Source organism: Rhinoraja longicauda, chromosome 16, assembly GCF_053455715.1.
Source record: "Rhinoraja longicauda isolate Sanriku21f chromosome 16, sRhiLon1.1, whole genome shotgun sequence".
Taxonomy (NCBI): Eukaryota; Metazoa; Chordata; class Chondrichthyes; order Rajiformes; family Arhynchobatidae; genus Rhinoraja; species Rhinoraja longicauda.
Window position 1 is genome coordinate 12,783,384 of NC_135968.1, and position 72,089 is coordinate 12,855,472.

General features: G+C 43.9%; 1 protein-coding gene across 3 annotated transcripts; it reads right to left on the minus strand.

The window, feature by feature from the left end:
- Nucleotides 1-7,310: 7,310 nt before the first annotated feature.
- Nucleotides 7,311-44,139, minus strand: LOC144600884 (rhotekin-2-like). 3 transcript variants are annotated; one of them, XM_078412767.1, is made up of 12 exons: nt 44,072-44,139; nt 36,284-36,483; nt 35,592-35,650; nt 33,514-33,567; nt 33,313-33,430; nt 28,625-28,825; nt 27,630-27,724; nt 24,973-25,079; nt 19,862-19,993; nt 18,544-18,709; nt 13,100-13,207; nt 7,311-8,235 (listed from the first exon to the last, which is right to left on the minus strand). In XM_078412767.1, the coding sequence occupies exons 1-12, from the start codon at nt 44,087-44,089 to the stop codon at nt 7,733-7,735; spliced, it is 1,761 nt and encodes a 586-aa protein (XP_078268893.1). In that variant the 5' UTR covers nt 44,090-44,139; the 3' UTR covers nt 7,311-7,732. The 3 variants fall into 3 exon arrangements, with proteins under 3 accessions (XP_078268893.1, XP_078268895.1, XP_078268894.1); XM_078412769.1 differs by lacking the exon at nt 44,072-44,139 and having other exon boundaries at nt 36,284-36,477; XM_078412768.1 differs by lacking the exons at nt 7,311-8,235; nt 13,100-13,207; nt 18,544-18,709; ... (2 more) ...; nt 27,630-27,724; nt 28,625-28,825 and having other exon boundaries at nt 33,309-33,430.
- Between the last annotated feature and the right edge of the window lie 27,950 nt (nt 44,140-72,089).

A 72,089-nucleotide genomic window follows, 5' to 3' on the forward strand; every position in this document is an offset into this window, starting at 1 on the left:
TACAAATCGAAGGTCTCTAAAAATGCTGGAGTAACTCAGCAGGTCAGGCAGCATCTAGGAGAGAAGGAATGGGTGATGTTTCGGGTCGAGACCCTTCTTCAGACTGATGTCAGGGGGGCTGGACAAAGAAAGGGTATAGGTGGAGACAGGAAGACAGTGGGAGAACTGGGAGAGGAGAGGGACAGAGGAACTATCTAAAGTTAGAGAAGTCAATGTTCATACCGCTGGGCTGTAAGCTGGCCAAGTGAAATATGAGGTGCTGTTTCTCCAACTTGCGGTGGGCCTCACTATGACACTGGAGGAGGCCCATGACAGAAAGGTCAGACTGGGAGTGGGAGGGGGAGTTGAAGTGCTCAGCCACAGGGAGATCAGGTTGGTTAAGGCGGACTGAGCGAAGGTGTTGAGCGAAACGATCGCTGAGCCTGCATTTGGTCTCACCGATGTAGAGAAGTTGACATCTGGAACAGCGGATACAATAGATGAGGTTGGAGGTGAGGTGAACCTCTGTCTCACCTGGAAAGACTGTTTGGGCCCTTGGATGGAGTCAAGGGGGGAGGTAAAGGGACAGGTGTTGCATCTCCTGCGGTTGCAGGGGAAAGTGCCTGGGGAGGGGGTGGTTTGGGTAGGAAGGGACGAGTGGACCAGGGAGTTATGGAGGGAACGGTCTCTGCGGAAAACAGAAAGGGGAGGAGATGGAAAGATCTGGCCAGTAGTGGGATCCCGTTGGAGGTAACGGAAATGTTGGAGGACAATTTGTTGGATACGCTGGCTGATGGGGTGGAAGGTGAGGACAAGGGGGATTCTGTCATTGTTACGAATGGGGGGAGGGGGAGCAAGAGTGGAGCTGCGGGATATAGAGGAGGCCCTAGTGAGAGCATCATCTATAAATTCATCGTTTAGTTAGTGTTTGTCGTGTTCAAGAGCCTGATGGTTGTTCTTGAACTTGGAGGCCACGGTTTTTAGACCTTCTCCCTGACGGCAGGAGTGAAATGAGAGTGTGGCCAGGGCTGTGAGGGTCCTTGATGCCTGCTGCCTTTTGGAGGCAGTGTCTCACGCCCAACAAAGTGGCACAATGTGCTCCTCGCTGTGCAGGCATCCAGGGTGGAATAATTAAGTTCAGCATGAACAAGAAACCAAAATTGGCAGAGCGCTGTTATGAGAGTGTCATGGCAGTGGATAGATTGCAGTGGGTGAAGGGACAAGACTTTGAAGGTATCATATCATCATATCATATATATACAGCTGGAAACAGGCCTTTTCGGCCCTCCAAGTCCGTGCCGCCCAGCGATCCCCGTACATTAACACTATCCTACACCCACTAGGGACAATTTTTACATTTTACCCAGCCAATTAACCTACATATCTGAGAACAAGGGTGAGAATGTTGACATTACCTAACAAGGAGCCAATCTATACCAGTCTGGATGGAGAAAGGTAAATGGCGAAGATAGGCACGAAATGCTGGAGTAACTCAGCGGGTCAGGCAGCATCTCGGGAGAAGATGGATAGATGATGTTTCAGGTCGGAACACTTCTTCAGACTCAAAGATTTGGAAATGGTGAACTTGGTAAAATCGGGACATGGGTAAGTAGCTATTTTGTACAACCTTGGATTTACGGATAATGAGGTCGAGCAGCCAGGTCTCTTGAATTGCCAAGTTAGAGATAAAGGCATGAACGATGGTGTTTGTTAATCTTACACGAATTATACAGAATTTACAGCACCGAAATCAACGATTCCACTGAACCAGTGTTAATAACCTACACAAGCCTCCTCCCAGCCCACTGAGTCTTCCCCTAAACCTTTTATTCTTTGTATACCCCACATTTATTCTGGTTCCTCTGAAATGCATCTGCAGCATTTGCAACATTTCCAATGATTTAAGCACGATGCTTGTTTAGAATGTGCCCTCAGTTTTAATAATAGCACATGGCAGACCGCTTAGAGAAGGAAACACTAAAGTTTTATGATCTAAATCAATCCTGCAAAAGTCTACAAAGTTCCATATGGTTCAGTCATTATGTTGCAGCAGAGAGTTTCACAAGTTAGGCTTTTAAAAAGTTATTACATTGGTGAGATTAATACTCACTTGTTCTTGGGAGTTTAGGCGGATGAATAATTGAACAAGAATATTATTTCGTAGGGAGCTCACAACCCTAACTATAGATTGGTGGAGCAAACACACAATGCCGCAACTTGAATTTGGGCAAAATGTATTAGATCGCAAGTGAAGACTGTTCTGGAGCCATTTATCATTAATACCCAGTGCCTGAAGGCAGAGGAAGTATCTTAATCACTCTCGTCTGTTTCTAAATATGATACATTGAGAAATCTTTTGCAGATTTCAACGAGACATCGTACAAAGTTCACGGGGTTGCTGACTCGGCCAAGAATTTGTATTTTCCTTGCAGTACAGCAGTTTATTTAAAATAGATAGTGGTAATGATATTGGTAAATGCTCACTTTCTAATGTAACATTCTGTACAATTTTAAAGGAAACAAAACAGAGCATTGGAGCTTGCTACTTTCAGTTTGTGTTACACGAGCAGACTAGACTATTGCAGGAAAGCTTTAAGGCTCTGCTTATATTATAACTTCCAATGTGGAACCAAGAGCCACTGCGTGGTACACCATCCCGAAGTAAATCCTTCCCCGACTTGCTGCTTGAAAAGGAGAAGTGCTTTACATATGTACCCTATCCTGTCTGTGCAGAGTTTGTTCGTTCTCCCCGTGACCTGCGTGGGTTTTCTTCGATTTCCTCCCGCACTCCAAAGACGTACAGGTTTGTAGGTTAATTGGCTTGGTAAATGTAAAAATTGGCCCTAGTGTGTGTGGGATGTCCGTAGTAATGTGCGGGGATCACTGGTCGGGTTGGACCCGGTGGGCCGAAGGGCCTGTTTCCGCGCTGTATCTCTAAACTAAACTACCTGTGACCAAAAACGTAATGCCTTTTAGCGCACAATCTGCCATTTGAACTGCACTCTGTATTTGCACTCTGAATATACATAATTCTGTGCTGGATCGACACATTGCCCTTCCCCCAAAGTGAGGCCTGTGTTGGAATTATCTCAGTGTAGTACAGGCTTAAAGTAAAATCAGTATTTTGCTTATTCGCTTCAATATTTCCATTAAGGTGTGGAAATTTAGTGTTGGGAATTAAACCTCTTCTGTTCAACCCACCTGTTGGCTGCCTCATGCACTCCCAGGCTGGGTGAAGCAGAATCATATGTGTTCAACAGTTCCCTTTATTCTGCCTCGAACATACTCTTTCAGTTGCAATAGGCAGCTCCTAATTGTGCCCAGTTCAAATTTTTTTTCCCATCTCCCTTACCACTGACCCCTGTATGTCTGGGTGACTTTTGTCAGTTGCCGGTGAATTAGCAACTGCTATTTTGCTACAAGCTAATACAGGGTACATTTAATCTTTGCCCAAAATGTGAAGAGCAATTAATTTAAAAAAAGTTCTTAATAATGAATAACCACATTCAAAATCAGGGATGACATTTAATTTTGAAAGCCACAGAGAGGAAACCAGTAGTATTAGTGTTAAATCATTGCATACAATGTTTCTAAGGATACAGTAGGAAACACTTAAACATCTAAAAACTATTGAATCATATTTAATTTAATCTCAATTTCCTGACAGCTACATTTTCAGCTAGTCATTTAACCATAACATGTACTCTCGCAGTTCATATACTTTTCAACACTATTGGCCACTTTGTCAAAATAACAATGGAGCTAATGATGTTCGTCATTAATCAAATGTGAATGCTACAGCACCTCCAGGCAATCAGTGATGTTTGGTTAAATGCCAACACCCCAATGTTTCTATCCAAATTGCACTGTTCTGACACTAAATCAGTGAAAACAGCATCTAGCTGTCTGTCTCATCAATGATAAACACCAAATGAGACTAGATGAACCACTGATCTTTTAGCAAGTCAATAATTATTAATTACTGCCATTAATTCATCTGATATTAAAAATTATCTATTATAAGCCTCATTCCATTCAGATTTGATTTTTTTTTGTTGACAATTTTAAAAATGTTCCACTCTTAAAAGTTTAAAACCAAATTTGTTTTTTTCCCCTTGTATTTCTCCCCCAGTCCAACCTTCCTTTCCCTCTCTCCATTTCTCTTCCTGCACCCGATGACATTTAATTTACCCCCTACAATCCAGACTGTGCAGTTTATTTTGCAACTCTTCTCTCAGGTTAAGGAGAGGTTGCCTTATTCTGCCAGTATCAATTCATATTTGCAACAAATCTGCTCTTTGAACAGAGGGATGCAAAGGAAAGTCAAATAGCATAGTTAGAGATTAATGTGGCTCATTATTTCTTTATAATATTAATCTACATTCCACAGTTATAAATAGGAGCCTATTTTCTATCACATCAAAAATACAACAATGCTTCAAACTATTTACTCCAAAAATAGCAAACGTCAGTTATTATGGGTAAAACTATTATTAGAATCTCTAAAGATGTACAAAAAAATCTGATTCTAAATTCTGATTTGTGGCAAACGCAGGGAGATTTAACATAGAGGAGAGATGGGCAATTAAGTAGCAAATGCAGAGATGCATTAATAAGTGTTAACTTAGCACATTTAAGGAAAATTGTCCCAGGATTAGGGAAGGATATTTGGTTTTACACTGGGTTGCCAAGAAAGGGAACACAGATATTCCTCCCCAGTCCAAAGACAGCCTAGCACGATCTCTGCTGTACAAGAGGACAGCATTTGACCGGCATATTAGGATCAGTCAAATAAAACAATTTTAAAAATAGCAAAAGCCATTAATTTGGCCCCTCACGCCTGCTATGCCACTGAATAAGATCTCGGCAATATTTACCATACCATCATTCTCCAGTACCAACTCCAAATCATTTAATTCCAAAGTTTCTAAAATCTTGCCATCAGCCAGCAAGGAACGACTGCACAAAGGAAATGGACAATTGACATTGGTTGGACTGTAGCCTAATGAGATGAGGACAATTTACAAGGAAGCCCTTGCAGCTGAGAATCTTGTATCACTCAGGGGAAATCCCCCAGATCTCGGCCATCACCTTAAATGATGTGCAGTAGTATTTCAACGTCATCACAAATCATTGAACTCCCAATAACAGCAAAACCTGCTTTTGAAACTGGGTTTTCAGCCAAGTATCAATTAGGTTTGGTAGGGACAGGTAGAGGGAGACACCCAGAGAACAAAGTGTGATGAATTAGATTCTGTCACTACATACTGCAGTTAAGATCCATTAATGGCCCTTGCTACATTAGAAGGACATGGGAGCAATTCTCAGAAGGTCCAAATTGAATTCAATTGTGAGATGCAGCATAGAAATAGGCCCTTTGACACACTGAGTCCATGCCAACCATTGCTCACCCGTTCAAACTAGCTCTATGTTATCCCACTTTCACATCCACTGCCTGCACAATTGGGGCAATCTACAGCGGCCAATTAACCTATAAACCCGCACATCGTTGAAATGTGGGAAACGGAACACCTGGAGGAAATCTACGTGGTTACAGGGAGAACGTGCAAACTCCACACAGTCAACACCCAAGGTAGAATCAAACCTAGGTCTCTGGCACTGTGAGGCAGCAGCTCTACCAGCTGCGCCACCGTGTTGCCCCTGTTCTTCATAACCGTGTCACGAGGAATTCTTTCCAGCATTCACTGACGCATTCAATATTCATCCCTAAAATACTTTATCTACTCATTGTCACATTGCTATAAGTGGGACCTTGTGCTGAAACTGGCTGCTGCATTGCAACGGGGACAACGTTTAAAAAAAAAAATGATCTGAGACAAGAACGGCACCGTACAAATAAATGCAAGACCTTTTTTTTTTACAAAATCATAGAGCTTCGACCAATTGGAAATCGAATTGGCGGTGATCTCGTTTTGCAAAGTTTTCAGTTAATTTTTCCATTAATGATCACATTAAAAACATTTGCCCAGCACCACGGTTACTTTAATTTTAACACAGCGTAACATATTCGAGAAATATGGGATTTCCAGGAGCTGCCTGCAGCTGGAAAGAGCTGGGGACAAGTGGAACAGTAGATGATGGATAACCAAACAAACACAGCACCTTCTATTTTTGTGAGCTTTTAAAAAAGGTTAACAAAACACAAAACTTCTGATATTCCTTTCACTGCAACACATTCTTCACTATCAGCACAGATACATTAATGAACACAACAAGGACAGACCGTCCCTGAGTTACGAACAGCTTCCACTTTCACTGACGGTCATGAGTCGGATTTGTCCATCAGTTGGAAAATACATCAAACGTCGCTCAATCTGGTAACCAGACTCCCCACAGTTTTGCAATGAATCGGATCAAAAGTACAGAGGATGCTAAGAAAGATCATTTATGAATGTGGACAGGGAAAGGAAATTAGTTCTTCTGTTTGTAGGAAGGAACGTAGATATGTACATCGGACTTCTGAATTTAACATTAAGAGAGCCTGCTGATATGCAGGGGTGTCTATAAGTCAGGGTTTCGTACAAGTCAGGCCTGTACTTTAATGTTCCTCTTTTTACTGTAAATTTCAATTTTCAATGCGACAAAGTTCTTGTGTACATGAAAATGAAGAAAAAGAAGGTGGAGAAAAAAATCCTAATTTGGGATTATTTTAGTTGTGGGTGTGGGGAGAGTGTTGGGTTTTCTACAAATTGCACAGAAATGTATAAGATTATTAAGGGGTTGGACACGTTAGAGGCAGGAAACATGTTCCCAATGTTGGAGGAGTCCAGAACCAAGGGCCACAGTTTAATAATAAGGGGTATTCCATTTAGAACGGAGATGAGGAAAAACCTTTTCAGTCAGAGAGTTGTGAATCTGTGGAATTCTCTGCCTCAGAAGGCAGTGGAGGCCAATTCTCTGAATGCATTCAAGAGAGAGCTAGATAGAGCTCTTAAGGATAGCGGAGTCAGGGGGTATGGGGAGAAGGCAGGAACGGGGTACTGATTGAGAATGACCATCCATGATCACATTGAATGGCGGTGCTGGCTCGAATGGCCTCATCCTGCACCTATTGTCTATATAAAATATAGGGACATAAGGAATTGCAGATGCTACATAGAAAATAGGTGCAGGAGGCCATTTGGCCCTTCGAGCCAGCACCGCCATTCACTCTGATTATCCGCAATCAGTAACCCGTGCCTGCCTTTTCCCCATATCCCTTGATTCCGCTAGCCCCTAGAGCTCTATCTAACTCTCTTTTAAATTCATCCAGTGAATTGGCCTCCACTGCCTTCTGTGGCAGAGAATTCCACAAGTTCACAACTCTCTGGTGCAAAAGTTTTTTCTCACCTCTGTTTTAAAAAATATATAAATCAGCATTTAAAACTATGTACTGGAGTAACTCAGCGGGTCAAGCAGCATCTCTGGAGAACATGGATTGGTGACGTTTCTGGACAGGACTTAAGAAGGTTCCTGACCCAAAATGTTACCTATCCATCATGTCCTCCAGAGATGCTGTCTGACCCGCTGAGTGACTCCAGCACCTTGTGTCTTTTTTTAAATATATAGGACGTGGGATTCTGAGAGAAATATTCAAGGAATTAATCAATAATTCAGGCTGGTCTGTTGAAGTGACAAATTAATGCAAAACATTTAGGTGGATACAGGAATTCAAAACAAACAATGTTCAAACTGAAGAACAATCAACATTCTTCTCAGTTTCTATGTGCCGTGTGTCCACCTCAATGATGCCCTATACCTCCGATGGAATCCAGGTTCTGGGATCACCCTTGGCACTGAGGGAGGACTTCTGACGGGGGATGGGCACCGGCCTGGCTGGTGGAGGTGAGGCGGCTGTTGCCGTGGCGACACCTGGGATCGCACCGTGCAGCTCCGACAACCGGGGAGGCAACGGAGGGGCACGGCGCAGTTTGGACTCGCTGCCGGAAGATGCCGGGGTTTTCCAGGTCTGATCCGGGTCGGAATTTCTCGGCCGGTACGCCTGCTTTCCCGCTGGCGGAGGAGGGGCGGGCCGCTTCTTGGCCCTCCCTGGAGACGTCGGGGTCAGAGGGCTTGGACCGTCCGGCGACTGTCTGCTCTTCTGGAAGACCACGTCGTGACTGCCCTCAAAGAGAGCTGCCCATCGTGGGGGTTGAGCCTCCTCTCCGTGACCGAGCAGGAACTCCCCGTCCGTCTCCTGGATTTTGCTGCGGATAATGTCCATCAGACCCTCATCCTTCACTGGAGACTCTATGTCTGTAAAAAAAAGGAAAAATCAGGAGATTATGACGATGTTTCCAAGCGGCGAGACGGCCGATTCACCTGCAGCTAACGTCCAACAGTGACTATTACCTGGATGCTGGCATAAGAGTGGGGAATAGGGAGCGGGAGTAGAGAAAAAAATCAAGGATGAAGCGTGAAGGCGGCACACTGGTGCAGCAGTAGAGTTGCTGCCACACAGCGCCAGCGACCCGGGTTCGATCGTGTCCACGGGTGACTTTTCTCCGGGTGCTCCGGTTTCCTCCCATATCTCAATGACATGCAGGTTTGTAGTTTAATTGGCTTCTATAAATTGTTCCTAGTTTGTAGGATAGAACTAGTGTCTGGGTGATTGTTGGTCGGCCCGAGCTTGGTTGGCCGAAGAACCTGTTTCCATCCTGTATCTCTAAACTAAACTAAGTACAAGTAAAGAGGGGCTTTGAAGGGGACTCAACAGGATATCTGTAGCGATGTCTCCACAAGTAATATAGAAACAAGAAACTGTCAATGCTGGCTTCCCAAAAGAGACACATGGTGCTGGAATAACTCAGTAAATCAGGCAGCATCTCTAGAGGAGATAGATAGGCAATTTTTTGGGGTTCGCACCTTTTTTCAGACAAAGCAGGGTCCCGACCCGAAATGTCGCTTATCCATGTCTTCCAGAGATGCTGCTTGACCTGCTGAGTTACTTCAGGCCTTTATATTTTTTTTCTGCACGTGTGCTGGGCTCCATACAGGGGATGTATTTATAAGACAAGGATCATTTAAAACTGAGCTATGTGGAAATTCTTTTTGCAGAGGATTATGAATCTCTGTAATCCACGATCTTGGAGGTATTCGAAAGGGTAGGTAGATACATTTTTGAGAAGGCAGTGGAGGCCAATTCTGTGAATGCACTCAAGAGAGAGCTAGATAGAGCTCTTAAGGATAGCGGAGTCAGGGGGTATGGGGAGAAGGCAGGAACGGGGTACTGATTGAGAATGATCAGCCATGATCACATTGAATGGTGGTGCTGGCTCGAAGGGCCAAATGGCCTACTCCTGCACCTATTGTTTATTGATGAATTGAGGGTTATGAACAACTGGCACAGAAGTGGGGCAGACCAGTCTTGATCACATTGAATAGTGAAACAGGCTTGGCCTTAATTCTACTCCTATTTCCTTGAGTTAAAAAAATTGTTTTTATTCACGGAGGTTGAAGCAAGGCAGGGGGTTTATTGCCTTTCCCCAATTTCCCTGAATTGAATTGCTTGTTCAGCTTTACATCGCCAGAGACCCAGGATTGATCCTGACCTCGTGTACTGTCTGTGCAGAGTTTGCACGTTCTCCCCGTGGCCGCGTGGGTTTCCTCTGTGTGCTCCGGATTCCTCCCACATCCCAAAAACGTGGGGGGTTTGTAGCTTAATTAGCCTCTGTGTACTGTCCGTGGTGTGTAGGGAGTGGACGAGAAAGTGGGACAACGTGGAACTAGTGCGAGTGGGTGATCAATGGCTGGCGTGGACTCGGTGGGCCTGTTTCCATGCCGTATCTCTGAACTAAACCAAACTATTTCGGAGGAGGGGTTAAGAGGCAAGCACATTGGTGGGCTTGAATACACACTGAGGATGGCATCTATCCTCTCCCAAGGGCATGAGTCCGCCAGGTGGGTTTTTACAACAATCTGTGATTTCATGGGCACCATTAAAAAAACAGGCTTTTCACTCCAGGTTTATTTAATTATTTGAAATTTAATTCCCCAGATGCCATGGCGAGATTCAAGTCGACTGAAATTAACCACTTTGTTACCAGACCCACTTCAGGTTTTGTTTTCAAGTTATACCAAGTTTGGCAAAATATTGTTAATTTTCTCATGTTTATTCACATTCCACATTTGTCACATAGAAGATAGAACAGTACAGCACAGGATGAAGCCCTTTTGCTGCCAATATCCAAACCAAAAATAACACCAAGTTAAACTAATCTTCTTTGCCTGCACATGCCCCATACCCCTCCATTCCCTGCATATCTACTGCATGTGCCCATCTAAAACCCTCCTAAAGGTCATTATCGTACTTGCACTGTTACCCATGGCAGCTCGCTTCAAGCACCCACCACTCTGTGTAAAAATAAAATTTCCCCGCACATCTTTAAACTTTGTCCCTCTCCTCTTAAAGCTATGCCCTCTAATACTGGGTAGTCACACCCGGTAATGACTATTCTGATTGTCTCCCCTCGTCTATGCCACCTTTTAAGCACCCAGTAGATTTCTAACACTTAAATATCTGATTTTGAGATCATATTCAGGAATCGCCAAGAATGGGAGAGCTTGGTTTAATTGTGGTACATAACTTTCATTTAAGTATGTGGTCAGAACAAGCTGCAAGAATATATTTTTTTGATGTTTCATTTCCTCTCTGTGTAGCAGTTTACCTGATTTAGAACGTAGACACAATGTGACTCACTAGCAATGCTGGGAATTATGATCAGCTAATGCGCAACATAAAACATCCCATGGTGGGAATCAGACCATGTATGGTAATAGCTGCAGGAAGATGTGGATTATTCATTATGCTCTGTGATTTATGTGTATTGCCTTTCCTCACAGTCTTCCAAGTTACTGGCTCAGCTATCAAAGCGCTCAATAGTCTTTTCTACAGGCACTATATGTGGGAAATAGCAGTACAAAAAGTTCTATTAATAACATAAATTGTGGTTGGGAACATGTTTGCAAACAGCAATGCATCACTAGTCATCTGGACTTCTTAAAATGTGGTAATAAACAATGGAATAAAGCACCATCTAGTGTTGAAATGATAAATAACAACACTCGATACCTTCATCCTAGAAAAGCTACTTCAATATGAAATGACCAATTATTAATTGAGATAGTTTTGCTTGAAAACTAAATGGAAAAACCTGCTGGCCTGCAGGAATTGCATATGAGTATAGGATTTACCATACTGTAAAATTATATATATATATATATATATAAGTTTTTTTCCTATATATATATAAACCAGCATCTGCTGGTTTAAACCAAAGGTAGACACAAAATGCTGGAGTAACTCAGCGGGTCAGGCAGCATCTCAGGAGAGAAAGAATGGGTGACGTTTCGAGTCGAGACCCTTCTTCAGACTAATATATATATATGACCAATATCTAGATTTTTAAAAACCCTTCATTCCTTCTCCCTGCTCTTGTCCGGCAGAAGTTACAGAAGCTTGAAAGCCCACACCACCAGATTCAGGAACAGCTTCCACCCCTCTGCTATCAGGCTTCTGAATAGTTTTTCCATAAGATGGAGTATTGTCCGATTCACCTCTACCCCATTGTAGACATTGGACTTTGTCTCTGGAACTGATGAGCTACAATGCTGAGAATTATATTCTGCACTCTGTATCTTCCCCTTTACTCCAACTATTGTACTTGAGTTTGACTTAATTATATTTATGTACGGTATATCTGATCTGTTTGGATAGCATAGAAAAAAAAAGCTTTTCACTAACCCACGGCACACGTGACAATGATCAACCTAAACCTGTAGTCAATGTTTGCATTACTGCATCATACAGCGAGTTGAAGGCACACAAGTTCAAGATTAAAGTTAATTTAATCAAAGGCTAAAAAGGCAAACAGAATGCAGGTTCCTCCCGAGGCCTCTGTATAAAAGCATTGTGTATGGAGATTATAGGTGATAATCAAATATATGTCTTTATTCTGGCTTAACATTTATATCTCAGTTTTTGGCAACTGTGCTTGCGGGCCGAAGCTCTAGAAATGTTTCTCCCCAATCAGTCTGCTACGCTTTCTCTGCTCCTTTCAATAACTTCTTAAAATCTGCCTTTCAACTAACCCAATGGTCATCTGCTCTATTACCATACTGCACAGCAGTATAATCCACTGTGCATTGGCTTATGACTATCTCTATTCACATGGAGAAAATTGTTTAAATAGACCAACATTTTACCCGGCCACTGTATAACTGTTAGATTGAAAGCTTCATAAAAAAAAAGCAAACAGGGCTGCTGAGATATGGACTGTGATGGGGGTAGGGACAAAAAACGGGAGCCTTCTTTTGAGTGCAGTGCGGCACAAAGTCAGAAAACCACACGTATAAAATGGGTTTGCAAAATTCCAAGTGAAATCCACGCACACCTCCCCCCTCCCAAATTACTTTGTAAGTTAACGCACAATTTGTAGTTGTGCCCTTAAATTAAAACCCTCTGTTTACTAATCAGAAACAGACAAAAATCAGCAGAGACAGAATTGGTGATCAGTTTCTTAAACAGCACCAAAACTAAAATCGATATGAAGCCGCCACACTATTTATCTCTTATTTTGTTGAAATTTCATGAGAAGTGATACAGAACTTTTTTTTTAATACAGAAAGTGTATTAGATTTAAGCGAAACGGGATATTAAAAAAAAAGGACAACTGTGCCAAATATCAAATTCATGCTTTGTTTGGGCTGGAACAAAAAAGAACTTAACTTAAAACAAGGAGTTAAAGAACAAAGTTGCAAAGAATTACGATTTTCACCCTGGCACGTTTGAAAGAATGTGCCTTGTTTTGTTTTTGATAGACAGGCAATAAAGCGAAATGCAAAACAGTCAAACACAGAAAATAATAAAATTGAGAACCATGTTCAAACCCAGGAACTGTACTGAAAATACTGACATTTCCCAGCAGTTTGTAGTCATAGATTTTAGTAATCTGACCCATATTAAAATTCACTTCACTGGACTCTATCATTGCTAGTTAAGTCATGCTGTTCCAAATTATGCATGGAGTAGCATTTTTGCTTTATACATGGGAACTATTTGAATTTCAAACAATGATCCTTTTATAACAAGGCCACATTTAGAAAGGCAAGGGCCACTTACTCATATCATGGTAGACTGAAGTTGCTTGTTTTGTGAGAAATAAAGGTGGTTTCCGTGGTGACATAATCTCAATTTTCATAAGCTCTTTGCAACAATGCTTCCACTGGCCTGGAAGTTAGAAAACAACCATTACATATATCACACTTAAAAAGAAAAGAGAATTAAACAGAACCTCTCTTTTTTTTTGAAATCTGGGAAATTTCCAGCACTAAAAGCATTTATCAAGCAAGGAATTACTTTCAGCAAGCAGAAACCATAAATTGTTCTCGAGCATTAAAAAAAAAACGGTTGTTAAGAACAAGCTTCCTGTAGAAATCTGCAAATTGAATAACATCGATTGGGCCATTACCAGACCTTTGTTGTAATGAAAACAAAGAATTGCTCAGGAAGTTAGCCTTGCTCCCTCATCTTGCTGTTTTAATGAATAGAATTAGAATTATATAAATGACAGCACACAATCAGCCATTTTGCTTGCTGCTGATTGCTCAAAACACGTGCTGGAAGAGGAGGCCATTCAGACTTTTAGTCCTTGTTAGCTCCTGACTTCCTCAATCATATTGGTGAGAACCTCAATCATATTTTACCGCCATTCCTCATGATACCTTTATCTGTACACAGATGCAATCTTACATCCACGTGCTTTTGCTTAATCATTTTTCTATATTCATATAAGTGGATCTTTCCTGTCCAATGCTAGGATGGTGCGGCAAATAACACGGGCTAAAATCAGAAAATAAAAACATACAGATGCAGCAAATTGGAAATAAAAACAGAAAATGCTGGAGTCATTTGACAGGTTGGAGAGAGAAACCATGTTTCAGGTCAATGGCAGACCATCGACCCATAGAAAATAGTAGCAGGAGTAGGCCATTCTGCCCTTCGAGCCAGCACTGCCATTCAATATGATCATGGCTGATCATCCAAAGTCAGTACCTTGTTCCTGCTTGCTCCCCATGTCCCTTCATCCCTTTAGCCCTAAGAGTTATATTTAACTCTCTCTTGAAAACATCCAGTGAATTGGCCTCCACTGTCTTCTGTGGCAGAGAATTCCACAGATTCACAACTCTCTGGGTGAAAACCTTCTACCTCATCTCAGTCCTAAATGGCCTACCCCTTATTCTTAAACTGTAACCCCTGGTTCTGGACTCCCCCAACGTCGGGAACATTTTTACTGCAGTGGGATTGTGGTAGAAAAGGGTGTGCATCCAGGTAAGACACAGGGAAGAGAGAAAAAGAGATGGGGTGGGGGTTGGTTAGTTACCTAAAATTGGAGAATTCAATGCTGGTTGGTTGTGAGTCCCCCAAGCAGAAGAATGAAAGAATGGATGCATCTAGCCTGTCCAATCCCTTAAGAATTTTATATGTTTCTATACGATCCCCTCTCATCCTTCTAAATTCTAGTGAATATACGCCCAGTCGATCCATTCTTTCATTATATGTCCGTCCCGCCATCCCAGGAATTAACCTGGTGAACCTATGCTGCACTCCCTCAATAGAAAGAATGTCCTTCCTCAAATTAGGAGACCAAAACTGCACACAATACTCCAGGTGTGGTCTCAGATAACAGATATTTCCCCACAGTTGCTGCCTGACTGATGAGCAATTCCAGCACTTTCTGTTTTTACTGTAGTCTCAGTTTATGCCCGTGGCCTGAGACAACGCTGTAACCAGCATCTGGAAACATAACAAGTCATGTTACAACTCATCATACCAGCATTCTGAATGCAAACTATTCATGGAATAGAGCAAAGCCATTTTTGCAAGACGTTAAATACAATACCAGTCACTCCCTCAAGATGTGGGAGCAAAAGGTTAAGTACAGTTTTTACAAGAGGTGTGATATAACCAACCCTACAGTACAGAGTTGTCCTTTTTTAATGTTCATTATTGCCCCTCAGGATACCATTGCAATTTTAACTTTGGGTATGTGTAATTCATAAAACATATATGGAATGGAAAACTAGGTAGGTTTGTAAGGTTTGAGGGGGATGTAAGAGCTTTAGTGAAGCTGAATTTTAATGGCTGGTTGATCTGACATAGAACAGAACAGCACAGGGACAGGCCCTTTGGCCCATTGTTTGTGCCTTACGTGATGACAAATTAAACAGATCTCATCATGGTCCATATCCCTCTATTCCCTGCCCTTCCGTGTGCCTATCTTTAATGCTTCTTAAATGCCACTATCTATCGTATCTGCCTCCACCAGCACCCTTGGCAGTGCGTTCCAGGCCTATGACTACTCTCTGTATAAAAAACATGCCCCACATATCTCCATTACACTTTCCCCCTCTCACCTTATAGCTATGCCCTCTTGTGGTGGACTTTTCAACCCTGGGGAAAAAAGGTTCTGACAGTCTTCCCTACTTATGCCTCTCATAATTCTATATACTTCTATCAAGTCTCCCCTCAACCTCCAACTTTCCAGAGAAAAGTCCAAGTCTATCCAACCCCTGAGGCTGAAACCCCCTAATCCAAGGCAGCTTTCTGGTAAGCCTCCTCTGCACCCTCTCCAAAGCCTCCACACTTTTCTTGTACCAGTGCGACCAGAACTGCACGCAATACTCCAAATACACCACAGGCCTCCATAACAATCGAGTAAAAATTAAACCTTTCTGAACCATAAGTATGAGGAAGCCTGTTTTTTCTTGAGCATACTGCACTGATTACAACCAGTTACAAATGACTAATACGCCTAATGAAGTTATTTATGATTGAATGTATTCATACTGTTTGCTCTGTCTCCTTCTGAACCTTGTCCCATAAACTAGCCAGTTACGTACGTGTATCCTGAGGAGTAGTTTTAGAGTTTGCTCCCCTTCAGGTCTATTTTTGGGTAGTTTAGTTTAGAGATACAGCACAGAAACAGGCACTTCAGCCCACCAAGTCCACGCCAACCAGCGATCCCCGCACACTTACACTATCCTACACACACGAGGGACAATTTATATTTATATCAAGCCAATTAACCTGCAAACCTCTCCCCTGATTCAGTCTGAAGAAGGGTCTCGACCCAAAAAGTCAACCATTCCTTCTATCCAGAGATGCTGCCTGTCCCGCTGAGTTACTCCAGCATTTTGTGTCTATCTTCGGTTTAAACCAGCATCTGCAGTTCCTTCCTATAACCTGCAAACTTGTACGTCTTTGGAGTCTCGGAGGAATCATAAGATCTCAGAGAAAACCCACGTAGGTCACGGGGAGAACGTACAAACTCTGTATAGACAAGCACCCGTAATCAGGATCAAACCCAGGTCTCTGGCACTGTAAGGCAGTGGCTCTACCGCTACTCCACCGTGCTGTCCTATATAAGGGTAGATAAGGAAATAGATGCTTAAGAGCTCCATCTTGATACTCTGGGTCAGATTTCACACCCAACATGAAGCATAAAATGGCCATGAAGCATAAAATGTGAGTGGGTGGGCTAGAAGACGTGTAATCTGCAGGAACTATTGATCACAGCTAGCTAACAGAAAAGAAAGGCAAACATTTCACTGGTACGGGCTTTTGGGTAGGCATATGGATATGTAGTGGAATGGGGGGATATGGCTATGGGACAGGTGGATAAGTGAGGGTCTTGGCATCGTGTTCGGCTCAGACATTGTGGGTTCAAGGGCTTAATCTTGTGCTGCAATGTTCCGTGTTCATAACTCTAGCAAGGTGCGCGATGATGTGGAATTGGAGGGTTGTGACCCCAGCTGCATAATTGAACAGTGAAATGCCAGGATAGAGTGGATTTGGAGAGGATGTTTACACTGGTGGGAGAGTCTAAGACCAGAGGCAAAAGCCTCAGAAGAGAAAGGAGATGAAACATAGAAAATAGGTGCAGGAGGCCATTCGGCCCTACGAGCCACACGCCCATTCATTGTGATCATGGCTGATCGTCCACAATCAATAACCCATGCCTGCCTTCTCCCCTTAATCCTTAATTCCACTAGCCCCTAGAGCTCTATCTAACTTTCTTTTAAATCCATCCAATGATTTGGCCTCCACTGCCCTCTGTGGCAGAGAATTCCACAAATTCACAACTCTCTGGGTGAAAAAGTTCCTTCTCACCTCAGTTTTAAATGGCCTCCCCTTTATTCTAAGACTAAAGAGGACTTTCTTTAGTCAGAAGGTGGTAAATTTGTGGAATTCATTGCCAAATCAATGGAGATTGACATATAGTTGATTAGTAAGGGTGTCAGGGGTTATGGGGAGAATCGGGTTGAGAGGGAAAGATAGATCATCCATAATTGAATGGCGGAGTAGACATGATGGGCCAAATGGCTTAATTCTGCTCTTAGAACTTAAGAACTTATGAGCTGCAAACATTCCTCTGGATAAAATGATCACATCGTTGCAGTTTGGGACACTACAGTGACACTTATTCTCATCAAAATTGTGCCTGAAGAAAGGTCCCTATCTGAAACGTCCCATGTTCATTCCCTCCATGGATGCTACCTGACCCGCGGAGTTCCTCCAGCACTCTGTGTTTTGCTCAAGATTCCAACATCTGCAGTTTCTTGTGTTCTCCTTAAACTTTACAGCCCATAAGTACAAAAAAAAAGCCTATACCAGTCCTGTCACAGTGACGTTTCAGCCAGTCTTATGGGCTCAGGAGTCTAGAATAAGGTCGACAGCCTTCTGAGTTGAGACTGGACCAGGTACACTAGCCCATTAAACATAGAAAATTGGTGCAGGATTAGGCCATTCGGCCTTTCGAGCCAGTACCACCATTCAATGTGATCATGGCTGATCACCCATAATCTAACATCCACTGTCCATTGTGTAACATCGACCTATGATTTCAGTTTTAAAGCAGAAATAGCCCAGACAAATGCAGACAGAAAATGAATGCCACTCAAATTCGACAATCAGGATACCAACAAGTGCAGGAGGTGCATCCATGGTCAATTGGCAGAATCTAATGAAGATAGAATGTTTGTTTCAAGACGAGGAATCTCTTCCTGGTGTCTATGATCATTATCTCAGGCGATTATGCCAGGCGAGGGAATGGCGTTTGGATATATTTTGTGGGGTGCACGGCATGCAACCATGATCTTTAGGCACTGCACTCCACCAACTGTGGGGGAACCACTGAGGGGGGAGGTGGGGGAATAGTGGACTATCTGGCGTGGGGGGAACTGCTGTGAGAGAGGGGGAATGAAATGGACAATGGGGAGGGAAGAGGGTGAGAACAATGGACAACCCGGCATGGGGAACTGCTGTGAGAGAGGGGGAATGAAATGGACAATGGGGAGGGAAGAGGGTGAGAACAATGGAGGACCGGGCGTGGGGGAACTGCTGTGGGGGAGGGGGTGGGAGAACAAAAGGAGGAGCCGATGTACTTTTTAACTTTGTCAGCTCCGTAGGTGGTAGCTGTTTGTATACCTTGGGTATGCAAGCAAAGAATTTCACTGTGCCTTGTCACATGTGACAATAGAGTATTCCATTGCATTCCAACTCACTCAAATCACAGAAGTGCTGCCAGAAAGCCTCCATCCACAGTTGTAGATCGCCCTCAGAATCTGCAGCAAACACCCGGCTGGTCGTCTCCCCGCTGTAGGGGTTTATAAGGGAAAAGCTGTGTGTTCTTTTCATCGAATCCTTCTCCAAGGTCCGGATTCTGGTCTCCTGCACATTTCATTGACAATACGTCAGGTCAATAGACAATAGACAATAGGTGCAGGAGTAGGCCATTCAGCCCTTCGAGCCAGCACCGCCATTCAATGCGATCATGGCTGATCACTCTCAATCAGTACCCCGTTCCTGTCTTCTCCCCATACCCCCTCACTCCGCTATCCTTAAGAGCTCTATCCAGCTCTCTCTTGAAAGCATCCAACGAACTGGCCTCCACTGCCTTCTGAGGCAGAGAATTCCACACCTTCACCACTCTGACTGAAAAAGTTCTTCCTCATCTCCGTTCTAAATGGCCTACCCCTTATTCTTAAACTGTGGCCCCTTGTTCTGGACTCCCCCAACATTGGGAACATGTTTCCTGCCTCTAATGTGTCCAATCCCCTAATTATCTTATATGTTTCAATAAGATCCCCCCTCATCCTTCTAAATTCCAGAGGTCTCTCTTGTTCCATGTTTTGCTACTCATTACCAAAGAATGTGTGCGTCGCATGTGAGCAACATTAAAGAACTATTTCGCCCAATCACTCAATCTGTATCTGTCCTGCTGCAGAGTCACAGTGTCCTCAACACAACATGCCCTTCCACCCATTTTCACACCATTGGCAAGTTTGGCAAACCTTGCATTGCTTTCCCTGGGTCAGGTCATTAATATAGAAAGTGAATGTTAACTGTGAAACCTGCTGGGCTAGACTCAGTGGTTGTGACAGAAATCATTGCCTTTCAGATGGTGAACCATCACTAAATCCCAGGCCATGTGCACTGCCAAACAGCAGAGATATTATAGCCGCAATTTCAGCTTTGCCTCTGGTCCAAGTTTGTCAACACCTTTGTGTAAGGCAAGACTTCAGCACTTAAGTCTTAGTAACCACTAAAACCTCTTCAGAAGCTTTCAAGCAACTCAGGTTTGTTGGTCACACGGGTGACTATAAAAGTGTCAATTTAGTTTATTGCCACGTGTACTGAGGTACAGTGAAAAGCTTTTGTTACCAGCCAGCGGAAAGACAATACATGATTACAATCGAGCCATCCGCAGCGTACAGATACACGATAAGGGAATAACGTTTAAGTAAGGGAATAGCTCACTGCTTTACACAATCTTAATTTTTTTAAGAAGATTTCTCACAAATAATTGAGTCAATACCGCACCTTATCGATGGCGATGTTCAGTGCAGGATCCATTTGTGCCTCGATTTCCTCTGGAGAGTAATACGCTGTGAAGTATCCTCGCTTCAGAACACAGTACAACTTTGTCCAGTTGGAGAGGCCGCCTACATTTTGCTGAAAGAAAATGGAAAAAAGTGCAGGCCTTAAACAGGTGCATTCAGTGCCAGGCCTCCACAGCAAGTAATTCACAGGAATTAATGAGAAATTGTATTTGTTTCTGTTCTTGTGCACTGTAACCCACGACCGTAGTCCAGGTTAGTAAGTTATTCTGTACTCAGACCGGGCAATGGGGCGAGCGGTATTATAAGTGTGAAGAAGGGTCTCGACCAGAAACGACATCCATTCCTTCTCTCCAGAGAAGCCGCTGAGTTACTCCAGCATTTCGTGTCTATTGTTTGGATGTTATTACATACATAACGACATCCATTCCTTCTCTCCAGAGATGCCGCTGAGTTACTCCAGCATTTCGTGTCTATCGTTTGGGTGTTATTACATACATACAAAGACAATAAGCGCAGGAGTAGGCCATTTGGCCCTTTGAGCCAGCATCGCCATTCAATGTGATCACGGCTGATCATCCACAATCAGTACCCCGTTCCGGCCTTCTCCCCGTACCCCTTGATTCCGCTAGCCTTTGAGCTCTATCTAACTCTCTTTTGAATGCTTTTTGGACCATATCTCAACCAGCCTTGGATTGGATGCCTTGCTCCTTGGACTGGATGCAATGGCAGATGAGTGCTGACAGCAGGCTATTCATGGTGAAACAAGGTGAAAACAGCTGCAGTGAAAATGTTCAAGCCCTTGGCGTCTTTATTCTTAAGCTTTTATTCTTTGTGCGTTGGCGTTTTAGAAAAATTCAAGATTTTTAATGGGTCTAACGAAATGTGCAACTGTTATCTTGAAAGAGATCGTGCAAAATTTAACAAAGACTAACAACGCACTGCTCGTGATGTGCACAAACTTTTCCTTGTGCCCGCAAGTACTTTGACAAGCTATTTACCATTAGCATTTCATGCCAGTGCAAGTGAATATTGGAGACTGACACACAAAAGAGTAACTCGATACTCTTAGGTCATTCAAATTTGCTATTTACACTGACTAAACCATGAATGGGTGTAGGTGCAGGCCTGGCAAAAGCCATTAAAATCCATGTCAACATGGTTAGTAAAACAAATGATCAAAAGGATGGAGACCTACACTTTAAAAAAAAAATTAGCTACTCGATAAAACCAAATCAGAAAATGAATTAGTTCTGTGACGAGGTATTGGAGGAGCTCCAGTCTTTTAAAGCTCAGCACTGCAAAAGTAGTTTTCAAATAAACACTGGGATGGAAGCAGTTTTTACCTGCAGAGCAGTTGATCTGCTCTTGTTTTGTTCCCTTAAACACAGCGAAATGCGAAACTGAAACAAGTTCACTGGCTCACAGATGCCTCAGTGGTTTTTCACTGCAGATTAAATGCTATTATGACAATAACTGTAGCAATGCACCGGGGGAAGTTATTACTGAAGACCGCATAAAACTAAGATTAGCACTTCCATCAATAACAAGAATTGTTTGAGGGGCACATTGGGAGCAGCAGGTAGCACTGTTTTCTCACAGTACACAGACAGCCCTCGGGTTAAATCTTGAACTCCGATGCTGTCTGTGCAGAGCTTGCATGTTCTCCCTACAACTTCATGGGTTTCCTCCGAGTGCTTCAGTTTCCTTCCAAAGATGTGCTGCATCACATGTCGACTGCAAATTGTTATGTTTGCAGGTGGGTGACAGGAGAATTAGGGGAAAGTTACCGGGCATGCAAGAGCGAATAGGTCACAATGAAATAATTGGGGAAAATAAGATGGACGAAAATGCTCAGGTGGCAGACTCGTTGGGCCGAAAGGCCTCCTCCTTTGTTGGAAGGAAACAGGAGAGTGCTTCATCTGAAAAGAACTTGGAAGATTTGCAGTTCAAACACTCAGATTTAGTTCAGTTTAGTATAGTTTTAGTTTAGAGATGCAGCACGTAAACAGGCCCTTCGGCCCACTGAGTCCGAACAGACCGGCGATCCCTGTACGCTGGCACTACCGTACACACTAGGGACTATTTGCAATTTTTACCGAAGCCAAATTAGCCTACAAACCTGCACGTCCTTGGAGTGCGGGAGGTAACCGGAACACCCGGAGAAAACCCACGCGGTCACAGGGAGAAAGCACAAATTCCGTACGGGCGCCATCCGTAGTCAGGATTGAACACGGGTCTCTGGCAGCAACTCTACCGCTGCGCCACCAAATGGTCACATCCAGGATTAGCTGACCACTTAAAATACATTGAAAGATTTCAAGTCCTGCCCAGCTGTTGGTAGTTAGGATGAAAGCTGTTTTGTTATGTTGACTGGAAATGTGCTTAAGTGCAATAGGATGGAAACAGTAATGCAATGCCCCTCAGTAATCACATCTAACCATCTACACACTGAGCAGGTCGTTTTGTTGCCTTAACAGTCTGCATTTTCTGATGCTGGTTTGCTGAATGTGTAGATTCAAATCACTGATATGTGAAACTGAAATGATAGCCTTTTATGTTTAATCGCTCTTTGGTCTATTTAAAGAGTAGAGGTTGCATCATCATTTTTTCATTATCTGCACGATGAGAGCAACAAGACAAAACAGACATGTCCCCATGCTGCCTCGTCACGAGTGACTTCCTCCTGAACCGACTTGATGCAAAAACAAAACAATCTTTTAAAAAAAAATTGACACCCCCCCTCTTTTATCATCTGCCGCTGCTGCTTCAAGACAAACAATTTCAAAGCGCAGAGCCATAATGGAAGCCTGCGAAGACCTTCCTTTCTCAGCCCCTGGCCATGGCTGGTGGGTATATGGAACGAGCTGCATGAGGAGGTTCATAAGTTCAACGAGCAGAATTAGGCCATTCAGCCCGTCAAGTCTACTCTGCCATTCAATCTTAGCTGATTTATCTTTCCCATTCAACCCCATTCTTCTGCCTTCTACCCATAACCCCTGACACCTTTACAAATCAAGAATCTGTCAATCTCCGCCTAAAAAATATCCATTGACTCGGCTTCCACAGCCGCCGGTGGCAACGCATTCCACAGATTCACCACCTTCTGGCTAAAGGAATTCCTCCTCATCTCCATTCTAAAGGTACATCCTTTTATTCTGAGGCTATGGCCTCTGGTCCAATACTCTCCCACTAGGTTGTTGAGACAGGTAATATAACAGCATTTAAAAGACACCTGAACAAGTACATGGATAGGAAAGGTTTTGATGGATTACTGGCCAAACGCAGGCAAATGGGACTAGCTTAGATGGGGCATCTTGGTCAGCATGGATGAGTTGGGCCAAAGGGTCTGTTTCCATGTTATACGATTATCTCTGGCCAGAACTTCAGTTGGGAAACTGGGATTCTACTGCTGAACAAGGTTCACTTGGGAATCAATGGCACAGGTATCCATCCTACACACAAAATCTGGTCATTACCACTGCTGATTATAATTGACTGCTTGCTTTAGAGATACAGTGTGGCAACAGGTCCTTTGGCCCACCTAGTCCGTGCCGACCAACGATGCTGTGATGGTAAGACAAAATAATTTCTTCTTTCCTTATGGATAGGAAAGCTTCAGAGGGATATGGGCCAAACATGGGCAGGTGGGACTGGTGTAGATGGGGCATCTTGGTCTGCATTGGGCAAGTTGGGGTGAAGTGCTTACTTCCATTCTTTCTGACTCTACGACTGTTGGGAGTGGATGAGAAAGACATCAAGGATACCAAGGATAGTAGGCTGCTGCTTATTTAAATTAAAGGTAAAGTGCTTAAAAATATCTAACTTGAGAAGGGTCCACGCTTAGCATCGATCACCTGTTCACACCTAGTTCAACATTATCCCACTTTTCCATCCACTCCCTACGCAGTAGGGGCAATTTACAGAGGCTAAATAACCCTCAAGCTCGCATGTCTTTGGGATGTGGGAGGAAAATGGAGCATCCGGAGGAAACCCACGTGGTCACAGGAAAAACATGTAAACTCCAAACAGACAGCACCCGAAGTCAGAAACAAATCCGGGTCTCTGGGGCAGTAGCTCTACCAGCTGTGCCACCCATTTTCTGTATGCTCTGCAAGAACCAAAAACATCAAGTAACTCCTCAAGTGTTTCACGTTCTCCAGAGATGCTGCCTGACTCACTGAGTTCTTCCAGCACTTTGCATCTTTTGTTAAAACATTAAGTAATAGATGGGAGCAGAGTAAAGGGACACATTTGAAAGCTTGATGGGTGCTATGCCATTTTAGACTTTGTTTGGATTCCGGTCAGCAATGGCATAACCAGCAGAGCTGGGTTCCACACTGACCTCCAGTGGAGTTGAGTTTGCAAGTTATTCCTGTATCCATCTGGATTTTCCCCATGTGCTCTGGTTTCCTCCCACATTCCAATGACATAGGTTGGTAGAGTAATTGGCTTTTGTATATTGTTCCCAGTGTGTAGACGGGGAGTGGAATGTGTATGTTTGGGCATGCCAACGAATCATTGAAAGATGCAGAAGACAGACACAAAATGTTGGAGTAACTCAGCGGGACAGGCAGCATCTCCGGAGATGCTGCCTGTCCTGCTGAGTTACTCCAGCATTTTGTGTCTGTCTCCGGATTAAACCAGCATCTGCAGTTTCTTCATACACATTGAAAGATACAGCATGGAAACAGGGCTTTCTTCCCATCAAGTCTATGCCAATCATCAATCACTCATTAACACTGGTTCTATGTTGTCTCACTTTCTCATCCACTCCCTGCACACAAGGAGCAATTTTACAGAGGCCAATTAACCGACAAACCTGCACATTTGTGAGGCGTGCGAGGAAAACGGAGCACCGGAAGGAAATCCACGCGGTCACAGGGAGAACGTGCAAATTCTTGTGCGTATGTGTGCTTACCTGTGTATATTTGCATGCGTGCATTGTGAAAATAGGTAATACGGAAAGTTGGTGTGGGAATGGAATTGCTCTGTGAGCCTGCATAGATTGGAGAGGCTGAAATAACTCCCTCTTAGGCTAAAAGTAAATGTGGAGCTATATGGAGATACTCGTGAGAGTGGAATTAGCTTTACCTGTTGATTCAGGTATCCAGCCATCATATCCTTTGTCATGCACTCGGGCTGAGCAACTAATCGACTGCATACGTGCCCATACAAGGGTAGCCAGAAGGAAGCTTCTTCTACACAGCAAAATATGGAAGGACAATTGTACAGTGACTACACACTGAATGAACAACTTGAATATAGTGAAGAAATAGTTATTGAATCGGTTACTCAAGTACAGACTGGAATTACTTCCTTAATGATTTAATAAACATAACCTCAAGGCTTATTTTGCGTAACTAGCACATCTCCTGCGGTTTTACTGACAGGTATATTGGATGGCAATAAGAACACACACACACTTTTTGGCAAATTTCAGCAGGCAGTATTTCTCCTGGAGGAAGGCAGTGGCCAAGCAATTGTTTTCCATTGGATATATTTATGACATCAAGAGCGATTTAGAATGAGTTGCATTGCCACTAATGCACCTTTTACCAGCCAGCCTTTCACGTTAACACATGGCCCGAAATGACAACTTAAAGGGTCAGTCTTTCCAGGTGAGACAAAGGTTCACCTGCACCTCCTCCAACCTCATCTATTGCATCCGCTGCTCTAGATGTCAACTTCTTTACATCGGCGAAACCAAGCGCAGGCTCGGCGATCGCTTCGCTCAACACCTGCGCTCGGTCCGCATTGACCAACCTGATCTCCCGGTGGCCGAGCACTTCAACTCCCCCTCCCATTCTGACCTTTTTGTCATGGGCCTCCTCCAGTGCCATAGTGAGGCCCGCTGGAAATTGGAGGAACAGCATCTCATATTTCGTCTGGGCAGCTTGCAGCCCAGTGGTATGAACATCGACTTCTCCAACTTTAGATAGTTTCTGTCCCTCTCTTCCCCTCCTCCTTCCCAGATCTCCCTCTATCTTCCTGTCTCCACCTATATCCTTCCTTTGTCCCGCCCCCCTGACATCAGTCTGAAGAAGGGTCTCGACCCGAAACGTCACCCATTCCTTCTCTCCTGAGATGCTGCCTGACCTGCTGAGTTACTCCAGCATTTTGTGAATAAATACCTTCGATTTGTACCAGCATCTGCAGTTATTTTCTTATACTTAAAGGGTCCCAGTAAAGGGAAACATGGAGGTTTGTGAAAGTCCCTTTTCCCTTTGGTACTTGCTCTTGACTTGAACTCTTTGCTTCTGGTTGCACTTTAAATCTCGAGCATTGAAATGGACTGCAGCATGTCACTGCCTATTCAGTGGTCCATCTCATTCGACCAGCTCCATTCAGTCAGACACTCAATATCCCAGTGCTTCAGTGATTCTCACATTACACGGAAGTTAGACACTAAAATGCTGGAGTAACTCAGCGGGACAGGCAGCATCTCTGGAGAGAGGGAATGGGTGATGTTTCGGGTCGAGACCCATCTTCAGACTCCTACTCACATTAATTACATGGTCCCCGTCACCAATGTTCCTCCCCATATATTCAATAATCTTTATGCACCACATGAAAACAATTCCAAATGGGGGTGGTGGTTGCACAGAACAAAAAGGCTCGCTATTTATTTTAACTCTGTCCACGACCCCAAAAAATGCATTAGTTAAACAGATTTAACTTCTTTTTTTTTAGCTTTAAATAATTTCAGGCAGATTAAGAGATCGAATAACAATGAAACAAAAAGACCCTTTTAGATTATTAATCTCCTGATCAATTCTTGAAATTTATGAAACTAAAACCTTCCATCTGTTCAAAATAAATAGTAAAATGTCTTTCATTGAAAGTCGAGCACAGGGAAAAATAATATGATTGTGCAATACATTTATTGCTTAATGATTTTGAACATGAAATGAGGACCATTTTATTAAATTAAATACAAAATTGCACTGTAATTTTGTGTGCAGGAACAGAAACTTGAATGTTGTAAATGCTGACAGACCTAATTGATTGCCTGTCATCCATTAATGGTTCACTTCTTTATTCAAGCCTATCCTTTGTGAATACTGAAAAAGATTCTAGTGAAAAAACAGTTTGCTAATCCTTTAGGATTCTCCTGGTGTTGTTCTAAGCAACTTGGGAAAAATAATCACAGTGGCAATGTAAATAATCTATGGGTGTTTTTCCCCCCATTTTCTTTGAATATTTTTATTCATTGCAAAAATCGGAGAAGGGACAATGAGCTGTTTGCCCGACACCAACATTAATCGCTCTGTCCTTTTGGAAAGGGAAACTTTGTATTGTGCTGAGTGTACTGTGGAATTTGCAACACATTTTCAAGCCCTTTGTGTAACCAGCCCATGGTGCTCCATAAGTCTCCTCCAGTCACTCTATCTATTCATATTCCTCTCATGTTTTCCTACCTTTACCTCGTGTGATTCGACTACTATTTGGTGAATTGTTTGACATTTTATCCACTGTTATAATTCAGATAATGAACATCTCACGTCATCAATGGAAGGAGCTTGCTGGGAAATCCACTGGAGATGGAACTCATATTTGGCATTTATAGTGGACATTTAGACATTCCAAACTGCCTTACTTTCAGACAGAGACTTGTTGAGGGCAGTCATTGAAGTGACACAGGGAATGTGATGAAACCTCCCAGAATGCGTCCAACATTAGGCTTAAATAATATCGCATGGAGACAATGAGTGCAAAGAGCTTAGAATTGTGGAGAGAGACCCACTCACCATTTCCTATGATAGCGAGCCTATGAGTTCGGAAGCCAGTTTCGACATCATCAAGCTTTAATGCGGTTTCTGCAAGCAAATGATATTTGGCACCTCTAGAGGGGAAGAGCACAATATTACTCAGGTGAAACATGGACAAAGCATGGTGGAGGCCAGCAATATAGGACAGGCATTTGATGGACTCTTGCCTGCTCCTGAACATTGCTCTTTACGCCTCACCTGTAACAATTCCCAATTCTACCCTCCCAATAGTCACCTAAAACTAATAATGATTAATCCATTTTTCAACCATTTAATCGGCAATGGACTTAAATCAAAAACAATGAGCTCACAATTCAGGCAAGAGCTTGGAAATCCTGCATTTTCTCTGCAGCTGGTACACTATATTCTGCACTATTATTTAATCGCGTTGCACTCCCTGTGTGTGCTTATTGTACGCGTGGATGGTATATGACTGGATAGCATGCAAGACAAAGTTTTTTTACTGCATCTCAGAACACATGGCAATAATGAACTAATAGCGATATTTAAAATAGGAAGTGAACTGTCCCTGTGATCAACATCTGGTGTCTGGTCCAACATGAGGTCAGGGAGGCAATAAATGGTCAGAAACATCAGCAAGCTGGTGCTCCGAGATTCCATAAAGATTCTGTACGCCTGAATTTGCAACAAGGTCTGGTCCAATACCTCTGTACAGACTAATTATTCATTAGCAGAGACATTTTAAAGCATTGGAACCGTTTCAAAATGTTATATTCCAAATATTAAACAAATTCTAATCACCATATGTGTGATTTTACATGAAAGTTTGCAACCTGAAAAATTCTTCAATTCTGTTTTTAATTCTGTTCACTTGTTCATTTGAACGTTCTTAGATTCACTTTCACTTGGATGCCACTTGTCATTGATTTTGTTACATTAAGTGCCATTAAAGCAGTGTAAATCACAAAACAAAAATGCATAGTTAACGCCTAATGAGTTTGAGAAGGACTCACGCTGCTACTGGGTTGGTCAGCAGAAGGGAGCCAAGGTCTCCACTCTCCAGCGCGGTCACGAGCTTCTTTCGAGTTGACCTGGTGAGAGAGCTGCTAAGTTTTCTGGCTAATCTCTTCGGAGTGTTGGTAATGGAAGACACTTCGTCCATGCAGCAGCTGTACAGCTCCAACTTCAACTCAAAATTTGGCTTCACATCATTGCTGCATAGAAACAAGAGTTTAAACAGACGACAGATTGAAGTTAGGAAAGGTACACCTGGAATGGCAAATTTCCAGAACTTGCAGTTCAAATTTGTTGTTCTCGTGTATGGCAACACCCCATTTGAGACATGAAGGTCAGAATGGATGAAATCTGACAGCATCCTTCTCCGGACCATGCACACATGCTCTTTTACAAAGGAGGTGAGGAGGATGGCTTAATTCTAGTCCTATAACTTGTGAACGCGTCTACAATTAAAACTAGAAACCAGAAGATGTTGCCATTCTCTCCCTGTACCTCCAAAGGATCTGTCTGTTAAACTGGTAAAGTTATGAAACCAATGGGTATTTTAAAAAAGCTGGCACTTTTGTTGCATGAAATGCATGAACTTGTATTTAATTGTGTACCACATGCTCTTTTTTAACAAGCTTCCAGGCTCTCAAAAATATTTTGGATTGTTGTTTCTTGGAAAGTTATTTGAAAATTCCACCTTTAACATAACCTTATTATTCTTTTTAAATAATTTATATTTCAACTTCTAATTTAATTTTATGCATACATTCAAACCTATCATTTGACCTGAAATGTGTCAAATATGATTTTTTTGTTATTACCTCTTGCTTTGCTGTCTGTGGGAATTGAGTTAAAACTTAATTGAGTTAAAACCTGCTTGATCATGTCACCCACAAGACAATCTGAAATTGGGGCATGATAACTCCAGGATCTAGCAATGGTGAAACCCACACACAGAGATCGCTAGATCTTTGTGCCCAGTTCTCCTTAAGTCACCAGCGAGCAGCATTGTTTCATGTCTAACTGCAGAATATCGACTTACACCTTAGAAATACTTGGTCATTCTTCCAAGGATAGAATCAAACTTAAATGAAATGGTGTACAAATAAACTGATCGTTCATCAATATTGAATTGAGGAAGAAAGCTCCCTGTCATCATATAACATAACAAAAAAATTACATCATCGAATTGCAAGTACGAGTAAATATCAAAAAGAAGCGGTAGTGTTATTGGCTGAAGGGGTAACATAGTTCAGAGACCTAGTGGCTTCAGCAGCAAACCAAGGATGAATCGATCATTTAATCCCCCTAATGTTGGTGGGGCTACTTACATGGTTAGTATAAGTAAATGCAATGCCAAGAGCTGCATCCAGTCACAGGAGCTATACGTTAGAACTTGGATGATAGTTTTCTTAACACCCCGTTTATCTTTCTGAGTGAACCTTACTTTGCAAAAAAAAAGACAAGAGGGGTTCTGCAGTTTTTAAATCGCCCCACGTTCTCACTACTTTTTGGGTGAGAAGGGTCCAGATTTCCATGATCATTTATGTGATTAATTGCTCTTTATCTTTGGCGATCCGACTCTAATTTTTAAGGTTATGCTCCCTTGTTCTGTACTCTCACCACACTGGTTTCCTTCTGGCTACCCTACAAAGTCAAATAACTCAAAGGGTTAATTTCTTACTCTCAATGGCAGAAGTGTGTATGAGGTAGAATATAGCATTCCCTTAGCTGCATTCCTGTCAGAGTGAGCTATTCAATGCTGAGCAGGATGGGCTGGGCTTACAGTAATGATCCTCTGAACTGCATGACTGCTCAAGTTGGAGGAAACACAAATGGTACAGTGGCGCCTTACAGCGCCAGAGACCCACGTTTGATCCTGACTGCGGGTGTTGTCTGTACGGAGTTTGTACGTTCTCCCTGTGACCTCGTTGGTTTTTTCAGGGTGCTCCGGTTTCCTCCCACGCTCTAAAGATGTGGAGGTTTATAAGGTAATTGGCTTTGGTAAAGATTGTAAATTGTCCCTAGTGTGTAGGATAGTGCTAGTAAACGGGGATTGCTGGTTGGCGCGGTGGGTTGAAGAGCCTGTTTCCACGCTGTGCAGATGCTCCACGGCTTACGATGCTTCGACTTACGATATTTCGACTTTACGATGGTGCGAAAGCGATACACATTCAGTAGAAACCGTACTTCGAATTTTGAATTTTTATCTTTTCCCGGGAAAATTCTGACGGGACAGCACTGCCCGCCCCGCCCCCAGCAGAGAGGTCCAGCTCCGCACTCAGTCCGGGCAGCGCCTCGACCACTTTAACAGACGTGACCAATCCCACTCTGCCAGTAGTATCGTCAGTGTCCACAAGCCTGGACACGCACGAGTCCTTCACAAACTGCTATGGTGGGTTAGGTGGCTATGATGTTTGGTAGGCTAGGTGTATTAAATGCATTTTCGACTTACGATATTTTCGATTTACGATGGGTTTATCAGAACTTAACCCCATCGTAAGTTGAGGAGCACCTGTAACTCTAAACTAAAACAAAACAAAACAGACGCGATCTATGTAACTTGTCACCAGTTTATCCCTCCTAATACTCTGATGTATCTCTGCTGCACCCATTACAAAACAAATAAACCCTCCCAATAACATTCCAGTTACCCACTCATATCTCTTTTTGAATTATTTTTTCAGGATGTGGTTGCTGCTGCAGACAGCAATTATTTCCCAGTCATAATTGTCCTTGAGAAGACTGTGTTGAGTCACTGCTTTCTGTTGCAATACTTATGATGAACATAGCTATTGGGTAGGGAATTCAGATTTAGTTCCAGTAATTGATGACCAGTTTCATATTTGTAGGTCAAGTTTGGTGTGCATTTAGGAGTGGACTCTGAAGGTGGTGCTTCCATGTGCTTGAAACATCACTTGGTCTCGACGGCACCCAAGTACTGCAGTCTATGGTTAAATGCTACACACTGAAGCTACCATGCATCAATGGAAAGAATGTATGTTTAGGGTGTCGATTGCTGTTGAGATACTTATCCAGACAAGTGGAGGGTATTTCACTGCACCTATGTCTTGTAGACAGTGAAAAGGCTTTGGCATTTCAGGAAGCGAGCTGCTTGCCACATGAAACCCAGCCTCTGACCAGTTCTTATAGCCACAACATTTATGTGGCTTGTGAAGTAGAATGTCTGGTCAACGGTGGTCCCAAGGATGTGTATGAAGGGACTGCAGATGCTGGTTTAAACCAAAGATAGATACAAAATGCTGGAGTAACTCAGCGGGACATGCAGCATCTCTGGAGAGAAGGAATGGGTGACGTCTCAGGTCGAGACCCTTCTTCCGAGGATGTAGGTGGTGGGGGATTCAGCAAAGGTAATGCCACTGAACATCAAGGGCAGGCGATGAGAGTCTTTTCGAAAAGGACGGTTGCCTGGTAGTTGGAATGGAACGGAAAACTTTATTGTCACATGTGACAAGGAACAGTGAACGTCTTTGCCTGCGTACCCAAGGTGTGCAAATGGTCGCCACTACGGCGCTGACACAGTTACAGTTGCACGTCGTGCACATGTTGCCTGCCACTTGTCAACCCAAGTTGTCCAAAGTTTCGCTCAGCTTTTGGAAACAGTGCAAATGGAATCCAACATTACACGATCATACCATATAAACCATATAACAATTACAGCACGGAAACAGGCCCATTCGGCCCCACCAGTCCACGCCGACCACTTTCTCTGACCTAGTCTCATCTACCTGCTCTCAGACCATAACCCTCCAATCCCCTCCCATCCATATACCTATCCAATTTACTCTTAAACAATAAAATCGAGCCTGCCTCCACCACTTCCACCGGAAGCTCATTCCATACAGCCACCACCCTCTGAGTAAAGAAGTTACCCCTCATGTTACCCCTAAACTTTTGTCCCTTAATTCTGAAGTTATGTCCCCTTGTTGGAATCTTCCCCACTCTCAAAGGGAAAAGCCTACCCACGTCAACTCTGTCCGTCCCTCTTAAAATTTTAAAAACCTCTATCAAGTCCCCCCTCAACCTTCTACGCTCCAAAGAATAAAGACCCAACCTGTTCAACCTCTCTACGTAGCTTAAGTGCTGAAACCCAGACAACATTCTAGTAAATCTCCTCTGTACCCTCTCCATTTTGTCGATGTGGAGATTTTGTTTGATTTGTCATCAACAAACATTCACACATCTGGCCTTATGATGGAATGGAAGGTATTGATGAAACAGCCTAAAATGGTTAGGCCTAGGACACGTACAATAAACACGTACCCTTGTACAAAAAGACTTGTTGAAACCGGAATTAAAATACTCAAATCCCTTGTGCAACATGTTAAACTCCTTCCTTCTGGGTATGCATAAGATTCCCCTGACAGTGTTTGTAGATGAGCAGTAGAGTTCCTCTCAGCGTCCTTTTAGTCACCCTTCAAACAGCACCGAAAACAAATGATTTGGTCAACCTCTTCATTCCTACTTTGGGACTTTAGTCCAAAAATGGACCCTGAAAATAGTGATTTCCCGATTAGGGAAATAGTCTTTTCAGTTATCCTGAAATCGTGAAAGGTGAGTTACTTCAAATCTTTCTTTCTTGAAAACATATAAAACAGATATTAAGCCCGCATTTTTCCCTGAATTCATTGATGGTTCTCGGAACAGCAAAGTAAAACCATTTCAAAGGACTCACAAAATTATCAAATCCTCAAAGCAGATGTCAGTGAGAGCCTTATCTACGATGACCATCTCTGTCTCAAAAATCTGGGCTTCAATCTTCAACAGGCAAAACACGGCAAAGCGCTGGCTCCCTATAACCCAAGAAAGTGAGATTAGTGTCAGAAAATAGGCCAGGGAAAGATAGATGTCAAAAATGATACTTTTATTTACTTACTGCCCCGGTAGTTAAAGTGATCGGTGTCTTTCCACATTAATGGAATTCGGATATCTACAACGACAAGAATATAACAACTCTTGATAATTAGAACGCAATGGAACAATTTAAGAACTCTGTGGGCCAACTTCAAACAAATTGTACACCATCGGGGAATAAACTTGCCATTGTTTTAGTTTTAGAGATATGGTGCAGAAACAGGCCTTTCGGCCTACCGTGTCCGTGCCGACCAGCAATCCCTGCACACTAACACTATCCTACACATACAAGGGACAATTTATAATATTACCAAGCCAATTAACCTACAAACTTGTGTAGGAAAGAACTGCAGATGCTGGTTTAAATTGAAGGTAGATACAAAATGCTGGAGTAACTCAGTGGGACAGGCAGCATCTCCGGAGAGAAGGAATGGGTGACGTTTTGGGTTGAGACCCACAAAACTGTACTTTTTTGGAGTGTGGGAGTAAACCGGGGATCCTGGAGAAAACCCACACAGCTCACAGGGTGAGCGTACAAACACCATACAGACAGCTGTCGTAGTCAGGATCGACCCTGGATCTCTGGCGCTGTAAGGCAGCAACTCTATTGCTGCACGTTCTCAGAAGTTGGGGTACTGGTGTACAACCAGTAGCAGAAGAGTGCTTCCGCAGAACTGGAGGCTTTCAGTAATAGTTTCCACTATAAATCTGAGCAATGGGCATCAATGGCACATCATGAGGCAGAGCAACTTGATGAGATGCCACGGCCACCTGGAACACATCCAACCAGTACTTGCAACACTGATCTGGGGTGGCTATATCTGGAAGCAGGGATCAAAGTAGAGCGCAAGGATTGTACTGAGGGTTGTATACCTGTGTGCCAATGTCAGCAGGTAGTCACTGTTTGACAACATTACCAGGATATTTGGAAACAGAGGATAAAACAACATTTGTGCTGGAGCTAGACACAAAATGCTGGAGTAACTCAGCGGGACAGGAAGCATATCTGGATAGAAGGAATGGGTGACATTTCGGGTCGAGGCCCTTCTTCAGACGGGTCAGAAGGGTCTCGACTCAAAACGTTACCCATTTCTTCTATCCAGAGTTGCTGCCTGTCCCGCTGAGTTACTCCAGCATTTTGTGACTATCTTCAATGTAAACTAACATCTACAGTTCCTTCCTACACATTTGTGTTGGAGCACCAGATATGGAAATATCTAGATAATCATCATCTAGATATATACCATCTTTGACAAGCAAAATATTCGAAGTTAATTCAGAGGAGAGAGATTGGACAATCCACAGCTTCAAATCAAAGAAGACAACATTGGGTCAGTTGACCAGAAACTTGATGGAAAACATACATTTAAAAAGCGCTTTAAAAGAGAGAAGCCAAAAGGTTTAGAGATGCAATTCTAGCGTTTGGGGCCCAGATGGCTGAATGTATTTCAGGGTTGGAAACGGCAGAATGAAAGGAATGAGAATGCATGGAGACCTGGGTGGGTCAAGAAGGATATTCCGAAGATTTTAGGATTGCAGACTGGAGATTGGGAGAAGTGAGCCCATGCAGAGATTGGAGCATAAAGACAAGCTCATAAAGTCATAAGTGATAGGAGTAGAATTAGGCCATTTGGCCCATCAAGCCTACTCCACCATTCAATCATGGCTGAACTGTCTCTCCCTCCTAACCCCATTCTCCTCTGCCTTCTCCCCATAACCTCTGACACCCGTACTAATCAAGAATCTATCTATCTCTGCCTTAAATATATCCACTGACTTTGCCCCCACAGCCAAGCATTTTAAAAATTTGAGGCACTGGGGGAGCCAAAAGAGGTCAGTGAACATGGAACCATTAGGTAAACAGGGCTCTGTGCAAGTTCGGGCACAGGGGTTTGAATCAACTTGTTTATCGTGGCAAGTCGGGGTAGTTAGCCAGAACAGCATGGAAACAATTGTCTCAGTGACATCAAAGGAGTGTGTGAGGACAGAGGCAGTGCATGGAAGGAAACGGGGCCAGACGTATAGAGAACAGGAATCAAGTGGCCTTTGCAACTGGAGAAGTGAAACAAGCCAAAAAGTAAACGGTATAAATAATAGCACCAGATATTGCAACTTTTCCAGAACACGGCCTTTGCTCCTTTGTCTCAGCCTCTGAAGACCTGCAGAAAACAGAAAGCAAATATGAATCACAAACTCAGGAAAGGTCGAGCTACTAACTGGAAAGAGCGAGCTCCTAACATAAAGCTCAAACAAGCAGCAGTGCACCCGACTACACTGTAGATGCAGTTCTCATTGATTTTATGAGATTCACCATTCCCAACAAGTCACAATAGTGCTTTTACACAAAGCCGTTTTCAATTCTTCAAGAATAAAGGGATATTTGTCACACTGGCATGAAACGATTCAGCCCTTGAGGCACATTTCTGTTTTAAAATGTCTTCTAAAAGCAATATTGCTTTCTAAAATATCAAAGAGATTACACTTACCAGATATATTTCTTGTTTTTTAATGGCATATATTTTCAAACAGATATATAGTTTCAAATAGCACCTATTGTCTACAATATTTAGGATGGATGCGAAGTTGGAATAGTTCACACAGACACTATTCCAGCAAACATAAAATGGTAAATATCCAGAGTACTGCAACTTGATCATGTTTTAAGGCAGCAATCTAGTCTTATTTTGAAATTATATGCAAGCTATTAACAAGTCAAATGCACAGGGTACATTGAGGATAAAATAAAAAGGAAATCGCCAACTAAACCAAGTTGACCTTCAGTTCCAACGTACCTCCTTGACACTTTGGCCAGGATCTGATCCTCTGAATGCTTCTGTAATTCGGCTCTGTAACGGATTAGGCGGGCATTGCATGTCAGCAGGCTTTTAGCAGCGTGCAGCACCTGATCCCGCTGAGTGGAAGCGGCAAGAAGTTTGCAGGCTCCTTCCCGCATCCGAGTTTCAAAGTCAATTTTTTCTTGGAGATCAGAAACCTGCAAGGTGGTAACGAGAAACCGGTAGAATGCTTGAGAAAAACCTGCATTTATTTTTGCACCTTTCATAAACTCAGGACTCTCAAAGCATGTTACACTGTGGAGCGGCAGTAAAGCTGTTAACTCGCAGCGCTAGAAACACGGGTTCAATCGTGACTTCGGCTGCTGCCTATGTGGAGTTTGCACGTTCTCCCTGTGACCATGTGGGTTTCCTCCGGGTGCTCTGGTATCCCCCTCATCCCAAACTCATGCGGGTTTGTAGGTCTGTAAATTTGTAGGGAGTGGATGAGAAGGTGGGATAACACAGAACTAGCGTGAATTTGTGGCCGATGTTGCCGTGGACTTGGTGGCCCAATGGGCCTGTTTCCGCACTGTACTTCCAAACGAAACTAATTATATACAGCATTATAGTAGCTAAATTATACGCAACAATGCCCCACAAACTGCAAGACAACATTACAATAAATATTGTCCACGCTATCAGAGGTAACTTCCCTACTCTTCTTCGAAATAGTGCCATGGAATATTATTTGTCGGCTGGGGCAGGCATTTTAACTTTTGGCCCAAAGTATCACAAAATCATTGAATCAGTTCAAACGTCAGAACAATTTGTGTGAATTTTCCATTGGGAACAATAGGTCTCCGGGTTAGCATTGAATTTGGAACTCAAACCAGTAATAACTTAGGTTAAACACTCCGTGGCATGCTTTGGGAGATTTATTAGTTTGTTTTTAAAGCCTCACCAACATTTTCACTGACTATAAGAACATCCTAGATTGTTCAAATGCCAAGTACAAAGTGAACAGTTTCCCCTCCAGCACAGTACGCTCCTCCTTCTAGGAATACGAAAGTTAGTGTCAGAGAGTAATACATCATGGAAACAAGCCCTTCGGGTCAAATTATCCCTGTTCAGCAACATGCCGATTTAAGTGAATCCCATTTGCTGCATCAGGCCCATTCGCTCTAACTCTTTCCTATCCATATCCCTGTCTTTTAACTGTTGTTACTACACCTGCCTCGGCCACTTTCTCTGGCAGCTTGTTCCAACCTCAACACAAACATAGAACCGCTTTCCCATCCAGCAAAATAACAGATTGGACAGGAGACAAGATCACAGGAACAGACTGGAGTGGAGAAGACCTTACACAACAGGTAGCCACCATATCCCCTCCCCCTTCCCAGTTCTCCCTCTATCTTCCTGTCTCCACCTATATCCTTCCTTTGTCCCACCCCCCTGACATCAGTCTGAAGAAGGGTCTCGACCCGAAACGTCACCCATTCCTTCTCTCCTGAGATGCTGCCTGACCTGCTGAGTTACTCCAACATTTTGTGAATAAATACCTTCGATTTGTACCAGCATCTGTAGTTATTTTCTTACACATATTGAATTATTAGGTTACTTCCAACTTTCTGTTATTAAAATGGTGATAGGGTAAGAGAAATAGCAATCATATCATATCATATCATATATATACAGCCGGAAACAGGCCTTTTCGGCCCTCCAAGTCCGTGCCGCCCAGCGATCCCCGTACATTAACACTATCCTACACCCACTAGGGACAATTTTTACATTTACCCAGCCAATTAACCTACATACCTGTACGTCTTTGGAGTGTGGGAGGAAACCGAAGATCTCGGAGAAAACCCACGCAGGTCACGGGGAGAACGTACAAACTCCTTACAGTGCAGCACCCGTAGTCAGGATCGAACCTGAGTCTCCGGCGCTGCATTCGCTGTAAAGCAGCAACTCTACCGCTGCGCTACCGTGCCGCCCGTCAGATAATGATCAGATTATCAATCCTAGTTTAAGAAGCTTTTAGATGGGCATATTGATATGCAAAGAATGGAGGGGCATGGATCATGTGCAGACATGGATCATGTGCAGATACATGAGATTATTTTACCTTGGCATCAAATTGCAAATAAATTGGAGAACAAAGGGCCGGTTCCTGTGTTGTACTTTTCAGTGATGTACCTTGACGAGCCAAGTGCTAGCCGAGATACTTCTCATAGGTGTGAGAGTCACTGCCTCCAGAATGAATTCAAGAGAGAGCTGGATAGAGCTCTTAAGGATAGCGGAGTCAGGGGGGTATGGGAAGGCAGGAACGGGGTACTGATTAAGAATGATCAGCCATGATCACATTGAATGGCGGTGCTGGCTCGAAGGGCCGAATGGCCTCCTCCTGCACCTATTGTCTAATTGGTATTTGGGGCTTTGATAGATCATTGACATAGAGTGGACAAAGCGTCCAAGATGAGTTTAATGCTGGCCTTGAATATCCTGAAATCAAAACCCCAGGTGTTGGATTGAAACTTAATTTCTCTTTTCACAGATGCCGCCTGACCTGCTGAGTGTTTCCAGCATTTTCTGTTGATTTTATTACAGATTTCTAGCACCTGCGGTATTTTCATCCTTAAGTGGGAACGGGACCACTCCTTGTCCGACAAGCACAAATATATTTCAGAAACATGACACTTTACTTTGAGATTTATAGTTCTGGAATCTACTGCTGTCGTTTTTAATGTCAACATTGTAACAAGTTTTCCTTACAAATGTGAGAACAACTTTACAACTCTTGGATAGTGTTCTGGTTACCCCATCACAGGAAGAATGTAGAAGCTTTGGAGAGGGTACAGAGGAGGGTACAGAGGAGGTTTACCAAAATACAGCCTAGCTTAGAGGGTATTGGCTATAAGGAGAGGTTGGACAAACTTGGATTGTTTTCTCTGAAGTGTCGGAGGTTGAGGGGTGACCTGATAGAAGTTTATAAAATTATGAGAGGCGCAGATAAGGTCGACAGTCAGAACACTTTTCTCAGGGTGGAAATATCAAAGTCTCGAGGGCATAGTTTTAAGATGAGAGGGGGCAAGTTTTTGTTCTATATAGAGTGGTGGATGCCTGGAACATGCTGCCAGGGGTGACGGTGGAAACATATACGACAGTGGTATTTAAAAGGCTTTTAGATAGACCCATGAACAAGCAGGGAAAGGGGGGATGTGGGATCACATGTAGGCAGAGAAGATTAGAGTAAGAAGGAACTGCAGATACTGGTTTAAACCAAAGATAGACACAAAAAGCTGGAGTAACTCTCTCGTTTCCCTTATCCCTAACCAGTCTGAAGAAGGGTCTCAGCCCGCAACGTCACCCATTCCTTCTCTCCAGAGATGCTGCCTATCCCGCTGAATTTACTCCAGCTTTTTGTGTCTATCTTCGGCAGAGATTAGTTTAACTTAGCATCATGTTCGACCTTGTGGGCTGAAGGTACTGTTCCTGCGCTGTAATTTTATATGATAACGATAGAACTAAAAAAACGATTAACTTGCTTGATCTGGTTTTGGGAAAAATTGAACATCTGTAGTTTCAATGGTCTGCCATGAGATGGTGCCAAAACATTGAATACTAAGTTGGCAAATACTATGCACACAGCAGTGTTTTATGTTAAAATTTAAACTTCATACATCACTCTGCCAACTGTCATAGGGACTCGCAGTGAGGCCACAGAAGGTCTACAAACTTCACAACTTCTAAAAAAATATTTTCAAAAACTATCTGTGTCAATGGTAAAATTAAACAGTAGTAAACAACATATATTTGACAATGGGAATAAATGCCTTAAACTAAAATGAAGGTATCACAAAATGCTGGAGTAACTCAGCGGGTCAAGCAGCATCTCAGGAGAGAAGGAATGGGTGACCTTTCGGGTCGAGACCCTTCTTCCTTAAATTAAAATATTCACTCCCTCAGTCTAAGAAGGGCACCGACCCGAAACGTTCCTTTCCCATTCCCTCCACAGATGCTGCCTGATCCGCTGAGTTCCTTCAGCGCTTTGAGTTTTGCTGAAGGTATAGAATTAATTAATGCAGTAAAATTGCATTACTGTAGTTCAGATAAGCATTGGGGTTAGCATGGACATGGTGGGCTAAAGGGCTGTTTCTATTGCATACAACCCTGTGATTCCAAATATTCCAAGACATTTTCTCTGTATGCTGTGAAACAAAATTCACGACTGAGCTACATTGCATTTGACTAAAAGCTTGGTTAATAAGATAGGTTTCAAAGAGAATGTTAAAAACAGAAAGTGCTAAAGTAGAGAGGTTTATAAAGGGAGTCAGATTTTAAGACGCAGACCAGTTTTAGTCAATGTGGATGCATAAGTGATGAAAGTTTTGTGGAAGTTTGTAGGATTAAGGAGCTTACTGAGAAGGGCAAGCTGTACAAACTGCAGTTTCCCCCAAATAATTACTGAACAGCCAAAGCTGTCTTTGATGCTTGCTACAAACATTGATCCCCTGGCAAATGTGAAAATCTAAGCCGGAGTATTCAGTTTGTCACTTTCCAAGCTGTCTCCATTTTCAGCCTCCACTCCCACCAATTGCCTCCACCTAGATATGCATCTGCTTCCCAACTCTACCCCCTCCCCCTTACCCGGCACCATCTGCTCATCGTCCCTCTCTGCTCTCAATCCACCAATATGGCCTCCCCGCTCACCCCTCCCTCTCATTTCTCTGTACTGGTGATCTGCCTTCTCCATTCCTAGTCCTGATGCAGGGTTTTAATCCGAAAACCTTGACTTTTCCTTTCCCACGACAGAAGCTGCTTGACCGACTGAATTCCTCCAGCAGATTATTTATTGTTCCAAATTCCAGCATTTTGAGGGTATATGGGCCAGACACATACATATAAATGGTACTAGCTCAAATAAACATCTTGTCAACATGGAAGAGTTGGGCTGAATGTTCTGTTTCTGTGCTGTATGCCTTGATATTTCATTGAAGTACCATCTTATTCCTCTAAACTCCAGTAAATATAAACCCAGCCCACTCCACTCTTCCTCACAAGACAACCCTCCCATCTATTAGTCCAGTGAACCTCCTCTGCATTTACATCCTTCCTTAAATAAGGAGATCAAAACCATGCACAATACTCCAGATGAGGTCTTATTAGTGGCCTATATAACTGCAGCATAACCTCCCTATCTTCACGATTTATTTTCCTACCCATTTATGCATTGTCAGCACATTTAGCAACATTCACGTTTGCTGTCTTAATCCAATCACTTGTGTAAATTGTTAAATACTGAGGCCCCAACTCTAATCCCTGTAATACACCTCACATTTGGTATTGCCACACATGGAAAAAACACCTGACTTCACACAAGAGCTTCTTCACAACAACCACCGTGAAGATAAGACACAAAAAACTGGAGTAACTCAGCGGGTCAGACAGCATCTCTGAAGAAAAGGAATAAGTTCCTTTTTTTTAGACAATAGGCGCAGGAGGAGGCCATACGGCCCTTCGAGCCACCACCGCCATTCAATGTGATCATGGCTGATCATTCTCAATCAGTACCCCGTTCCTGCCTTCACCCCATACCCCGACTCCGCTATCCTCAAGAGCTCTATCTAGCTCTCTCTTGAATGCATTCAGAGAATTGACCTCCACTGCCTTCTGAGGTAGAGAATTCCACAGATTCACAACTCTCTGACTGAAAAGGTTTTTCCTCATCTCAGTTCCAAATGGCCTACCCCTTATTCTTAAACTGTGGCCCCTTGTTCTGGACTCCCCCAACATTGGGAACATGTTTCCTGCCTCTAACATGTCCAACCCCTTAATAATCTTATACGTTTCGATAAGATCTCCTCTCATCCTTCTAAATTCCAGTGTATACAAGCCTAGTCGCTCCAGTCTTTCAACATATGACAGTCCCGCCATTCCGGGAATTAACCTAGTAAACCTACGCTGCACGCCCTCAATAGCAAGAATATCCTTCCTCAAATTTGGAGACCAAAACTGCACACAGTACTTCCTTCCTACACAACCACCATGAGGAGTTGTTGCAGACACAACTTGCAGACCTGGCCATTGGGATCATCATGGGCATTAGGTCAGCTTCTCACAAGGCAGAGGAGACGGCCTGGAAGACCCCAACCCACACACCTATCTAAGTTGAACAGGGTGATGAACAGGGCAAATCCAACAGCATTCTGGAGCACAAGGAACCACAGATGCTGGAATGATGAGTAAAACACAAAGTGCTACAGTAACTTAGCGGGTCGGGTAGCATCTGCGGAGGGAATGGATAAGTGATGTTTTGGGTCGGGGCACTTCTTCACCTGTCCATTTCCTCCAGAGATGCAGCCGGATCCGCTGAGTTACTCCAGCACTTTGTCTCTAACAACATTCTGCTTGGTTATAAAATTAATATCTGACCTGTACGTGCCAATCTCAAAACTATCCCAGCATGAGAATATAATTTATTTGATACTCAAGTCAAAGCCAACAGATAGTTAGGTCCTGGAGACAGGGAGATGTAAATGCTGAAATCATAAACAAAAAACTAAGTGCTGGAGGAACTCAGCAGGGCTTGCAGCATCTGTGGAAGGAATGAACAGATAGCATTGTAGGTCAGGACCTTTTTTCAAACCACTTCAGTCTGAAGTAGGATCTCGACCCAAAATGTCTCCTATTCCTTTTCTCCAGAGATGCTGCCTGACCCGCTGAGTTGCTCCAGCACTTTGTGTCTATCTCGCACATTGAGAAATAGGAAACACTGCTGGCAAGACCCATCATACTCACTAACCCATCACATCCCGCAGTGATAAGCCCCATATGAAGAACCCGCTAGCTTTGATCCAAGCTAGAATACTTTAAAAACAATTCAAACTTAAACTTGACCGTTTTTAGGTCCCATCTGCCTTGTGTCGGAGATGCAAGTTCCATGCACTACGATAATCGAAACTTGTATTGGAAGAAACTCCAGATGCTGGTTTAAACCGAAGAGAGGCACAAAATGCTGGAGTGACTCAGCGGGACAGGCAGCATCTCTGGAGCAAAGGAATGGGAACTTGTGTTGGCAGGTAATTCCTTTCAATCTGCCCTCTATTTACTATTTAGGATTTTGCCAAGCCTAACTTGCAAGTTTTGCATTGTACCCATAATTGACTCGAGTGTTTGGCCACAGAAGAACAATGTTGGAATCCCTAACACAGACGCTTCACAACGACCTGATCAGATACCGAGGCGTAGAGACAAAGAGAGATGGCACAAAGCTCAATCAGACAGACAGACAGGGGTTTAACGAGGAGCCGTTGTGAATGTTTTTTTTTAAGGTTCTTAAGATCTCAATGGGCGTAAGTGAAGAGGTGTGCAGCCCATTCTACAGCTGGAATGATATGATAATTTTTTTAAAAACTCATATCAGTCAGTTGTGAATCTGTGGAATTCTCTGCCTCAGAAGGCAGTGGAGGCCAATTCTCTGAATGCATTCAAGAGAGAGCTAGATAGAGCTCTTAAGGATAGCGGAGTCAGGGGGTATGGGGAGAAGGCAGGAACGGGGTACTGATTGAGAATGATCAGCCATGATCACATTGAATGGCGGTGCTGGCTCGAAGGGCCGAATGGCCTCCTCCTGCACCTATTGTCTATTAAAAAAAAGCCTTTGACTGGGACTTCCAGGCGAAACTGATTTTCAGTTACACCTACTCCACCCAGCCCCAGGCCGCGGGGTTTGGAGCCGCCCAGGTTTAACCGTGCTCTATAACCGAGCTGCACCGGCGGCTGCACCACCTGCCGCGCTGAAGCACTTACCCCGCGCTCCGACACCATGGCGCCACCGCCGCCCGCTCGCTCGCGCCGCAGAACGTCCCCGGGCCAACGTTCGAATCTCGCGGGCCAACGTTCGAATCTGGGCTTCCGGGGTAACCAAGGGCGGAGCAAACAACCTGCCCGCAGTACTCGCTGAACCAATGCAACCAAACTGTTAGCACCGTCCGTCTCTACTTCGTTTTTTTAAATTGTTGATGTTGGTTTGCAAATAATTTATTTCGTGTCCTGGGTTATATTGTGGGAGAGTGGCGTCACTAGTTTTACCCGAGGGTGGTGGTGGTAAATATTAAGCAATCCCGTAAACTCATCTCTCTGCTGATGCAAGAAAGGATTTGTGGTACAAGGGCAGCCTGTGGTGGGGTGGCTGCACACGGTGTCGTACAGTATTAGCACAATTTGAAGGGATGTTGTTGTGACATGCCATTTAAGCGTGACACATTATGTGGTCATGAGAGCAGATCAGCCAGAAGCCATTAAATGTGAACCAAGACACAAGGTGCTGTTTCCCCTCCTTTTATTTGCACTTTGCAACCGTAAAACATAACATGGCGGCAGCAGTTATGAGTCTTATGACGACCTAGGTAGATGTTCAATGAATGAATGAATGGACGAATAAGTTCATTGGCCAAGTATGTACACATACAAGGAATGTGCCTTGGTGCTCCGCTCGCAAGTAACAACACGAACACACAGTAAACAATTAAGAATAAAGCATAGAACATTAAAACATTAAAAATACAACATTACAGTTTAAATATGTGAGGGAAGTAGCAAAAAGAGACTACAGACTTTTGGTTATTGAGTTGAGCTACTACTCGTGGGAAAAAAAGCTGTTTTATGTCTGGGTGTGGCTGCTTTGACAGTCCAGAATCCAGAGTCAATATGCTTCAACCAGACTCAAATATTCAACAAAAGACTGACTTTGTTTTGTTGCTCTATGCCAGTGAAAACAAGTGAGTAACCACACTGTAGACATAAAACGTGTGTAACTGATTGTCTGCTTTTTCCAGTCATGTACATTTGGAATGACAACACCACATACATTGACTCAGACATGGCTGTGATGACTATGTCTGTTCCAGCGCCACTAATAGACAATAGACAATAGGTGCAGGAGTAAGCCATTCGGCCCTTCGAGCCAGCACCGCCATTCAATGTGATCATGGCTGATCATTCTCAATCAGTACCCCGTTCCTGCTTTCTTCCCATACCCCCTGACTCCGCTATCCTTAAGAGCTCTATCTAGCTCTCTCTTGAATGTATTCAGAGAATTGGCCTCCACTGCCCCCTGAGGCAGAGAATTCCACAGATTCACAACTCTCTGACTGAAAAAGTTTTTCCTCATCTCTGTTCTAAATGGCCTACCCCTTATTCTTAATGGACTGGGGAGCTGCTGATATAGTGAAAACCTTCTCCATATTGAGACAGAAATGTGGCCTGATGTTCAACAGTGTGTTAAAGGATGCTAATGAGAGTGAGAAAGCCTGCTACCTACTTCTCTGGACTTGAGAGAAGGAACTAGAGTTGTACAACAGTTGGACGTTTGAGCAAGAGGAGGATGAAGAGAAGACAAAAGTTCTCTTGGATAAGTTTGAACAACACCTCGAACTGAAGACCCACGATTTCTACGCTTTTCAAAGACTAACTGAAGCTTGCGATGAATCTGTGGATGACTACCTCAACAAAGCTGAAAAATATTATTTTGAAATGCAAGTTCAGAGATACGCAAGAGGTGAATGGCCAAGTGCTTGACCAGTTCATATGGGGCACAGTCCATAAAGACGTTCAGAAGTCTTTATGGATGGCTTTGTAGACTGTGCCCCATATGAACTGGTCAAGGGATGAGAAGTTGACCCTCCAAGATGCCATAGACATCATACAAGGGCATGAAGCTGCAAACGGGCTATTGTCTCACAGGCAAGAAAATGGACACAATCTGGACCCAAACATCCAAGATCTGAGATGTATCCAGCAGCATCCAAAGCTGAACAGCAAACATGCAGCAATTCTGGCAATTTACATGTTTTCAGTGATAAAAAGCCACTGCCCAGCCTTTGGAGCCACTTTTAGGAAGTGCGGAAAAGCACTGGCGGTCAATCTGCAGAGCTAGACACAAATCGCAGGAAAACAAGAGAAAAAGGAAAAGCGTATCTCACAAGTACAACATGGTGAGGAGATCCTCAAACTCGCTGTTGGGGGGATTCAAATTCATAATTTGGATGATAAGTATCATGGTGAAGAGATTTAGTTTAGTTTAGAGATGCAGCATGGAAACAGGCCCTTCGGTCCACTGAATCCACGCCGAACAGCGATCCCTGCACACTAGCACTATCCTACACACACTAGGGACAATTTAACATTATACCATGCCAATTAACCTACAAACCTGTATGTCTTTAGAGTATGGAAGGAAACTGGAGATCCTGGAGAAAACCCACGCAGGCCATGGGGAGAACGTGCAAACTCCGTGCAGACAAGAGATCTTCACAAAGGTCCATATTCATAGGAACAGCACACAGATCAACCTTACATGCAAGGTGGACACAGATGGACATAGCAACATCTTGCCTCTCCACATCTTCAGACAGATGTATTCCTGACAAAGTGGATAAGAAAGGGATGCCAAGTCCAGTTGTTCTGCAGCAGGACATAACAATCCTAACTGCTTATGGAGGTATCAAAATAAGGCAGCTGGGAACAATTATGATCACTTGCACATGACAAGAAGCAAGCTAACTGTCCTTTCTTCGTGACTGATGCTGATGGCCCAGCAATCCTGGGCCTGCCTGCCAGGACTTAAACCTCATATCCCTACACAGCGAGATCATTGACACATCATCATGTACTCACCGAGTTGATGAAAATGCACTGCTTATGAAACAACCTCTGATCAGAAGCAAAGATAATCTTATGGCAACGTGTCCTAATTCTTCTGATGATACCATCGGCCGCTTAGAGGACTCCGAGTAACACAGTACTCTAGATCGTACAGGTGAAACCAAGCCTCCATCCTGCACGCTGCCTGTTCAAGTGTCCGTCCTTGTGCACCAGAGTAATAAAACTAATTTGAGTTTGCACAATAGAAAATGGAACGGGGATTGAATCGAGGGAAATTATTTCTGGTGGGGACATGTCAATGATTAAGGGGAATAGCAAACAATTTAAAGATAAACTATTCAGGAGAAATATTTCCACGGGAAAATAATTGAAGACATTTGAAACTTTTCTACAAATGCCAATGAATACATGATCAAAGAATAGATATAATTTAGTAACTTGAGTAATGGGATACTTGATATTCATAAAGTTAAATTTTCTTTGCATTGAAAAAGCCTCAACATTTGCCGTTAGCCCGAAGAACCTCCATTTGGTTGAGCAGTGGTTTCTGGGCAGTGTCTGTGTTAAGTTGGAAAGGATCTCAGAAACTTAAACACAAATTGTAGTGATGTAACTTTTACACAATCACTGCAGTGCCAACCATGCCCAAAAACTGTCCACACATCCTCAGTGAATTATTAGCCAGCAGACATTTCTGCTATTGCACTGGTTGTCAGGCAGTTGAGGATACTCTTTGGATAGCTATATTGGTGACCTGGCCAATTGAGAGAATATGTACAGGAAGGAACTGCAGATGCTGGTTTAAACCAAAGATAGACACAAAGTGCTGGAGTAAGTCATCGGGACAGCCAGCATCTCTAGAGAGAAGGAATAGGTGAGTTTCGGGTTGAGACCCTTCTTCAGACCAGTCTGAAGAAGGGTCTCGACCCGAAACGTCACCCATTCCTTCTCTCCAGGGATGCTGCCCGTTACCGGGTTACTCCAGCATTTTGTGTCTATCTTCAATTGAGAGAATAGCTGTCTTTCATTTGTCAATTGATCAAAAGACAAATCAAGGGCAACATGTTAGTGAGCAAGCAAATAATCACTGCTCAAGTTCTAAATTGTACTATAATGTGCGGATCAGAATCTGCACACTTTGATAAGTATGCACAATATTATTTTATGCTAATTTGGGGAGAAGAAATCAGTGATTCTGGAGAAAATTCATAGCTACTGTCATTTTTTAATATATACACTGAGTGTCGGGCCCCGTGTAATATAATTTCTGAGGCATGTTGGATGATTGATAGATCTGCCTGAAGCCAAACTGTTAGCGGATTTTGGAAAGGAATGTGGTTGTCTTAACGAGAAGACAAGATAAAGTTTACATCAGGAGAAGTTTTACATGAGCAAGCTTCCATTCTGCAGAAATGAATGGAACAAAATCAAATTAAAAATTAAGAATTTACTTTTAAACGTTCTCTCTGTTGAAATGTCTACAATTGTACTACTTGTACAGTGCTTTTCAATAAAGTGTGGTAACTTATATTTATACTGTTTTTAATGGTGAAAAGTATCTCAAAACATTTGTGGGAAGTTGGCTGGGGTAAGAAAAAGAGCACAGAAACCAAGTTTAGTTTTGTTTAGAAATACGGCGCAGAAACAGGCCCTTCGGCCCACCGAGTCCGCACTGACCAGCTCTCAATAAACCTATTTGTGTGAAGGTACCTACTACCACAAATATAGTTTTTTGATGATGCTTTGCTCCAATTTTGAAGAAGCTCAGGATTATTTGGTTTAGTTTAGAGTTAAAGCATGGAAATAGATCTTTCGGCTCTCCAAGTCCACAACACTATCAATAACCATTCACACTTGTTCTGTCATTATCCCACTTCCTTATCCACTCCCTATGCACTAGGTGCAAATTACAGAGACCAATGAACCTACAAACCCACACGTCTTTGGTATGTGGGAGGGAATCACAGCACCTGGAAGAAACCCATGTGATCACAGGGATAAAGTACAAACTCCACACCGACAGCACCTGAGGTCAGGTGAGGTACAGGTACAATGAAAACCTTTCTTGCAGCAGTATCACAGGTACATAGACTCAGACAGAAATTATACACAAAATATACATAAATTCTGTGAGACAGTATAAAAAAACAAGATTGTTTGTAAAAAAAAAAGACATTTGTGCAAAACACAATTAGAAAAAAATCAAGTCCATTTGTAGTGTTGTGTTGTCAAGCTAGTATTAGGGTTGTGCAGGTTGTTTCACGGACCTGATAGGTGAAGGAAAGTAGCTGTTCCTGAGCCTGGTGGTATGGGACTTTAGGCTTCTGCATGTCCTGTTCGATGTAGCAGTGAGGACGTGGCGATATGGTGGAGATCCTTGATAATTGTAATGTATATGTGATGTAAATGCCAGTGCCCCCTTGAGGCCAAGAGCAGAAGCTGGCCAATGGGCTTGTGCCTTGTGACTGAGGTCAGATGACCTTCTAGGGCCAATGGGCTTGTGCCTTGTGACTGAGGTCAGGTGACCTTCTAGAAGTTTCCTGGTGAGGATCAGTAATAAAATCTTCTTACAAGACGTCGGGTGTATATTCATTGTGCTAGCCACAACAGGGTCTTACAGAGGACATTACAATAATGAATGTGTAGGAAGGAACTGCAGATGCTGGTTTAAACCAAAGATGGACACAAAATGCTGGAGTAACTCAGCAGGACAGGCAGCATCTCTGGATAGATGGAATGGGTGAGGTTTCGGGTCGAGATCCTTCTTCGGTCTGAAGAAGGGTCTCGACCCGAAACGTCACCCATTCCTTCTCTTCAGAGTGTTGAAAATAGATGCTACCCTCTTGAGGCAGCAGTTCATTCAGAGGCTTTTGATGGAAGGAAGGGTTGAGGCTATAAGAAAATAACTGCAGATGCTGGTACAAATCGATTTATTCACAAAATGCTGGAGTAACTCAGCAGGTCGGGCAGCATCTCGGGAGAGAAGGAATGGGTGACGTTTCGGGTCGAGACCCTTCTTCAGACTGATGTCGGGGGCGGGACAAAGGAAGGATATAGGTGGAGACAGGAAGATAGAGGGAGATCTGGGAAGGAGGAGGGGAAGGGAGGGACAGAGGAGCTATCTGAAGTTGGAGAAGTCGACGTTCATACCACCGGGCTGCAAACTGCCCAGGCGAAATATGAGGTGCTGCTCCTCCAATTTCCGGCGGGCCTCACTATGGCACTGGAGGAGGCCCATGACAGAGAGGTCAGACTGGGAATGGGAGGGGGAGTTAAAGTGCTGGGCCACCGGGAGATCAGTTGCGTTAATGCGGACCGAGCGCAGGTGTTCAGCGAAGCGATCGCCGAGCCTGCGCTTGATTTCGCCGATATAAATAAGTTGACATCTAGAGCAGCGGATGCAATAGATGAGGTTGGAGGAGGTGCAGGTGAACCTCTGTCTCACCTGGAAAGACTGTTTGGGTCCTTTGATGGAGTTGAGGGGGGAGGTAAAGGGACAGGTGTTGCATCTCGTGCGGTTGCAAGGGAAAGTGCCCGGGGTTGGGGTGGTTTGGGTAGGAAGGGACGAGTGGACCAGGGAGTTACGGAGGGAACGGTCTCTGCGGAATGCAGAGAGGGGAGGGGATGGGAAGATATGGCCAGTGGTGGGGTCCCGTTGTAGGTGACGGAAATGTTGGTGGATGATATGTTGGATCCGCTGGCTGGTGGGGTGGAAGGTGAAAACGAGGGGGATCCTGTCCTTGTTGCGAGTGGGGGGAGGGGGAGCAAGAGCGGAGCTGCGGGATGTAGAAGAGACCCTAGTGAGAGCCTCATCTATAATGGAGGAGGGGAAGCCCCGTTTTCTGAAGAACGAGGACATCTCGAAAGCCCTAGTCTGAAACACCTCATCCCGGGCGCAGATGCGGCGTAGACGGAGGAATTGGGAGTAGGGGATAGACTTTTTGCAGGGGACCGGGTGGGAAGAAGTGTAGTCCAGATAGCTGTCCCTCCCTTCCCCTCCTCCTTCCCAGATCTCCCTCTATCTTCCTGTCTCCACCTATATCCTTCCTTTGTCCCACCCCCGACATCAGTCTGAAGAAGGGTCTCGACCCGAAACGTCACCCATTCCTTCTCTCCCGAGATGCTGCCTGACCTGCTGAGTTACTCCAGCATTTTGTGAATAAAATGGTTGACGCTATGATGGACCGGGCTGACCATTCTCTACAAGCTCTGCATTCCTGTGCATTGAAATGCAATACCAGGCCACGATGCAACCAATCATGCTACAGTGCTTTTGAAGTAGTTTGTGTTCAGTGACATGCTAGGTCTCTTTAAACTTCTCGAAAGTGGAGGTGCTGGTGCACTTTCTTCATGATTACATCTATGTGCTGGGTCCAGGACAGATCAGCCTTCAGAAATTTGAAGCTGCTCACTCTCTCTACCGTTGACCTACCAATGAGCAAGTGATTGTTGTTGTGGGTGTTCCATCTCTCTCCTGTACACTCTCTCATGACCATCTTGGATTCAGCCAACAACAGTTTATAGATGGCGTCGGTGCTGTGCTTAACCAAGCTGTTCATGGGTGTTTTTTTTAAAAATGGTGTCACCGCACAGCTGTTTGCCAGTTGCGAGCAAATGTTAGTGCCACGTCGTTGGCCTCTGCAAGATCCTTTACAGTGCATGTGTCATGCAGCATGTCACAGCTCAGGAGATGATCCATAGTCTGGAGGCCACGTCCTCACTCGCAGACTGCCGCATCTTCACTATATCCTCACTTCAGCATGTTCGATTTGCTCCTCCCCATGCCTGTCCGCAGTCTGTTGAGACTGCGCCAGGTTATCCAAGGTTAGTCGGACCTGGTGGGAGTTTCTCAGAGGGATCGATTGCCATGTGAGTGTCTTCCGGAGATTTCTCTAGTCTCTCTACCCAGAGTTGGAGCCTTCTGGACGATGCACTGCAGTCCAGGAGATGGACAGAAGAGAGGAAACTTCTGCGTGATTTCAAACGCTGAGGGTGGTCATGTAGGAGGTGTCTTTCATCCTCTGAGTGTCCGAGGCATTCTTTTTGACTGACTACAGCTCTTCTGATTCCAGGCAATGCCAGAGAGTAGGTAGATGTTGTTAGTCTTGGTAGGTTTCATGCATTCACTGATGCAGCGACAGCTTGGGTGTAAAGACAGTAGAACAGGGGGCTAAGCACACAGCCTAGTGGTGCACCAATGTTGATGGTCAGTGAGGGGGAAATGTTATTACGGAGATACACTGATTGAGGTTTGCTGATGTGGATGTCAAGGATCCAATTCCAAAGGGAGGTACAAGTCTTGGAGCTTGCTGATGGGTTTGGAGGCTATGATAGTGCTAAACACTATTGTAGTCACTGATGCAGTTATTCCTATTATCCAGTTGCTACAACATAGAGTGGAAAGCCAGTGAGATAGCATCTTTGTTAACCTACTGTGGAAAGAAACAAACTGAAATGGATTGAGGCAGTATTTGATTTGTACAATAACCAAGCCCTCTAAGTATTTTGTTGCGGTAGATATAAATGCTCCCGGATGGTATTCATTGAGGCAGGTCACTGTGTTCTTCTTGGGCACTGGTATGGTAGATGCCCTTTGGTATAAGAAAAGACTGTTCATCCTTTCTTGATGGGTATGCCCCCACATTTCTCGGATCGACCTTATAAATCTTTTATGCACCTTCTCCAGAGTCTCTATTTTTTTTATTATATGGAGACCAGAACAGGATGCAAATTTCTTAGTGTGGTTCGATAAAGATTTAGCATAAATTTAAGAAAAAGATGCAGGGAGAAGTGACCCGTTCTTTCAAACCTGCTTCCCCATTCAACATTCCTGAATTTTCAATCCCATTCTCCCTGGAAGTATATCCAAGTCTTTCATGTGCACTTTTTAATTGCCTCATTAACCTTTTGTGTAATTTTTAACTGGTTGTCTTTTGCACAGAAGCTGTCTGACCTGCTGAATGTTCCTAGGGCCACCTATATTTTTAATCAGACTTCTTGCTTCTGCAGTTTTTGATTTTCACTTTATGAACTTTAAGTAATTGGCACGTATATGTTCCTAGTTCCTTTATCTCTGCAAACTCACATCAAATCAATAAGTGACCGCACTATTCATTCAATCAAAATATATTACCTTGCATGTTCATCTTAAACTCCATGTGCCAATTGTTTGTTCGTTATTAATCTCCTTGTAGAGCTGGCAGGGAAATGGCAGGATAATTTAATTGCACTGGTATAGATTGAAGGCATCTTATCCTGAGCTTAAGAACAAAAATAATTTGTGCATTTTAATAGCAGTGAACTAAATATCTCTATCAATCCTTTGTTCTTCAGTGAAAAAGCATTTTCAAAGCATATGACTTGAAATTCCTCCCTTAGTAATAACAAATTGTTCGAGGAGATAGATTGTAGATGAAACATTTTCCAAAGCAAATGAATGACTAATCAACCAAAAATTCAAAACCAACATTTTCAGTTGTATTTTTCTCTAGATCAGCACGTTGGCGTAGCGGTAGAGCCACTGCCTTACAGCGCCAGAGACCCGGGTTCAAACCTGACCACGGATGCTGTCTGTACGGTGTTTGCATGTTCTCCCCGTGACCTGCGTGGGTTTTCTCCGAGATCTTCGGTTTCCTCCCACACTCCAGGTTTGAAGGTTAATTGGCTTGGTTATAAATGTAAAAATGTCCCTAGTGTGTGTAGGGTAGTATTAATGTGCGGGGATCGCTGGTCGGTACGGACTTGGTGGGCTGAAGTGTCGTTTTCTGCACTGTATCTCCAAACTAAACTAAACTAAATCTAATTAATTGGTCCACAAAACCGTGCGTTTCTTTTGTCCCCATCTCCCTGTTGAGAATTTAGTCCCTTTCACTTGTTATGGCAACTGCTGACATCCACTTCAGATTCGTCCTCTTTCACCACCTTTGTCTCAATAAGAGTTTGCCGTCATTCTGTTCTGCGTCAGCCATCCTTGATCCATCTGTGGAGACTGTCACAAGTGGATGGAGTGCATTATTTTGATTCTGGGTGTAGAAGGGTAAGGTTTCAATTGAAAAGAACTCGAGTATGGGCAGGAGTGGCCACTTTCACAATTTTGCACAACGTCTATTTTGATTATTCTTTTGATTTTAGCCTAACATGAAAGCAAAGTTTTGGTATTTATTGATGTAAAACAACTGCACTTGTAAAACTGAGCATTTTTGAACAGAGTTCAGTATTTTTAAATTGTTTCCTCCAGTTAAGATTTTTACATGCTGGTGTTGTTACCCATTCCTATCCCTTGACCAACCCTATATTTCTCTGAGATATTTTCTGTCCTCAGCTCTGGCTACTTGCACATCCCAATTATGCAATGCCCTTTTGCTGCTTACACACTGAGCTGGAATTTGTTCTCTAAACCTCTCATATTCTCAACCTCCTCATTTAACATGAATCTTAGCTTCTACTTCTTAGATAACTGTTCTAGTAAGGCCATTTTTTTGGCTTGTAAATGCTCAATGCAGCCTAGCAACTGTTACTAACCACGGCTGCTCCTGGTACTGAAAATCAGCCTCCAAACAAGATTTGAGTAACGTGCCAAATAAAATGGACTCTATGCTACTATCCACCGTCATCCAAGGTGTTGCAATGGTGCTTTGTTGCGGATTTTCCTTCCTTTGTAGCAGGGCTACATCTGTCTCATCCTGGGTCATGGAAACTAGCCCAGGAAATGGTAAATGGAGCTTGATCCAGTCCCTGTTTGGGGCAGTCGAACTTCTTACTGTCTGTTTCAAGTTCACTTTGCAGAATAGACAGTCAATTGATGGAAGTCTGAAGAAGGGTCTCGACCCGAAAAGTCACCTCTTCCTTTTTCTCCAGAGATGCTGTCTGACCCACTGAGTTACTCCAGCTTTTTGTGCCTATCTTCCAAATGTATGGCAATGATTTAAAATGTATTTATGATTTAAACCAGCATCTGCAGTTTTTTCCTACACAGTACGACATGGGCAATGCATTCGTCTGCCTCTATCTAACAGTCCTTCCATGCATAACTGTTGGTCATCATACAGTACTGTTGGTGAGTATATCAATTCTCATTATGTGTATAGTTGGCATGGTTGCAAGCAGTTCATTTTTGTGGTATGGCAGTGATAAAGTGGGTCTCAGTAGTGGAATGTTTTTCGCCCAGAGAGTTGTGAATCTTTGGAATTCTCTGCCACAGAAGGCAGTGGGGGCCAATTCACTGGATGTTTTCAAGAGAGGGTTAGATTTAGCTCTTAGGGCTAAAGGAATCAAGGGGGAAAAGCAGGAACGGGGTACTGATTTTAGATGATCAGCCACGATCATATTGAATGGCCGTGCTATCTCGAAGGGCCGAATGGCCCACTCCTGCACCTATTTTCCTATGTTTCTATGATTAATTGATTGTTTATCACGGTCACCTCTGGTGGCAATGGAATAGGTTGGTTTGTGCAAGGAAAGGTTCAGTTTTCTTTCCACTAAAACATGCCAAAGGGGGTTGCAGTGTGGGCAAAGGAATTCAGTCAATAATGATCATTATTCTCAGCAAGCCTGCCAAATACAGTCATCACCATACAATCAACTCTGTACTTAACATTGTTGAGATTTGTGTTTGGTCTTGAATCAGTGGAAGTTTTATCGTCTCCCATTGAATCGTGTTGTTAGCATGACACCTGCTGTGGTGGCATAGATGGCAAGCTCCAGTATTCCAGCCAAGAAGAATTAACAATGTAGAAATAGGCCCTCATTTATTGATTGAAAGATGCAGCATGGAAAGAGACGCTTTGGCTCACCGTAGATCACCCAGTCACACTAGTTCTATGTCCTCCCACTTCTGCATCCATTCCCCACACACCAGGGACACTTTACAGAGGCCAATTGACCTACAAACCTGCACGTCTTTTGGAGCACCCAGATAAAATCCACGTGGTCACAGGGAAGAAGGTGGAAACACCTCACAGAAAGCACCCAAGGTCAGGACTGAACCCGGGTCTCTGGTGGTATGTTGCAGTAGCTCTACCAGCTGTGCCAATGTTCCGGTGGGTAATTCTGTGGCATCAGAGACAATGTCACCCATAAATACATAGGACCATACAGACTGAGTCTGGGTAAATGGGATTTGTGTAGATAGGCAAAAAGGTCAATGTGGAAGTGGTGGGTCAAGGAGCCCATTTCTGTGCTGTTTGACTCTATGACTCGAGGTCTTGTCCTTTATTAAATTCTCTACTTGGTCATTTTCACTTGATTCAAGATTGAGCAGAGTTGCAAAATATTCTTTCCAACATCACATGATATTCAGCCAGGATTGTGGTGCTTTTCATGGACAGGGATTGTCTCTTTCAGATCCATATCTGCTGCCATTTGTATCTGTAGGATGGTGAGATTCTCATGTTTTATTTCTTCACCAAGTGTCCTCGACTGCTTTTATTACATGTCATATTTTGACTTCACGCAGGTGTGAGGAAGGAGGTTCGTTCAGTTTAACTCAATGCAGGCCACCAAGAGTCCTGGAATATGGTAGTCATTTGTGTCACACAACAGATCCACATTTTTTGAGGACTGCTTAACCTGTTGACTGTACAGCAGTTGAAGAGGGTTCCCCGCTTGTATCAGCAGCCCTCCTGCTCGTGCCTTCCCACAGTTGGACAGTGCAACTAGAAGTTGCTCCAGGCATTATTCCCTTTTCCATGTGCTATTTAAGACATTTTTAGTCAGAGGTGGTGAATCTGTGGAATTCTTTGCTACAGAAGGCTGTGGAGGCCAAGTCAATGGATAATTTTAAAGGAGAGATAAATAGATTCTTGATTAGTACGGGTGTCTGGGGTTATGGGGAGAAGGCAAGAGAATGGGAGGGAGAGATAGATCAGCCATGATTGAATGGCGGTGTGGACTTGATGGGCTGAATGGCCTAATTCTGCTCCTAGCACTTAGGACCTTATGGCAGTTTAGTTTTGGGGCAACTTCAGTTCTAAGAACACAAATCCTGATGTAAAGTTTAATACACATGAATCAGCGATCAGAAGAGCATTCTATGCCTTGCAGAAGCCAGGGGCAATAGAGGTATCCCTCAGGTAATAGGATGAATGATGGCATAATTGGAAGGTGCATTGTTTTGTTGACGAATACAATGAGGACAAGTTGCACCCTGGCCACTCCCTCTTCTCCCCTCTCCCATCGGGCAAAAGGAATAGAAGTGTGAAAATGCACACCTCCATATTAAGGGACAGTTTCTTCCCAGCTGTTATCAGGCAACTGAATCATCCTACCATAACTAGAGAGCAATCCTGAACTACTATCTACTATCTATTGGTGAACCTCGGACTACCTTTGATCGGACTTTACTTGCTTTACCTTGCACTAAACGTTATTCCCTTATCATGTATCTGTACACTGTAAATGGCTGTATTGTAATCATGTACTGTTTTTCCACTGACTGGATAACATGCAACAAAAATCTTTTCACTGTACACGTGACAATAAACTAAACTAACTAAACAATTTTTTTCTGATATGTTGAAAAAAGATGCTCAGGTGGCACAGCGGTAGAGATGCTGCCTTACAGCAAATGCAGCGCCGGAGACTCAGGTTCGATCCTGACTACGAGCGCCGTCTGTACGGAGTTTGTACGTTCTCCCCGTGACCTGCGTGGGTTTTCTCCGAGATCTTCGGTTTCCTCCCACACTCCAAAGACGTACAGGTTTGTAGGTTAATTGGCTGGACAAATGTTAAAAAAAAATTGTCCCTAGTGGGTGTAGGATAGTGTTAGTGTGCGGTGATCGCTGGGCGGCGCGGACCCGGTGGGCCGAAGGGCCTGTTTCTGCGCTGTATCTCTAAATCTAAAAGAAAAAGGTCAATCTTTGTGCAGAGTGTTTGGATTAGTTTCCCTTTTGTTTCCTGAGATACACATGTAATTTCCCCATGACTCTGTTTCCAGTGCTGTGATCATCTCCCCTGCATGCATTGAAGTCACACAACTGTAGGATTTAGTCATTATTGGGTGTGCTTCTTAGAATGTCATTGGACTGCCTTTTGAACTAGTTGGTGCTTATTAATGCTCCAAAGATACTGAGGGACAATGGTATCCTCGATGTTTGTGGATGCTTGTGGATGGATATGAGTTGCAGTATTTCCCTGCATAGTGAGTCATGGCGTGTACGGGCTAATACTGTAGTTTGTTGAGCAGACTTGCTCATAGAAAATTAATTCTGTTTTTCTCAGCTAGCCGCAGGCATGTAGTCTGATGTTGCGTAAGGCAGTGACAAACATCTGATAACTCGGAATCATTCTCACTACTTGTGAAATTCTTTTGTGATCTCAGTCTTCCTCTGAGTCACGGCGTGTTTAGTTTAGAGATACAGCGTGGGAACAGGCCCTTCGGCCCACCGCGTCTGCGCTGACCAACAATCACACTGTACACTACATCTGTCCTCCGCTCTAGGGAAAATTTACAGAAGCCAAATGACCTACAAACCCGCACATCTTTGGAATGTGGGAGGAATCCGGTGCACCCGGAGAAAACCCACGTGGTCACAGGGAGAACGTGCAAACTCCATACAGTCAGCTCCCGTGGTCAGGATCGAACCCATGTCTCCGGCACTGTCAGGCAGCAATTCCACCAATGTGCCACTGGGCCATCTGTAGTGTGAGGATTTTTCAGCATCCAATTGTCAGTTCCTTAGTTATATTTCTAATAACACAGAAGGAGACCTTTTGACCCAGCAAGTTGAGGTGAGCTCCCAGGGAAGCAATCCCATTTGTCCCATTCCCTCTCCTTATTTCCTTGTACCACTGCGGCCTTATTCTTTCCCACACATGCCGATCAACCCTCTAATTCGTATTGACTTGCACGAGAGGTAACTTAGATTTAGATTTAGAGATACAGATTTAGAGATACAGCGCAGAAACAGGCCCTTCGTCCCGCCGGGTCTGCGCCGCCCAGCAGTCGGTTGCCCTGCCAGCGAATCTTGAGGATCTGAGAGAAAGAGGCATTGAGAGATAATCCACAAGATCAAAGGGAGAACATACAAACTCTGCCAAGATGGCACCCAAAATCTGGCTCAAACCTGGGTCCCAGGAGCGGTCCCATGTTGCGGGCTCTTCCTGTTCTGTCGTTGCGGGTGATCCCGTTAACTTGGGGAGAAGCCTGCATGGATTGGTGAGAAGTGAGCCTCTTTTACTTCCTCCTTGATGAAGGGCTTCAAGACTGAGGTGGGTGGGGCCGCCCTAAATGGGGGCATCTGGTTACTGTGTGAGATCACCTGGTCCCATTGTCTTGCGAGTGCCCTACTGCTGTTCACACCCCCCCCCCCCCCCCCCGGGCAGTCGAGTGAAAACTGTGGCCACAGGCTTGCAATCCCTCACCCGCCAGCACCACCAAAGAAACTCGTAGGATGATCCTTTGACTATGTGGCAGGGGGGAGGGAGGGGGGGGGGGGGGGGCAATGATTAAATATTTGGATGATGGAAACTAATGGGACCAACAGATTGTCTATGAGTATAGGCTTAATGCTAAACCCATCCTGCACAGTATCTTGAGGTGCCACAACCTTTCCCCCATGGAGAGTAAAGCTTAAAGACTGGAGGGTATTGTAAGGATGAGGGGGGATCTTATTGAAACATATAAGATAATTAGGGGATTGGACACATTAGAGGCAGGAAACATGTTCCCAATGTTGGGGGAGTCCAGAACAAGGGGCCACAGTTTAAGAATAAGGGGTAGGCCATTTAGAACGGAGATGAGGAAGAACTTTTTCAGTCAGAGAGTGGTGAAGGTGTGGAATTCTCTGCCTCAGAAGGCAGTGGAGGCCAGTTCGTTGGATGCTTTCAAGAGAGAGCTGGATAGAGCTCTTAAGGATAGCGGAGTGAGGGGGTATGGGGAGAAGGCAGGAACGGGGTACTGATTGAGAGTGATCAGCCATGATCGCATTGAATGGCGGTGCTGGCTCGAAGGGCTGAATGGCCTACTCCTGCACCTATTGTCTATTGTCTATTGCCCCCTTAATACCTACACAGTTGTGACTCCTGCCATTGTCCAAGGTCCTCTGCCAAGCACCTGGAGCATGGTATCTGTGGCTTCATATTAGATTATTTTACCCATTTGAGCTCTGTTGCTGATGAGAGGTGTACACCGGGATTCAAGTCAACTCAACTGAAGTTGATTGTAGAACTGCAGATGCTGGAACCTTGAGCATAATACAAAGCGCTGGAGTAACTCAGCGGGCCAGGCTGAAGAAGAGTCCTGACCACAGAAAAGTAGACAAAAGGCTGTGAGATAATGTGTGAAATTTGAGAAAGCGGGGGGAAATAGGTGGGGGACAGTGGGGGATAGAACATAGAAAATAGATGCTGGTGTAGGCCATTCGGCTCTTCAAACCAGCACCGCCATTCAATGGCTGATCACCCTAAATCAGTACCCCGTTCTTGCTTTCTCCCCATATCCCTTGAGTCCGCTAGCCGCAAGAGCAACATCTAACTCTCCCTTGAAAACATGCAATGAATTAGCCTCCATTGCCTTATGTGGCAGAGAATTCCACAGATTCACAACTCTCTGGGTGAAAACGCTTTTCCTCATCTCAGACCTAAATGGCCTACCCCTTCTTCTTAAACTCTGACCCCTGGTTCTGGACTCCCCCAACGTCGGGAACATTTTTACTGCAGTGGGATTGTGGTAGAAAAGGGTGTGCATCCAGGTAAGACACAGGGAAGAGAGAAAAAGAGATGGGGTGGGGGTTGTTTAGTTACCTAAAATTGGAGAATTCAATGCTGGTTGGTTGTGAGTCCCCCAAGCAGAAGATGTGACTGGTGGGGTCAAGTTGAAGGTGATGAATCTTTTTAACATGACTTCTTTACAGGCTCAACGATTCTGATTGTTATGGTGAGAAACATCAGACAAAGAAAATATACGAAGACAAAGAAAGCGACTGAAGAATATTCAGCAACAATCCACAACTTTTCTTATTAAGTTGATTCTTTGGCTCTCCTCGTTGTTGCAGAAACAATTTGGCAATTTAAATGAAGACAGATAATGTTCTTGTGAAGGAGCAATCTTTTAACTATTATGTGAAAAGAAAATCATGCTTCTCCATTGAAAACCAAATCTTGCATATTCCCCCCCCGAGGCGATGCAGAATGTCACTAGAATCCATTAATCAAACCGTAGAGGGGCCATTTATCACCTGTACACGAGCAAAGCAATAATCGGCAAGAACATACAAAACCTCAACTTCTTATGTCATTGACTTAAAAAAAATAATACTGTGTCATGACACTATAGTTAATAAGAAAAGTGCAAATAACATTCTCTGCACACGATGTAAAATATTCAGGCTTTTGTATGTCGAATTTTAAAAAAGTTAACCTGCATGTTTTTTATATCTGATGTGCTATAATTAGATTTTTCCCCCCACCAGTTGATCATACTTTTTTTTGTTGTTACTTTTCACTGCAGTCAAATTACTATTTCATTAAGTTTATCAAGGAATGATCTAATTAGAACCTTCAATGGATTGTTAAATCTACTCTACGTTTATATTTGATTGCAATTCCCGTAATTTGGCGTATAAGCTAATAAAAGCACGACATCTTTCAGTTATGTAGAAAACCAGGAACTGCAGATGCAGGTTGACAAAAAAAAAAGACACAAAGTGCCGGAGTAACTCGGAGGATCGGGCAGCATCCCTGGAGAACATGGTTAGGTGTCATTTCGGGTCGGGACTATTCTTCAGATGGATTGTGGTGAGGTTAGTGGAGTGGGGGAGAATGCCAGGGTAGAGGACGGGCAGGACCATGCCTGGCAAGCAACATGTGGATACCGGTGTGAGAGGGTGGGGGTTGATAGGCAGATGGTTGGACAATGGCCAGAGATAAAAAAAAGGTGAAGATGTGAAGATTGAAGAATTGTGAATTATAAAGATAGAGGTAGGAATGTAGGTGGAAGGAGAGGGGAGGGGGGAAAATGAATTCAGGTGGGCGCACGGGAGGGGGTAATTAGAAAGGGGGTGGAGGATGGGGTGGGGAGGGGTTATTTTGGTAGTTACCTGAAAGTAGACAATTGGGTTAGTTTGCAAGCTACCCAAGTACAAAATTAGGTGCTGTTTATTAGTTTGCATGTTGCCTCACTCTGGCAATGGAGGAGGCCCAGGACAGGAAGGTCAGTATGGAGATGGGAAGAGGAGTTAAAATGGTTAGCAACCGGGAGATCCAGTACGCCTTGGTGGACCAAGTGCAAGTGTTCAGTGAAACTACTGCCGAGTCAATGCTTGGTCTCGCTGATGTAAAAGGGGCCACATTGGATACACTGGATGCAGCCGATAAGGTTAGTGGAGGTGCATGTGAACTTTTGTTTCACCTGGAAGAACTGCTGGTGTCTACGTCCTGGGCTTTATAGGCTACAGGGCCTACAATGTATGCAACTGTTTATGTTTCTCATTTATGAATATTTTCACTGAGTGGTTTTGGCATTTTCAGTTTTATTCATTTAAATTTTAGTTTGCTCAATGAATGCAAATTCCACAGGTATCACGGTGGGATTTGAACTGGACGTCTGATTATTAAAGCTCTATATTAGATTAATTCTCCATCCCAATCCCAATTTGACTGATCAATCTGTGGACTCCTGAATTATTACAACAAGGCCTAATTAGCTTGAGGAACAGCTCCTGTTTGTTTGTTATCACATGTACCGAGATACAGTGAAAAGCTTTTATATGCGTGGTATCCAGTCAGAACAAATACTACACATAAATACCACCAAAGAAGGTCACAAGTTACAGGTGTAGAATTAGGCCAGTCGGCCCCTCGAGTCTACTCCGCCATTCAATCAAGGCTGATCTCTGCCTCCTGCGTGGGTTTTCTCCGAGATCTTCGGTTTCCTCCCACACTCCAAAGACGTACAGGTATGTAGGTTAATTGGCTGGGTAAATGTAAAAATTGTCCCTAGTGGGTGTAGGATAGTGTTAATGTACGGGGATCGCTGGGCGGCACGGACTTGGAGGGCCGAAAAGGCCTGTTTCCAGCTGTATATATATGATATGATATGATAATCCCATTTTCCTGCCTTCTCCCCATAAACCCTGACACCCATTCTAAACAAGAATTTGTCTATCTCTGCCTTAAAAATATGTACTGACTTGGTCTCCACAGCCCTCTGTGGCAATGAGTTCCACAGATTAACTACCCTCTGACTAAAGAAGTTCCTCCTCCCCTCCTTTCTAAAAGAGCGCCCTTTAATTCTGAGGCCGTACAAAACTGTACACAGTGCAAAGGATAAAGAGTATACATTTAGTGCAAAGATATAACATTGAAGTCCGATAAAGTCCGAATAAAGATATCTCAATGGCCTCCAATGAGATAGATGGGAGGTCAGTAGCACATTAGGACCTATCAGTTGTCTGAAAACAGCTGGGAGGAAACTCCCCGTTTCAGACTGAATCACTGCTAACAAGCAACTCTAAATCAGACTAAATTGCTCAATCAGTTCCTGTGTGACACCAATTATCCCTTCCAGCCATTGAAGAATATTTCTCCCAGCCTTAGCAATGTTTAGTTTAGTTTAGAGATACAGCGTGGAAACAGGCTCTTCGGCCCACCGGCAATCCCCATAGACTAGCACTCTCCTACACACGAGGGACAATTTACAATTTTTACCAAAGCCAATTAACCTACAACCCTGTATGCCTTTGGAGTGTGGGAGGAAACCGGAGCACCCAAGGAAAACCCATGCAATCACGGGGAGAATGTACAAACTCCGACAGACAGCACCCGCAGTCAGGATCGAACCTGGGTCTCTAGTGCTGCAAGGTAGCAACTCTATCGTTGCGCCACCATGCTACCCAAATATTACTCCAAGTCACTGAATCATATTACGCCCTGTCAGTTAATATTAAGGAAAGACATAGAATGCTGGAGTAACTCAATGGGTCAGGCAGCATCCTTGGAGAACATGGATAGGTGATGTTTCGGGTCGAGACCCTTCTTCACATTCTATAATGAATATTACTTTGAGTCAGTGAATGCTGTTCAATCATCCCCCTTGCTTTTACTCCCTTTCAACCACAGATCAGTCCCTTCGCAACCACTCATCAGTCTCCTCCCAAACAGCGATCACTCTTTGACCAAAGATCATTCCTGTCCAGCCACCCGATCACTCCCTCCCTGCCCACCGCCCACTCGAGAATGATCAGTCCCAACTACCAATCACCCTTCACCTGATCGCCGATTACTCCCGCCCCGACCACACATCACTCTCCTCCCCATCACCAATAACTCTGCCCCATCCATGGAATGTATCCCAAGTCACTGACCTCCCCTCCCCTCCCACTGCCTATCGCCCAATCTCCACCTTCGTCAGTCCCCCGGTCCCCAGATGAGAGTTATTAGCTCATCGGCCAGCGGTGTGGCTGTCTCCAGTTACTGATCTTCCCTCTTGGGAGAGTTCTCTGGTGATGGGTCATTCACCCTGAGCGTTAACTCTGCTCCGCGCTTCCTGCTCCACCTTCCTCGATTCATTAAAACCCCATTAAATCCCCTGTGCAACGATTTGGAAATCCCAATGCTTTGGCATCTTGCTCACGAGGCAGCATTTGCTGTGCTCCCTTTCCACCATGGGGCCTCAGTATATGCACTCCTTATCGACTTTCCTTTATCATTATTGAGTGACCTCTGTTGGTCCGGCAAAATGGATAACGCGGTGTGACTCTGGAACCAAGGATGCCGCAAAATACAGGTGGCCAAACTGTATTAACATCTCAAAGACTGATATGTACCCAGCTGAAAAATGAGATGCTCGTTCTCAACCTGACACTGGTCAACATTGAAGCAATATAGGAGGCTGAGACAGAGAGGTTAGTGAGGGAGCACAGATGGAGAATTATGGTACAGGTATTTGGATGCTCAGCGTGGCCTGTGTGGGCTGAATGGTGGCATCCTGCAGAGCAGTTGCCGAATCTGCAATTGGTCTCTGCAATGAAGAGATGCACCATGAGCAACTAATCCAAAGCTTTAGCTTGGAAGAAATATAAGTGAATCACCGCATCATCAGGAAGGACAGTTTGCAACCAATTTCATTACAGCCACTAGATGGCGATAATTGTCAAGAAAAGAATGACATAATGAGAATGAGAATGGCACTGAGGCAAAGCCGAAGAGACTGACGTCAGGCAGAGCCGTGGCAGTAGGGGACTCCATCGTGAGGTACGGACAGGGGTTTCAGCGGCAACAAGCGGGATTCAAGGATAGTGTGTTGCCTCCCTGCTGCCAGGATCCAGGACGTCACGGACCGAGTGCAGAGCATCGTCAAGGGTGAAGGTGAGCAGCCGGAGGTGGTAGTGCATGTCGGCACAAACCACGTTGGGAAGAAGAGGAAAGATATTCTGCAGCGTGACTTTAGAGAGCTCAGAAGAAGGTTGAAAAGCAGGACCTCCAGGGTGGTTATTTCCGGTTTGCTTCCAGTTCCTCGCGCTGGTGAGGGCAGGAACAGGGAGATAAGGGACCTGAATGTGTGGCTGAGGAGCTGGTGGAGAGGGCAGGGATTTAGATTCTTAGACCATTGGGATCTGTTTTGGGGTAAGGGTGGATTGTTCAAAAGGGACAGGTTGCACCAGGGCCGTCTTTACAGCATTATGGGCCCCAGGCAAAGCAGTGTACTGGGGCCCCTACGACAACTACTCTCCCCCAGACCAACTGTTACTCTCCGCTACCCCCCTTTCCCCAGCACCCCCATTTCCCCCACTCTCTCTTCCCCCCCACCACCAACCCCCACCCTTGCTGTCCCCCTCCCCAGTCCCACTCTGCCTCCTCCCACCCCCACTCTCTCCTCCTCCCACCCTCCCCGTCGCCCCCACCGTTACTCTCCCCCACCCCCTTTCCCTACCAGCCCCCCCCCCCTGTCGTGCCAGCGAAAAGCACTTACCGAAAAGCACTTAGCGATGGACTTAGGGTGCTACATTGTTGCGAAAAGCACTTACAGATCGCTGTGAGAAGCACTATGGGATGGAAAAGCAAAGCACTTAGGGAGCTAATTGTTGCGAAACAGATCGCTGTGAGAAGCACTTAGGGATGGAAAATGTTGCGAAAAAAACAGGAACCGAAAATGTTGCGAAAAAAGCACTTATTGAACCTACATTGGCATGTAACAAAGGTAATGTCACTGTGGTTATGAGGGATTTCAATATGCAGGTAAACTGGGAAAATCATGTTGGTTCTGGACCCCAAGAAAGGGAGTTTGTAGAGTGCCTCCGAGATGGATTCTTAGAGCAGCTTGTACTGGAGCCGACCAGAGAGAAGGCAATTCTGGATTTAGTGTTGTCCAATGAACCAGATTTAATAAGGGAACTCAAGGTAAAGGAACCGCTTGGAGGTAGTGACCATAATATGGTTAGTGTAGTAAACCAAGCATTGTGAATCAAACGGGTTTTATTAATGAAACAATGGTTGAACACACGGGCGCTTAGTTAGGAGAACAGCTAGGTGCTTGTTGCTGTTGTGAGGAGCACCACACGTCTGTCCACTCGTGGGCTCGAGCTGAGCTTCTCATCTCCCACTGTCAACTGTCATCTCCAACTGTCAATTCTCATCTCCAACTGTCAACTTTCATCTCGCTGTCAAGTGATCGTTCCAGTTCTGGTGACGAAGGTTCGATCAGTAAGTGGCTTGACCCCCAGGTGGCACCACATTAGTTTTAATCTGCAATTTGAGAGGGAGAAGGTTAAATCAGAAGTGTCAGTGTTGCAGTTGAACAAAGAGGACTATGAGGGCATGAGAGAGGAGCTGGCCAAGGTCGACTGGAAAAGGATCCTAGCAGGAATGACGGTGGAACAGCAATGGCAGGAATATCTGGGCATAATCCAGAAGATGCAGGATCATTTCATTCCAAAGAGGAAGAAAGATTCTAAGGGGAGTAAGAGGCAACTGTGGCTGGCAAGGGAAGTTAGGGATGGAATAAAACTAAAAGAAAAGATGTATAATGTAGCAAAGAGTAGTGGGAAGGCAGAGGATTGGGGAACTTTCAAAGGACAACAGAAGGTAACACAAAGGGCAATAAGGGCCGAAAAGATGAAGTACAAGGGGAAGCTGGCCAAGAATATAAAGGACAATAAAAGCTTCTTTAGGTATGTTACAAGGAAAAGATTAGTAAAGACAAATGTGGGGTCTTGGTTCTTGGTTCTTGGTCCTCCAAAATATTCCAAATGGAATTTAAACTGGAGGTGGCGGATTATGGACTTAAGCAAGAAGGGCTTCTTGGAGAAGACGAGCTACCTTAAATTTAGTTGAATAACTAAGGTAGGGTAAAGACTAGTCCATGCTTTAATTGTGCGAGGGAAGAATGAATTGCTGGACACATCTGTCTTGATAGCTGGTATCTCAAATTGAATCAAATGCCCTCGTCTACTCCTGACAGGTTTGGGTTTGGTGTAGATGTGGTCATCTATGTCGAGCTGACCATTTAACATTTTGTAAAAACAGGTCAAACGGTGGGCTTTACGTCTGTCTTGGAGAGTGTTCCACCCCAATGAATTTAGAAGTTCAGTAACACTCGCTTCTCTCTCATAGGTATTTGTAACAAAACGAGCTGCCTGTCTTTGGACACGTTCGATGGAAGAAATGTTTTAAATTGTGTATGGGTCCCATGCTGCAACTGCGTAGTCCAAATGTGGTCTAACAAGGGTGAAGTATAACTTCTCCTTGATAGATGTTCAACAATGATAAAAGTTGCGTCTCAGAAAATGTAGGACACCTGTTGCTTTCACCGTTGCATGATGAGTCTGACCATTCCAACGTAGATCGTTCTGTAATTTGATGCCAAGATACTTGGTCCATTTGGATTCTTCAAGGGTGGCACCAAGTATATTATATGATGTTTCGCCTGGTTTCCTCCTCCTGGTGACATGCATGGTTTCACATTTCATAAGGTCATAAGGTCATGTGATAGGAGCAGAATTTGGCCATTCGGCCCATCAAGTCTACTCCGCCTTTCAATCATGGCTGATCTATCCCTCCCTCCTAACCCCATTCTCCTGCCCTCCCCATAACCCCTGACACTCGTACTAATCAAGAATCCATCTATCTCTGCCTTAAAAACATCCACTGACTTGGCCTCCACAGCCTTCTGTGACGAAGAATTCAAAGATCCAAAGAAAAAGTAAATTGGCCTCATTATTTCCTGATTGGAAAGGATTGAACTGCATCCCCCATTGTTGTGACCACGCAACCATTGTATCAAGATCTTTTTGAAGAGCATCTTTATCATCAGCTGACTTAATTGGACGGTACGGCAAACAATCATCAGCGAATAGTCTGGTCGAGCTTGTGACTTTTTCATGGATGTCATTAATGTAAAGCAAAAATAGATGTGGGCCCAATACTGTGCACTGAGGTGTACCACTTAACACTGGACGCCAATCAGAGCTTTTTCCATTCACACACATGTGCTGAAGACGTTTTGCCAGAAAACTGGAAATCCATCGTTTCGTGTTGGAACGAACACCGTAGAAGTCAAGCTTCCGATGCAGTCTCTGGTGAGGGATGACATCAAATGCTTTAGAAAAGTCTAGCACTACTACATCTGTGACGACATTGCTATCAAGGTTCTTGTCATCAGGATAAGCTGAGACTTGCATGATCTATGCTTCCTAAATGCATGTTGGTTGTCAGCAAGTATGTTATGTTTGCTGAGGTGTCTCATCAGGTTACTATCGATTACATGCTCCAGTAGTTTGCAGCAAGTGCTTGTTAGTGAAACAGGGCGATAATTAGCTGGGTTGGTGGTTGAACCCTTCTTAATTAGAGGAGTGACGTTAGCCTTCCTCTAATCCAGCAGAACATCACCTGAGTCAAGCGACTGTTGGAAAATGAACTGCAAAACAGGAGCCAGTTCTTCGGCAGCAACCTTAAGGGCTTGATTTTGTATCTGGTCAGGTCCAATAGTTTTTGTTGTGTTGATGTTGAGCAGTAACTTCTTTACACCTTCAACCTCAATTTTAATAGCAGGCATATCAGCATACGGGCTGGGCGGCAGACCCGGAAATGATGAAGGCTCCATATCCTCCCGGGTGAAAACGTGTTGAAATTGGTTTGCAAGAGCTTCTGCCTTCGCCTGGTCCTCAGTGATCAGACAGTTGTTCACATTAAGCGCCTGGATACCAGTGTTGTCTGTCCGTCTAGATTTCACATATCTCCAAAAAGCCTTGGGTTGCTCTCCCTCAAGAATAGAAGAAACATGTTGTCTATGAGTACTCCTGATAGCACGAACAACTTGCTTTCGTTCTCTAGTAAAATTGTCCCAATCCAGTTTTGTACCCCTTTTTTTGGCACGGATATAAAACTTTTCTTTCTTACTGCAGAGACGTTTCAGTTTTGCCAAAAACCAAGGAGGGCACATACGGGCCTTAATGAGTATTTGAGGAACATGATTTACAACAATGTAATTTAAAGGGTTAGGATTAGGGTTAGGGTTAGGCATAAACGAGTGAAATTATTATGGGTAACAAGGAAATGGCAGAAGAGTTGAACTGGATCTGTCTTCACTAAGGAAGGCACAAACAGTCTCCCAGATGTACTAGAGGACAGAGGATCTAGGGAGACAGAGGAACTGAAAGAAATTTGCATTAGGCGAGAAATAGTATTGGGTAGACTGATGGGACTGTGGAACAGCATCCCTCTCCCCATCAGAACTGCCCCATCCATCGACTCCTTTAAGTCCAGGCTCAAAACTTATTTCTACTCCCTAGCGTTTGAGGCTCATTGAGGAGGCGCTGTGAACTGTTTGCGTGCTACTGTATGTTTCATCTTTTTTCCTTAGTACCTAATCAGATGTACAGCACTTTGGTCAACGTGGGTTGTTTTTAAATGTGCTATACAAATAAAATTGACTTGCCTTGACTTGACTGAAGACAGATAAATCCCCAGGACCTGATGGTCTGCATCACAGGGCACTCAAGAAGGTGGCTCTAGATATCGTGGACACATTGGTGATCATTTTCCAATGTTCAATAGATTCAGGATCAGTTCTTGTGGATTGCAGGGTAGCTAATGTTATCCCACTATTCAAGAAAGGAGCGAGAGAGAAAACGGGGAATTATCGACCAGTTAGCCTGACATCGGTGGTGGGGAAGATGCGGGAGTTAATTATTAAAGAGGTAATAACGGTGCATTTGGATAGCAGTAAAGGATTGGTCAAGTAAGCATGGATTTATGAAGGGGAAATCCTGCTTGACTAATCTTCTGAAAATAAGCGTGCAGGTACAGCAGGCAGGTTGGCCTTCATAACGAGAGGATTTGAGTACAGGAGCAAAGAGGTCTTTCTGCAGTTGTTTCAGGCCCTGGTGAGACCACATCTGGAGTATTGTGTGCAGTTTTGGTCTCCTAATTTGAAGAAGGACATCCTTGCTATTGAGGCAGTGCAGCGTAGGTTCACGAGGTTAATCCCTGGGATGGCGGGACTGTCATGTGAGGAAAGATTGGAAAGATTGGGTTTGTATTCACTGGAGTTTAGAAGGATGAGAGGGGTTCTTATAGAGTTGTATAAAATTATAAAAGGACTGGACATTTAGATGCAGGAAAAATGTTCCCAACGTTGGGGGGTGTCCAGAAACAGGAGCCACAGTCTAAGAATAAAGGGGAGGCCATTTAAATCTGAGGTGAGAAGAAACTTTTTCACCCAGAGAGTTGTGAATTTGTGGAATTCTCTGCCACAGAAGGCAGTGGAGGCCAATTCACTGGATGAATTTAAAAGAGAATTAGATAGAGCTCTAGGTGCTAGTGGAATCAAGGGATATGGGGAGAAGGAAGACACAGGTTACTGAGATTGTGGATGATCAGCCGTGATCACAATGAATGGCGGTGCTGGCTCAAAGTGCCAAATGGCCTCTCATGCACCTATTTTCTATGTTTCTATGTTTCTATAAATTTTATGTCTAAACTTTTTTTTTAAGTTCTTTTAAAGATTTATTTATGCCCCTTGCTGACATGTTGGCAGGTGTGGGCAAGTTGGGCCGAAGGGCCTGTTTTTTCACACTATCACTCTATGACTCTATGACCTCTAGAATATTACCCCAGCCTCCTGTGCTCCAAGGAATAAACTCCAAGCCTGCCCAACCTTTTGCTATAGCTCAGGCCCTCGGGCCCTGGCAACATCCTTCTAAATCTTCTCTGCACTCTTTCCATCTTGGTGACATCTTCCAATAGCAGGGTGACCAAAACTAAATATATTACTCCAAATACATTACTCCTCACCAATGTCAAGTATGACTGTAACATAATGTACCAACTTATATATTCAATACCTTGACTGATGAAGACCAATGTACTCAAAATCCTTCTTGATCACCCTATCTTCCTGTGATGTCACTTTCAGGGAATTATGTACCTGTACTCATAGGTTGCTCTGCTTGACAATACTCCCCAGGGCACCACCATTCATGTGAATGTCCTGTCCTCGTTTGACTTTGCAAAAATGCAACACCTCATATTTATCTGCATTAAATTTCATTAGTCATTTCTCAGTCCACTTGTCGGGGCTCACGTTGTCGACCTCCCCGTGGTGAGCCCTGTCAACTGACTTCAGTCAGGCTAACGACAACAAACAGAGACTGCAGAAGCAGAAGCAGCTTCATAACTTCTGCTGCCTCAAACGCAAGAAAAAGAAGAAGTCCACTAGTCAAGCTGGTCACGATCCTGCTGTAAATAACAAAAAAAACAAATTTCTTGGCAAAACAGTAGAGCTATTGCCTTACACTGCCAGAGATCCAGGCTCGATCCTGACTACGGGAGCTGTCTGTACGGAGTTTGTAGGTTCTCCCCGTGACCTGTGTGGATTTTCTCTGAGATCTTCAGTTTCCTCCCACTCTCCAAAGTCGTACATGTTTGTAGGTTAATTGGCTTGGTATAGATGTGAAATTGTCCCAAGTGTGTGTAAGGTGGTGTTAATGTGCAGGGATTGCTGGTCAGTGCTGACTCAGTGGGCTGAAGGGCCTGTTTCCACGCTGTACCTATAAAACTTAAAAATTAAGAAAAAAAGAAGAAACAATATGAGAGCTTCATATTTTCACAAAGATATGTAGAAGTGTTTCAAAGGAGTGGTCAAAGGAAAAACACGCGTTAAAATGGCAAAATAGATGTGTCAGTCTTTACAATAGAGACTGAGGACTATATAGCTGATGTGCTAACG

What these genes read in the sequence shown, in the direction of transcription:
- LOC144600884 (XM_078412767.1), bottom strand. An exon ending in TGGAAAAGTTGCAATATCTG is followed by an intron (nt 33,568 to 35,591) that starts GTGCTATTATTT and finishes TTGTCGTTGTAG; the next exon opens with ATATCCGAATTCCATTAATG. An exon ending in GCAGCACTTCTGTGATTTGA is followed by an intron (nt 13,208 to 18,543) that starts GTGAGTTGGAAT and finishes TCTAACTTCCAG; the next exon opens with GCCAGTGGAAGCATTGTTGC.